Source organism: Natrix helvetica, assembly GCF_964273705.1.
Source record: "Natrix helvetica genome assembly, chromosome: 5".
Lineage (NCBI taxonomy): Eukaryota > Metazoa > Chordata > Lepidosauria > Squamata > Natricidae > Natrix > Natrix helvetica.
This window is the reverse complement of record NC_138551.1, coordinates 77,280,365-77,352,453: the sequence shown is the minus strand read 5'-3', so window position 1 is coordinate 77,352,453 and position 72,089 is coordinate 77,280,365. Positions and strand designations below refer to the sequence as shown.

Genomic DNA, 72,089 nt, shown 5'->3' with positions numbered 1-72,089 from the left:
AAACCAGGTCAAGGACTATATCTCTGCTCCTCACTTGGATTGAACAGCTTGAATCCATAACTACAGTTAAGTATGTTGAGGAGAGCTCTCCCGTCACCAGAAGACAGTAGGTTTATCTCATGTGAGGGAATATGCTTGGTCAGCGCAGTATTATTCATTACACGAGCAGTGTTTGTTAGGGGGTAACTCCGCTGGGAGACAGAAAGTAGCACAGCAGAATGTGCAGCCGGAGAAAAAAACATTGCTAGTAGAAACACATGAATAGAGTCACAGACACTGCTAGTAAAGTTAGTGGACCAGAGGAATACCGTCGATATAGTTTACTTGGACTTCAGTAAGGCTGTTGATAAGGTAGACCATAACCTACTACTAGATAAAGTAGAAGAATGTGGGTTAGACAGCATCACCACCAGATGGATTCGTAACTGGCTGACCAACCGCACTCAACATGTAGTCCTCAATGGAACTACATCTACATGGAGGGAAGTATGCAGTGGAGTACCCCAAGGCTCTGTTTTAGGCCCAGTACTCTTCAACATCTTCATCAATGATTTGGATGAGGGAATAAATGGGGAACTCATCAAATTTGCAGATGACACCAAGCTGGCAGGAATAGCCAACACTCCAGAAGATAGGCAACAAAAATGGAATGCACAGGTACAGTATAGATGATACCTTGCTCAGTAGTAGTAACTGTGAAAGGGATCTTGGTGTCCTAGTGGACAACCATTTAAATATGAGCCAGCAGTGTGCAGCAGCTGCCAAAAAAGCCAACACAGATCTAGGCTGCATAAATAAAGGGATAGAATCAAGATCACGTGAAGTGTTAATACCACTTTATAATGCCTTGGTAAGGCCACATTTGGAATACTGCATTCAGTTCTAGTCACCACGATGTAAAAAAGATGTGGAGACTCTAGAAAGAGTGCAGAGAAGAGCAACAAAGATGATTAGGGGACTGGAGACTAAAACATATGAAGAACGGTTGCAGGAACTGGGCATGTTTAGCTTAAGAGAAAGAAGGACTAGGGGAGATATGATAGCAGTGTTCCAATATCTCAGGGGTTGCCACAAAGAAGAGGAAGTCAAACTATTCTCCAAGGCACCTGAGGGCAGAACAAGAAGCAATGGGTGGAAACTATTCAAGGAGAGAAGCAACTTAGAACTGAGGAGAAATTTCCTGACAGTTAGAACAATTAATCAGTGGAACAGCTTGCTTCCAGAAGTTGTGAATGCCCCAACACTGGAAGTCTTTAAGAAGATGTTGGATAGCCATCTGTCTGAAACGGTATAGGATTTCCTGCCTAGGCAGGGGGTTGGACTAGAAGACCTCCAAGATCCCTTCCAACTCTACTATTGTATTGTATTGTACTTATGTTCTCAATACCTCACAGGTGGTCTGCTATAATATGCTCAACTAGGGCTGCTCTTGAAGAACACCCAGAAAGTCACAACTAGTTCAAAATGCTCACATATTAATGGGAGCCCTCTGATTTTGTCCTATAACATTACTACACCACAGAAGATGCATTGGTTGCGGGTGTATGTTTCTGGGTGCAATTCAACGTACTGGCTATAGTGTTTAAAAGTCTATGTGATTTCATCACTTATGACAGGGGTCCCTAACCCCGGGCTGCAGCCTGATCCCACTACTAGGCTGCGGCCTTTTCGGAACCTGGCCATGCAAGTATCAAGCTACATGTGCATGCACACTAGCCTGCCACTCATGAGAGGAACTACACATCCTGCCGCTCGCACAGCTCAATCCCCCTCTTCCCCGCCTGCCCTAAGCTGCAAAGGTTGGGGACCACTGACCTATGAGGCTATTTACTCCAAACAGAATCTGCCTGGGCAAGGAATGCCCGAAGAAAGAGCTTGCAAAAAATCCAGTGTCCCCAATGAGATGCAGTGAGAAGGAACTCGGAGGTGGGCATTCATTGCAGCCTTCATTGCAGGAGCCCCCACCAGATTCAAGATGGCTAAATGAACTGTTGTTAAGTCGAGGGCTACCTGGACTAACTTGCAGTGATTCACTTCACAGCTGTGGCGAGAACGGTTGTAAAATGGGGCAAGATTCACTTGGCAGCCGGGTTACTTAGCCACAGAGCTTTTGGATTCAGTTGTGTTCTCAGTAGTCGAAGACTTACCTGTATTTTGACTATATGTAACGAAACCGCTGTGAGCTGCTTAGAATCGAAATTGATCGCAGCCCCCAAACAGCATGGGAAGAAAGCAAGCCAATATGCATTATTGCCTTCGGCAAAGCAACCAATGAAATCACACCCCTCTAAGTCCCAGTAATATCGAAAGCTGATTAAGTCTGCATCTGAGGCCCAAGATTCCACAAGCGCTCATTACTCTTTTCACGCTGCCGAAGGGTAAGGCCTAATTCAATAAATGTCTGGGTAAAAAGAGCTGGTATAAATGTCACAAAGCCTCCGCGTAAAGAATGTTTCACTGCCTGCCCTTCCCTTTCTGCACCATAAACAAAAGTGCATGCAATTATGCCTTTCAGTGCTTCGTTCTCTGAAGAATTATGGGCGAGGTAGCCATGGAGTCTACTTGTGCCCTAGTAGAGTCACCTGTGAACACAGCCTTCAGCATTCAGATCTCTGATATAGATAGGTAGACAGACAGACACCATCTTTCCCCGAAAATAAGAAAGGGTCTTATTTTCTTTTGACCCCCGAAATAAGTGCTTAGCCTTATTTTTGGGGAGGTCTTACCGTGTTTCCCCGAAAATACAACATGTCCTGAAACTAAACCCTTGCGACATTTTTCGCGTGCGCAAAAATATAAGCCCACCCTCGAAAATAAACCCTCTGGACAATCCCCCCCCTCCGACCAGGCAGAGCACCGCTCGCCGACCTAGCGGTATCCCGAAGGCACCAAGCCACAGAAATGAGGTGGGGGCAAAGGCGCTTGCGTTGCTTGGTGCTTTCAGGGTACCGGCTGTGCCCAGCTGAAGAGGGGGGGTTGCTGGGCAGCTGCTCTCTTGCAAGCGGGCGAAGAGCCGGGCACAGCCTCAGTGTCGAATGCGCTGTATTGCGCTGTCGCAGCAGCAACGCAGCAACCATGAGGTGACCAAGCTTATGAGCAGCCGCCCGGCAACCCTCCTTTCCAGCCGTGTATAGTGCCGCTGACCGACCTAGCAGTACCTGGAAGGCACCAAGCAACGCGTGCGCCTGTTCGCCGCCCTCCGCCTCCCATGGCTCGGTGCCTTCGGAATGCCCCTAGGTGAGTGAATGGGGCTCTGCATGGCTGGAGGGGAGTTCGCAGCGGCTTTTCCTCTCCCCGCTCGCACGAAGGGCATCTGCGCTGCTGGCGCCGTCCGCCGCTTGTTGTTTTTTTTCAAAGCACGGAGGATGGATGCCGCTCTGGAAGTACGCTCTATGGTTGTACAATCTGCAGCCCACAACCATAGAGCGTACTTCCAGAGCGGCATCCATCCGCCGTGCTTTGAAAAAAAAACCAAGCGGCGGACGGCGCCAGCAACGCAGATGCCCTTCGCGTGAGCGGAGAGAGGAAAAGCCGCTGCGAACTCCCCTCCAGCCATGCAGAGCCCCATTCACTCACCTAGGGGCATTCCGAAGGCACCGAGCCGCAGGAGGCGGAGGGCGGCGAACAGGCGCTTGCGTTGCTTGGTGCCTTCCGGGTACTGCTAGGTCGGTCAGCGGCACTATACACGGCTGGAAAGGGGGGTTGCCGGGCGGCTGCTCATAAGCTTGGTCACCTCATGGCTGCTGCATTGCTGCTGCGACAGCGCAACACAGCCATTCGACCCTGAGGCTGTGCCCGGCTCTTCGGGAACCCAGTCACAAGGGAGCAGCCGCCCGGCAACCCAAAAATAATAAGCCCTCCCCTTTAATAAGCCCAAGACCATATTTCGTGGGTCAAAAAAATATAAGCCCCTGGCGTATTTTCGGGGAAACACGGTATTATTTTTGAGGTGCAAGAGGAGGCAAGCGTGGTCACCTCATGGCTGCTGCTGTGTTGCAATATTTTCAGGGGGGCTTATTTTCAGGGGAGGGCTTATTTTAGCGCATGCGCTCAAAAGCCCGATTGGGCTTATTATCTGTGGAGGTCTTATTTTGGGGGAAACAGAGTAGGTAGGTAGGTAGGTAGGTTATTGGCCATCCATCTTACCATGGGATAGCTCTGGGTGGCTTACAATATTAAAAAGATAAAACTATACAAATAAAACAGTACTAAAATACAAGACACAACTCTAGCCAAAAGATGTGAGGCGATTGTGGGATCTGCTCTTAGTCTATCAACCACCCCCAATGTGGAGCCCCCTTCCCTTTGGAGCCCCAAGCCAACTGGCGGAGCCTTTTAAGCTATTTAAAAGCCATGGTGGCACAGTGGTTAGAGTGCAGTACTGCAGGCTACTTCTGCTGGCTGCCAGTTTCAGCTTGGCAGTTCAATTCTCACCGGCTCAAGGTTGACTCAGCCTTCCATCCTCCTGAGGTCAATAAAACGAGGAACTAGATTGTTGGGGGCAAGATGCTGACTCTAAACCGCTTAGAGAGGGCTGTAAACCACTGTGAAGTGATATATAAGTCTAAATGCTTTTGCTATTGCGGAAGGTCAGGAAGGTTGGAGCCAACCTCACTCTAGGGGGCAAGATGTTCCAAAGAGCAGGCGCAATGTTATGCGACACTTGCCACAGCAAGCCACTGCACCCAGTTGGCAAATGCTACTTGTATTCCTGTGTGGTTTGTATGCAAGTATCTGGTCACAAAAGTCATGAAGGCAGCCATCAAGGTTCAATGAAAGCTCCATCCAAATTTCATAGGTGGAATATTTATAAAAACAGAGGACGTTGCAGGAACACCATTGTCAGAGGTGGATTCCTACCAGTTCGGACCGGTTCGACTGAGTAGGTAGTAACTCAGCCAGACACGTGACCGAACCGGTTATATCCTCGGTGGCGCCATCTTGATTTTATGTTCTGCACATGCGCACAACAATCTTCATTGAAAAAAATGTATTTTTTTTCCTTTTTTAATGCGCGCATGCACAGACCCCTTTTTAAGTGCAAATCTGCACACGCCCGGAGTGCAAGGTTTTTGGAGTGCCAAACCGGTAGTAATGCTGGCAGGAACCTACCCTTGACCATTGTGGTCCAGTTTTGATTTCTCTGACCGTACTTTGTGGAGACCTCTATCCCTGTGAAGCCTGAGTGTCTTATCCATTACTTATGGCAACAGATTAGGTTCAGTATAACTGACATCAGGAACACAGATTAATTAATGTCTATTGGCTAGGATGGCCATGTGGAATATTCAGGTATTAGTAGACTATGCCACTAAATGCCATGAAGGATAGAAAACATGTTTCTTTCATGCCCCAATTGTGGGCTTCCTGGAAAGAACTGCCAGGAAACAGAAGGTACAAGATGGTGGCCAGAACTTGCAGGGTTGTTTTTTTTAACATAGGAATTATTAAAAAAAAAAAACCTATGAAATAAAATTCAATTGCCTTGGATTAATATTTTGAAACCAGGTAAGTCTCGTTCTACCTTTGGATATGAATTGCTAGCACCTCCCTTAAAATATAGTGCAGACATTCAGATATTAGTAGGACTATATCCCCAGTTAATTGTGCTTCAAAGTTTCACTTGCTAGTTTGTTCTTGAAATATATGGAAATTCAGGTAAACTGCAACGGCCTAATCTTTGGAATGATTACCAGCTAATTATGTTTTTACCTTGTGTTTTTCTGCCCCCTTGTGGCAAAGAATATTTTAAAAACTTTACATCTTAAAGGAATGATCATGAAATATTAAATCTTAGCTAGCATACAGTATATAGCTGAGTAATTACATAGAAGGATAAAGGATAAAGTTACCTTATAAAGAATTATTTCTTATTAATATGTATTATTATTATTACTTTGAGCATTAATGTTATAGCCTAATAAATACTCATTGAACAGATGCATATTTATTAGTTTGTTTCACTTGTAATTATGCTGCATGGAAGAGTATGTTACTTGTGTTGTGTAAAGGAAAATGCAGTCCTTGACTTACAACGGTTCATTTCATGACCATTCAAAGTTACAAGGGAACTGAAAAAAGTGACTTATTGTCATTTTTCACACTTACAACCGTTGCCATGGTTATATGATCAAAATTCGGATGCTTGGCACAGTTTGATCTGTTTATGGTTTCCTTTATAATCTTTTGGTTTTTGTTTTTTTACCTATGTTAGCACTTTGGTATCTTCACTGAACAGCTAATAATACTTGTCTAGTTGGTTTGTTATGGTACTCATAACCCAATTCCAAAGGACCCTAAGCAACATATGATAACACGAACAGCAAAATCAAAACAAAAAGAATAAACAACTTTCTTTTTAAAACTTTTAAAAAACCAGTGTGGATTGAATTGGCAGTTTTAACCACAATTGCAGCAAATAGGGGGTTGTGTATACTTATGGAGGGATATTTTATATGATGGAGGCTATTACGAATATTTTTCTTTTTTTTTTCTTTATTTTGAATATATCTATCTAGACCTTTTTGTTGTTCCAACAGAAGAGAATATGTGCAGTTTGGGGTTGAACTGTGCAGTCCTTGATACTCTTGTGAGGTTAGTTGCTTGCTTTCAGACGTTATCAGACTAGGTAATATCATCAGTACTGAAGTGTGGAGTTTGTTCCCTGTTTATATATAGTACATTGCCCTGCCAGTGTTAGTGGGTTGTGAATGTCTCCTTGAAAGTTTCTTTATTAGGGTCTGCTAGTCGTCCGTAGGACAGACAAACTTTGCTAGTCTTCTACAGGACAGACAGGCAGAAGATAGCAGAGCGCATCCATGAACACCAAGTACTGGTAGCAGTCAGAATGTACAATGAAAACTTTTAATCTCACAACACAGAGATACACTCAACCATACTTTGAACTGGAAAACTGAGTATCTTAGACCCAGCTAAATAAAACATTAGGGAATTCCTGGAAGTTGGCATTCAGCCACCAATATATACATAAATATAGTCTATGTATTTGTGTTACAACCCCTGGTATGCCTAAATATGGGAGGAAGGTCACTACTCCCTCTTTCTGTCCTTCGGCTCATCACAGAAGACCATGCAGGCAGAAAACCATATTTTTATTTTTAATGTTGCCTTTTTATATTTGTGTTGTATTTGTACTGATAAATAAATAAAGGGAGACTAGTATAGATCTATTTCGAGCTAATTAGCTCTCATCAGCTAGCCATACCCTTACTGGGATTTGAACCTGGGCTGTATTATATCTTAGGCAGGAGTCTTAGCCACTAAGCCAGAGGCTTGCCTCCTTATCAGTTGAGCCAGGAAAATAGGTATGTATTTGTGTTACAACCCCTGGTATGCCTAAATATGGGAGGAAGGTCACTACTCCCTCTTTCTGTCCTTCGGCTCATCACAGAAGACCATGCAGGCAACATTAAAAATAAAAATATGGTTTTCTACCTGCATGGTCTTCTGTGATGAGCCGAAGGACAGAAAGAGGGAGTAGTGACCTTCCTCCCATATTTAGGCATACCAGGGGTTGTAACACAAATACATACCTATTTTCCTGGCTCAACTGATAAGGAGGCAAGCCTCTGGCTTAGTGGCTAAGACTCCTGCCTAAGATATAATACAGCCCAGGTTCAAATCCCAGTAAGGGTATGGCTAGCTGATGAGAGCTAATTAGCTCGAAATAGATCTATACTAGTCTCCCTTTATTTATTTATCAGTACAAATACAACACAAATATAGTCTATATTTACACACCATTCAAAAGAGACAGTTTAAAAACTAAGAAAGAAACAAAAGATGAGATTGCATCCTATCCAGCAATAATAACCAAATAACCAGGAATTACATCACACAATCTAGCAGAAACCAATACCCTAATTAAGAACTATCAAGGAGAAAAGTACACACGCACCCTTGACCTGCCAACACTGGCAGGGCAAGCTACTGTATATTAAAAGCAGAGCAAACCCCACATTCACTAGCACAGATGATGTTAAGTAACCAAGCTCAGAAAACAGCAACATTTTCTGTTATCCTTAGCCTACTCCATTCTCATCTTTCTTTCTAATAGCTGAACTATCTGTCTATAGCAGGGGCGTCCAAACTTGGGAACTTTAAGACTTGTGGACTTCAACTCCCAGAATTCCCCAGCCACCCAAGTTTGAACCCCTGGTCTATAGTATTTGCAGTCTGCTTATTGTACCATATCCTAAATTATTTTTAAAAGCAATACACAAACGTTTTCCAGACTGGCAAAATCTAAGGTGAGCTGGACTACGATTACTTGCATCCCCCAATTTAAGATTATATTTTGCTGTACACATAGTCTTTGACCTAGGACTACTGTACAAGTTTACAGTTATTCAGAGCTTGTGTGACATCCTGGGGTAATTCTCATTCTTTATTCACGCTATTTGCCAAGTAATTAAACATTAACTTATTTACAATTCATATTAGGACACTACCTTGATTAGGCAAATTTTAGGTCATAAACAACAAACAATCTTTCAACATATCCATAACATCTAATCAGGGAACATGATTTTTAAAAAGACAGGATATGTGCTATTCAAATAATAGAGCATGCATAAATAATAACTGTGGGTTTTGAAAAGTATTATTACTATTATTGTGGCTTTCCTCCTACCAAACAACCTGAATAATTCATGTAAAGGTTTAGATGAATTCCAAGTAGCTGCTGGACTTTGTTTATTTTCAACAGTGACAGATGAAACATTATTTGTTTATTCCTCTTGGAATCATCTTAATTTTGGTTTCTTCAACCTTGGAAGGATTTCAGGTGCAATGGGTACCATTCTATCATCGGACTGTAGGAAGTTAAAACCCATGCCTCTCCTAGAAAAATGAAATATCCTCGGAAATATTGAAAAGGCAGAATATTATATTTCCCTGCATGTGAAAAGGGAGAAACATGTTTTTAAAGACAAAGTAGCTCCCTGCAGTTTCCTGCCCTGCCCCCCTTTGTCAATGAGCCATTCTACTTTACATAATAAAGGAAGGATCAGCCTTCCACAGAAACTCACCACATGGCATCTGGAAACTCAATTAAACTTGGGACTCAAAACACAGCCTAGAGCAGTGATGGCGAACCTCCTCAAGGTCCCTGAAGCCTCCTGAAGGTCCCTGAAGCCTTCGGAGTGCTCAAAACGACCCTCCGAGCAAACTGGTTTGCTCGGAGGGTGGTTTTACTGCTTCGGAGGCTTCAGAAAGCCTCCTGAAGGTCTCTGAAGCCTCCGGGGGGGGCGGGGGGGCGGGGGGCGGGGGGGCTGTTTTCGCCCTCCCCATGCTCCTATAAAGCTTCTGGAGCCTGGGGAGGGTGAAAAAAGCATGCAAAAATGGGGGTTGCACCTATAGTGCGCGCATGCGCACTAGGGGAGTCGCACATTGCATTATGGGTGTGGCACACCTGCAAACGACCCCCCTGCGCTTCCCCCACTTATGGCACGCGAGCCAAAAAAGGTTCACCATCGCTGTCCTAGAGGGTTGCCCCTGCATGGCCCCATGGGAGTCTGACAACCAATCAGAATACATGTCTTACACAGGAACAGGAAACAGATAGGTGGGGCCGAATAGAGTATAAATACCCAGCAAGTCCCTTTTTCCCCCTCGCTTCTTCTTCACCCAACATTGAAGCATGTGATCACCTTTTCTGTTCAGGACTGTGGTCCTGTCCACCATCAAACCATCTTTCCAAGCAGCCTCCATGTCTCCAGTGTCTTTTTCCCCACTTGGAGCCGAACCCAGAAGGACATTTCTTCCAACAGGACAGAGTCCAATTTACATGTTTGGGGTTCTCCTATCACAAATTTCTCCCCTGATGCCACTGCTGTCCCCACCTATCTGTGATCAGATTACTCTGTAGATGGGCTTACTGTATGCCTCTCATTGTGACATTTATTCTGCCAACGAACATAACATGAGCTTTCCTCCATAAAACATTGCATGCTTTATGCAAAAGAGAAAAGAAACAATAAACTCAGGGATGAAATGCATCGAAAAATCCCTCCTCTCCCAATATTCTACTTGAAAGAAATCACTTTCAATCCCTTCTCCCTTCTCTCCTGATAGCCCAACATTAACACCGTGTTTAGGATTCTAAACTTACACGAGTGAGCAGAATAAACAGATAAACAATATTATGGACGGGGTGAATTAAATGAAGCAGAACAAACACCTGCACAGAGAAACAGAGTGCCACATTAAAACTGGATTTTGGAGCAGAGATCTCACTTGGAATCAGTAAGGTATCCAAATGCAAGCAGACTGGTTTAGTTAAATGAAACAATATTCATGCCCATCTATAAACTACGAAGGAGGGTTTTATTTTTGAAAAGGCAACCGGACTGTTTTTTTTTCTGGTTTTTTTTTTTTTTTTTTTGAGGGAGAACACATTTCACTTCCTATTCTGGAAGCTTCGTCGGTTGCATTGGATGCTGTGGAAAATGGAAGTGCAGTTATTGACAGTTGAGATTAGTTGGAGTGGGGAATGAGTGGTTCTAACAGGATGGGTGTGTGTGTGTGTGTGTGTGTGTGTGTGTGTGTGTGTGTGGAAAGATTGTGTTTTGTACTGTTGGAAGAAATGTCCTTCTGGGTTCAGTTCCAAGTGGGGAAAAAGACACTGGAAACATGGAGGCTGCTTGGAAAGATGGTTTAATGGTGGACAGGATCCCATGGCTTGAGCTCCTGAACAGAAAAGGGGGATCACGTGCCTCCAGATGTTGGGTGAAGAAAAAAAGAAGGGGCTTGCTGAGAGTTCCTGAGTTTTTTATACTGTTCGGCCCCACCTCTCTGTTTCCTGTTCCTGTGTAAGAAATGTATTCTGATTGGTTGTCAGACCCCATGGGGCCGTGCAGGAGCAACTCTCTAGACTGTGTTTTGAGTCCCAAGCTTGGTTGAGCATTGCTTCTTCCCAGGTACCCTGTGGTGAGATGGGTAAAGGGCTAATACTATCATGCCTTAATGCCATCACTCTGGAGCTGAAGGGGGATCTTTGTTATGTAGAAAAGAGGTTTCAAAGAGGTTTGCAATAGAAGCGATTTACGTTAACGCTGAGCAGCGCTCTCTCAACAGAAGAGGAGCAATATCAACTACTGTGATTTACAATTTACAATTCAGCCCTTTTGGCTGTTCCAAGACGATTCCACACTACTGATTCAGATCACCCTGAGGTCACAGACAAAACCCCAAGCAATCACAATGGCTCTCAGTGTTAAGACCAGTTGATTGCATACTGTAGGAAGTTAAAACCCACCCTTCTCCTAGAAAAATGAAATATCCTGGGAAACATTGAAAAAGGCAGAATATTACACTTCCCTACATAAGAAATGGAGAAATACGTTTTTAGGCAGGAAACAGACACACTCTTAATAGCCCCCACCTTTGTCAATGGGCCGTTAAAATTCCCGAGCCAGTCTACTTTCATCTATGCTGATGCTGCCCATAAACCATTATGCCTTTAATCAGGCTGCCCCCCCCCCAAAAAAAAGGTGTCCTTGCTGCACCAGAGTCCACCGTATGTAATTGCCAGTGGATTCTGCAAAAAGCCATTTGTAGTCAAGGAAACAGATTTTGAATATAGCTAATGCTTATTCTCTGTAATCGTTTGCCAGTTCTGAGGAGACACCCACAGTATCCGATTGTTTCATCAGGGTGAAAAAACACACCTGGGTCCCATACATGGGTGTTGCAAGGAACGTTCCACCAGCTTGCATGTTGCATCAGATGTACAAAAGGGGTAGAAGGTGAAGCTGCAAATCTTGTTTAGTCATTTGGTCCCTTTGCAGATGTTCATATATTCAACCAACTCTGCCTTAGACAATCAAGGACTACATACTTAAATGTGCATAGCTGTGCCTTAACCCCAGATATGTAATTAGCATAGGCACAGATGTGTGACAGTGGAAACAATATACTATTGCCATATCCTTAAAATTAACAAATTTTATTATTTAAAAGTCACGTTGAGACAACAGTTGTGCATTAGGTTGATAGATTTACATATCAATTCTCAGCATGAATTTGAGTTAGGTCAAGGAGAGTTTTACGTGTTCTACACGTTTCCAACTGGCTTCCTAAGTTTTCCCAAAATGAACCTGGTTGTTTTTCTCTATGACACCCAGAAAAAGACAGCGGCTGCTATTTTTTATACAATAATGATGCTTTTCTTTGCTGGTTGTCTCTGCATCCAGGGAGGGTGCCGGGTTTTTTTTTTAATTTTTTTCATTTTATTTTAATTGAACAAAAACACAAAAAAATAATCATCCTTCATTACATCTTGCAGAAAGTGTGTCGATTGGTTACAGGTAACTTTTGTGCATTTCTTCCACAGTCATTACTTACAGTTCACATTAGATTATACACTTTAAATCAAAAATCTTTGTATATCTTACTATCAATGTACCACAATTCTAATTTTGGGATAATCATGACCTGGATGATTGAGAATCTCCATAGACAATTTTTCTGGAATGGTCGAGGGTCTCCTGCTTGAGCAGGGGGTTGGACTAGAAGATCTCTAAGGTCCCTTTCCAACTCTGTCATTCTATATTCTGCCCTAAACGACAATTGTATCTTGCTATGGTTTCCCAAGAAGAGTCTCATTATTGGGTTCATCCCTCCTCCCCGCCCCGCCCCTTTGTTCCTTTTCGCTGGTAATTCAGTACAGGCTGCATCAACCCATGGCGATAGTGGTGGTGGCGGTGGGGCTTCCCTCCCTCCCGTATCTCACTGCGCAGGCGTCCAGCTGAAGCTACAATCCGCCGCCGGATGCGTGCGCACCTCAGCTGTTCAGCCTCCCCGCCTGTTGCTGGTTTGGCCGCTGCTGACGTAGCGACTTCCTTTCTCCTCCCTCCCCCTCCCCCCGCCGCTGTTTCGGCGCTCCCTCCGCCGCCTCACCGGCAAGACTCCGCCAGCGGCCAATGGCGGGCGCTGGGCTGTGAGCACGGAGGGCGTTCGGCATGGCCGGGCGGCGGGGCGCGGGGGGCGGCGGGGTGTTGGCGGTGGGTCCCTTGGGGGAGATGCTGCAGCAGTCACCGTCGTGCTGCGTCGGGGGAGCCGCGTCGGAGCCCGCTCGCGAGCTCTTCGAAGCTTGCCGGAATGGCGACGTGGAGCGCGTGAAGCGGCTGGTGAGGCCGGAGAACGTCAACGGCAGAGACACGGCCGGCAGGAAGTCCAGCCCCCTCCATTTCGCCGCAGGTAAACCAGCCGTGGCGCCCCCCCCCCAAGCCTCGGGCTCTTTCCTCTTCGGGGGGCGCCTGGTTGACAATGCAACCTCTTTCTCCTCACACCCGCAGAAGCAGGTATGGTGGTTGTACGTCTCTGGCTATATTGGGCGGATATACTCCCGACTCGACGGAGCTGGAGAAGAGCCACTTCACGGGGAGGGCCGTCTGGGCGTTTTATTTATTTATTTGGCGGGTATGGCATGCCTGGGCGTATCGTTAATAAAAAAAGGAGGGGGAGAGAGAGAGAGAGACAAGGAAAATAAATGGGAGCGGAAACTGGCCGTTAACGTGATTAATCTCCTTTGAAATGAAAGCTGAACTGCAGTTGGAGGCTCAGAATGGACTGAAATAAAACAAGTTTTAAACAAAATTAAAAAGGGGGGGGTTATCTTGGTAATAGGGGACTAGAATTAAAAGGTTATTAAAAGGCATTTCTGAATACAGGTAGTCCTTGAGTTACAGCCGTTCACTCATTTATTTATTTTGGTTTGTCAAACATGTCAAAGATAACAGGTATAAGTATAAACATATGAGCACAGTAAATGGATATGAATAAATGACCATTCAAAGTTACAAGGACAGGTAGGGCTGAATGACCATTTTTTGCACTTACAACTTTTTGCAACATCCTCGTGGTCACATGATTAAAATTCAGACACTTGGCAATTGCCTCATACTTGCAAGCAAAGTCAATGGGAAAGCCAGATTCCCTTAACCACTGGGCTACTACTAACTGCAGTGATTCACTTAACAATTCTGGCAAGAGTGGTCATAAAATGAGGCAAAATTCACTCAACTGTCTCACTTGGCAACAGAGGTTTGGGGCTCAATTGTGATCTTAAATCGAGGACTACTTGTACCTTGAAAAATAAAATGGTTCTAGGAGGAGTAATGAGAATGAGACTGACCCTTGAAACAAGAGGACAGTCAGGAAAGTGGAATGGCTACTATAACATCTTCCATATCTATCTCTTATTCCCTCCCTGCCATTCACCTGGAGTGGAAAGGTGGTTTGAGGCCTGCACTTATGAGGCTTCTTTCTCCTACCAAAAGGGAGAAGGATGCACGTAGATAAACAATGATGCGCACACACAATAAGCCTAAGATAAGGATGGGCCTGTTTTGACTTCCTGGTATGTCTATACCACCTCCAAATACCTGTTTACATTTCACAGTGGCAAATTGAGACAGAAATGCAGGTCATCTGATTGATGTTGCAGATCAACCCTCTAAAAAAATGTCCCACGGTTGTTTCAAACGGATATTAAAAGCAAAGGAGAAAAAGATAAGATTAAAAGGTTTCTGTGGAAACTAAATATTCTTACTATTTATTCAGCTATCTAGAGAGACCAGAAACTACTGAAATGTTGTGACACACAACCCCAAAGGTACCATGATTTGTGGTATGGCATCAAAAGCTGTACATATATTTAGAAGGACTAATAAGTCAATATTCAGGGGTATCCAAGAGCTATTTCCCCTTCTAAAAATGTAATCTGAAGGGACAGTTGCTTATGGCTGATAATTATCCTTGATTTTTTCAATTTGCTCATTTCTAAAGGTAAATATGTTTTTCTCTCCATGATTCCATAGTTTTGTTAGAAATGTTATGTTTCTTATTTGAAGAATGTACCCTTCAGCCTTTATTTTTTTAGTGATTCCATACTAGGTCAAAGACTTCTTTTTATTTCAGGTTTCGGCCGACGAGATGTAGTAGAATACTTGCTTCAGAGTGGTGCTAATGTACATGCACGAGATGATGGAGGACTCATTCCACTTCATAATGCTTGCTCATTTGGTCATGCTGAAGTTGTCAATCTTCTCCTGCGCCACGGTGCAGATCCTAATGCAAGAGACAATTGGAATTATACTCCTCTTCATGAAGCTGCCATCAAGGGCAAAATAGATGTCTGCATAGGTAACACTTTGATATTCTTTTTCCAGTGATTTCTACATAAAATGTTCGAGAAACTTTCTTAGCATAACAAGACCTCCAATCTATCCAAGTCAAATTTACATTCTTGATTTTAAGTACTTTCAAATATAATCAGATATTTTTGAAAGTCTTTGTTCATTAAATATGTTGAATTTTGTGGGTGTTGCAAAAGAATCCTATTATTTTGCTTATGTTTGTGGGAAGTTGGTTGAGGAATTAGTAATATGATCAACACTAAGAATGGTTTAGGAGTTTATCCTTTAGTGGAAGTATAATTAACAGCCTAACATAACCTTATTCCTTGATCCATAAATATTTTGGAGCAAACTAGTATATTAATTGGAATTTGTCCTGATACGATTTTTTAGTCCTAGGCTCAGAGTTGCAGTTTCCATAATTTTTTTTGCCAGAGGGAAGAGACTGATAGAGATGCAAGATAAACATTTTTTGTTCCAGCTGGGAGAGAGAGAGAGAGAGAGAAAGATAAACATACAGATAGCAGCAAAGAAAAAATGTTTCCATTATAGGTAGCACTGAAAATGTGGTATAAGATATTTATTCCTGAAAGATGTTTTCCTGGCTTGTTCTGCTCCTTTATTATCTTTTTCCTTGGTTCTTGCTTAGTCCTGCCACATAGAAATATGAAAATATTCTTAGACTATTTTACAAATGTTAATTTTTGTCAATTAGTAATTAGTTGCTAGATTGTATTGAGTATTCAATTGTATTGCTTTAGATATTAAAGTATGGATTAGAGTATTTTCATGTTACTTTTTGAGTACTTTTAGGTAGAAAAGTAGCATCAAAATTTATGGTAATAAAAATATATGGGAATTTATATCTTCATTTCTGTAAAGTAGATATATTTCAAATACATGCTACTACAATTTGTCTTTATTAATACTGGTAATATAATTCTCAATCTCAACATAAGAGATTAACCTCACCATTTAAGAAGGCTTGCAGAAGGAATAAGTGTTTTTGCTACAGTTTTTGCTTAATTGAATGTCTGGTTATCTGGCACATGAGTAACTGCACTTAAATTAGTCACAAGAAATAAATTAATTTCCAGTTCTGTGTATTTCCTTGAACATTTTTGTGTCCATTTCCTTGGAAATTTAGCAGAGTAGCATCTGAATTGGTCAGCTGTTTTTTAAAACAACATGTAACATAACTATCTGGAATCTGAAGATCAGGAACTTGAATATTTAAGGGAATTTTACCAATGTGGCTTATAGAGACTTTCTGAATTTTTGAAAACAAAGTTAAGTAAAGACAGTTGTTCAACTTGGCCAAACAAATGTACATGCAGATGATTTGAATGTTTGAGGAGAAGTTGTTTAGCATAAAGATGAATTAAAGAAGCAGCTTGGGATATTAATGTAGCCTGAAATGCATTGAATATGTTTGTGTTCAGATATATCCCATTAGATAAATTAATCACAATAGGCCATTGATTGGACAGAGATAAGAGCTGATGGTCCTCCTGGGAACATTGTGGCTGAAGATAAATGTGAATCTGTGTATCTCTGTTCCTAGTCTACCTTAACTAATGCACTGCACTCTGATAGATACAACTCAAAAAGTATGAGGATGTTGGTTTTGAGATATAGCATGCCTGCTAGAAGGCTAAGCATTCCACCACAGGATTTTAAATATATTCCTGCTCCTTTTAGTATTGTTGCAGCATGGTGCTGATCCGAGTATTCGTAATACTGATGGAAGAACAGCACTTGACTTAGCAGATCCATCAGCAAAAGCAGTGCTTACAGGTGGGTGGAATCTTCCATAGTCCATTTCTTCTGGTAATTATTTTTTTTCTTAGCTTGATGGAATTTGAGGATGGTATAGATAGTTATTAATATTATTTATTAAATTTATTTATTAAAGAATCATGCTTCCATCATGATTCTGAACAAATACCAGTATCCACTTCAAACTAAAACAATACACATATCACATGTCTGGAAAAGTAATATAGAATTTTCACAAACTAGTCTTTCCCCCAAAGAATCTGTCACCCATACTAATCCACAGCCTGAGGAAAGAGCAAACTTTTTAAAAAGTCCTGGGAAGAGCATATGAACCTATTGGGGGAATATCATTCCACAAGGCAGGTCTGCTTCCTGTGTTCAATGAGATGACACTATTTAATTGATAAGACCTAGAGCATGCCGGATTATGTAGAATAGACAGAAACTATGAATGGCAGGCAGCCTCTCAAATAGCCAGGCCATGTACTAGAAAACATTTTTTTCATAACATACTGTTTCTTGGATATCAGGTCTGGTTAATATAAGAGTTCTATGCATCTATCTTAATTATAACAAAGCCAAAGTAGTATGGAATCTAAAGAAAATATATGGGTTTTGGTATAATGTTTTGTTATTTAAAAATTGAGAATTTTTAAAATTCCAAATGAAAATGAACAGGGTGTGTTTGTTTATGTCTTGCCTTTATTATCTTTATAAATAACTCAAGGCAGTGAACACATCCAACACATCTTCCTTCTGCTATTTTCCCCACAAGAATCCTGTGAGTTGGGTTGGACTGAGAGAGAGTCACTAGCTTAAAGTCACCAGTTGGCTTTCCTGGCTAAGGTGTGACTCACAGGCTTCCTCTTTGCCTTATAAAGGTAGTCCTCGAACAATTCATTTAATGACCGTTCGAAATTACAACAACACTGAAAAAAGTGACATGACATTTTTCACACAACCATTGCAGCATCCCCATGGTCTCATGATCAAAATTCAGATGCTTGGCAACTGACTCATGACAGTCGCAGTGTCAGGATCATGTAATCATCTGGATCTGCATGAAATTGCATTAAACAAGTCAGTTGTTTCATTACACTATTTCAGTTCTGTGCTGAAGCTGAATGAGACTTGAGATGCCTTCACTGTTGCATATTTGAAAGGAACAAAAACATATAACATTTTGGAATCCTATTTTTGTTTTGTTTGTTTAGAAATTTGGAACAACCTCTTATTCCCTATTAGGAGGGGCTCCTAGTGATGAAAAATAAGTTAGATACTAAATAATTCTGAGTGTTAGCTAAAACCCATCTTATAGAAAAATTGGCTGTGAACATGATTTTTAATTTTTTTCACGCACTTTAGAAATTATAGTAAACAATCATAACAAAAGTTTTATACACAGTCAGATAAACACACGGTCTCCACACAGACATAGCCTATGTGTACTAACAGCCACAAATTGTTTTATGCAATATAACATACTTAATAAAATAATATCAGGCAGGTAGTAATCTTCAGTTTATTTTTTATTTATTTTATGTATTATTAAATTGATATAATGCTCATCTCCTTGATAAGGTGACTCTAATTTACTTGGAGCATGTGCTTAGTTGGCTGTCCTTTGCCCAATCTTTCTTAGTTAGCTCCAACCAGTAGTTGCAGGGATGGAAGCTGTACTCGCTGTTTTATTAACTGTACAGGCTGTGTCTCCATTGCAGGAGGTTTTAAAAAATAACAAATCTATTTGCAGTATGTTAAACCATTCTAACATCCATGGAATAAAATACTCCTCTAGTACTATTTTGAAGTTAGAATATTGGGCCCATTCCTATTAGAAAGGAGAATAATTCTAAAAAATATGTACATGAATTAGAAAATCTTAAGATTGCTATGTTAATTTTCAGGTGAATACAAGAAAGATGAACTATTGGAAAGTGCCAGGTAAGAGTTAAGAGTTTTGCTGGAAAAATAACATTACATCCATTCCTTGCATTTATAACTGTTGCAGTGCTCCCATGCGATCACCATTTGGACATTTCATATTTATCTTCCAACAAACATTAAAGGAAAAAGTAACAATAAAATTCTTTTCTGGTAATGACCACAGGTGATTTACTTAAAGATTGCAGTATAAATAATGTCGTAAGTCTCCAGCAGTCATGTGATGTTTCATTTTGTGATGAAACATTTGTAGTCATTAGGCAAGGACTATCTGTATGCAGATATTTGTCCCATTATTTTGATGGGTGGGGAGATGGAGTTGCAGATTAAGGATATTAATGCACGTATCACATCAAGGCAAGGTAGCAGCACAATTCCTCTTCTTCCAACAACAGAACAATTGAGTAGATCTTTAGTTCCTTCAGGGGTATTTCTTAAATTTTAATTTGTTTCAAATGTAATGATCTCTTGTAATTAAATCTGACCTGAAAACTTTGAGTAAGACTTGAAGTTTTTTTCTTTGGTCCAATTTTATTGTTGTACATAATTATAAGTCTTGCATTATAACTGTAGCGTAAAAATACTTTAGGTTTATACTTTCTAATTGTTTAAAATAAGGAAAAATAATAAAAGGTACGTCATCAAAAATGGCCAGAAAGAAGATGCTTGAAAATATTACACATTTATAGTACAGTTATCTTTGCCCGTGTAAGAGAATGAATGAGAGAACTTGGAGGCAGAATGAAAAGAGGAATAAGCCTAGAATCTCTATGTAGCTACAAGCAAACTATGTCCCAACTCCCATTGAGTGCCACTGACCCTTATCTAACTCATCAGGTGCTGACTTAGTTGAGAAGATTTCCTGTGCATAGGCTGTTAGCAATAAATCAGCTTAATTGAATCTTCATATGTGGACCTGATCTTTCACCCCTTGCAGTCCATTTGGAAGCAATACCAATTCAGCTACATTTGTGTGCAGTTTAATATGTATACAATACATATACGTATTTCACAATACTTTTCCGTTTGTGCCTTTGAGTCAGTATTGACTCCAGGCAACTGCCTTGACAAGTCTCGATGGTATTCATGGCAAGGTTTTTCAGAAGTAGCTTGCAGTTACCTTCTTCCTAGGTCTGAGAGACAATGATTGGCTCATGGTCACCCAACTGGTTTTATGCCCAAGGCAGTACTCGAACTCAATCTCCCGGTTTCTCGTCTGTTGCTTTAAGCACTATACCATATGTTGCTGAAAAAGAATCATTAAATCTTGGCAAATGGGCTTTAAGCATAATGAAACATACAAAGCATAATAGGTAGAAAGCTAATTACACTTGTAAAATCAAGTCTAAAGATATATATTTAATAATTAGACTTAATATAGTAATAGTTTGCCTTGCAGAGAGGAGTAAGATAAATAAATAAAACCTTATTACTAATCAGTTCAAGTTGAGTAAAATGAAAGTTTGCAGTTTACAAAATGTTCATGAATATTAATTTTCTTTTTAGGAGTGGAAATGAAGAAAAATTAATGGCTCTTCTAACACCATTAAATGTCAATTGCCATGCAAGTGATGGCAGAAAGGTATTTTTAAACATGTACATTTTTTTGAATTAGCAAATTAAGAAAATGACATTAAAGATACATGATAATATTTCATGTGATGTAATCTTTAGCTTTGGGTTGTTTTCCTTATATTTTTACTTTAGTGTTTATAAGAAATAAAAATTAAACAGAACTTTTCATAACTCGGGTAGCAATATGATTAAGAAAACTGAGTTTGTTCAAGTACTATAATTACCATATTATAAAATACTACCAAGCTAAGCATTAACTATATTTGTGCTTGCAGGAAGAATAAATGTAAATTGGTTGCCTTCTATGTTCATGTTGGTAGTATCTTTGAGAGCTGAAGGATTTCCTTACATCCAGTTTCTTTTTACATTCATCCTGAACCACTTCTTTAAGTCCATTTCACAGTTCCTCTGGTCCATTTAACAATGAGAGTCAAGGCTTCTTAGTGTTTTCCTTGAAAAAGGTGGTTATATTCTGAAAATCATTGTGGAAAATTGGTTATCTTTCTTCTTAGTTTAAATTGGAACTTGATCAAGAGAAATTCATATTCTGTTCAGTAGTTAGCACACCTGGTCATGTTTTTTGATGTTATCACCAAGCTTTTCCACCTCCCTTTTACAAAAATGTAGTCAGTTATTTTTATATACTCCATCTGGCAATGTCTGTATATACAACCATTGCTTTGGTTGTTGGAAGACAGTGTTAGCTATGAAGGAATAATTGGGTGGCAGAAATTGATTTCTCTTTCATTTTGGTTTCCTGAGTCAGTTCCCCAACCTTTCTGCCTATGCGGACTGGCGGAAGGAGGAGAGGAGATGGTTCTGCATGAGCAGCTGGAAAGCACATGTGTGCAGCTCCATTTGTACGAGTGGCATGCATGTGCTTGCCTGCTGCTCGTGCAGGTAGGGATGCGCACATGCGTGCACACACTGTTTCCACAACTCAGTTGCAAACACCTCACAGCCCAGAGGTTGGGGACCCTGGTCCTAAGTGATATAACTCAAGTACATTATCCTATTTAATATTTTCAAATTTACATTCAAGTAGTAGTAAATCCTGTTTGTATATTTTGTTGATTTCAACTTGATCATGAACTCATCAGTCACTTCATCTACATCAGTAGTATCATAAATTTGGATGATGATCATATTAATACAAAATCTACCATAATTGCATTGTACACAAGTTCTTGCTCTACGCTTCCTAACTATAAAAACAATGGATGTTCCTTCTGTGTTTTTCATGTCCTGAACAGTATGATCCTCTGAATGAAAGTATCTAATCCTAGTCCACTTCAAGATACCTAAGATATCAATTTGCAGCTTTTACATTTTTCATTCTGTTGAGTTTGCTCATGTTCATACTTCTTACATTCCATGTCCCCACTGTAATTCTGTCTTTGCAGCTTCAGATTTTCTTTTCCTGTATGGCAACATCAACAGCTAGATAGCCTGAGTCTAGATAGTCTAGCCACATTATAAATACCATTAGTTCTCTGAAAGATCCCGAGCTCTTTCTCAGTGGCACGTTGAGTGCCATTCAACGGGGGACTCATCATACAACACAGTATCATCAATTGTTTGATACTTTTGTGTCCATGTGGTTTTCTGGTTAAAAAAAACCCAGGTGTAGTTACCATTTCCTTCTGCTATTGTCCATAAAATGAACATCTGCCTCCAGATGTTTATCATCATCACTGAGAGCATATGCACCAAAGATACATTTCTTGTGTGTCCAGTCACACTTGGCCAATAAAGAATTTTATTCTATTCTATTCTTGTTGGCTGTTTGCTTTAGTTAGCAACTAGGATGACCTTCATGCTTTGGGGTGATCCTGCTAGGGATATACAGGTGAAACTCAAAAAATTAGAATATCATGCAAAAGTTCATTTATTTCAGTAATGCAACTTAAAAAGTGAAACTAATATATGAGATAGACTCATTACATGCAAAGCAAGATAGTTCAAGCCGTGATTTGTCATAATTGTGATGATTAAAACAAGAATTGTACATAGAACAATATCGGACCTCTGAAAAGTATAAGCATGCGTATGTACTCAGTACTTGGTTTGGGCCCCTTTTGCAGCAATTACTGCCTCATTGCGGCCTGGCATGGAAGCTATCAGCCTGTGACACTGCTGAGGTGTTATGGAAGACCAGGATGCTTCGATAGCGGCCTTCAGCTCTTCTGCATTGTTCGGTCTCATATCTCTTATCTTTCTCTTGGCAATGCCCCATAGATTGTCTATGGGGTTCAGGTCAGGCGAGTTTGCTGGCCAATCAAGCACAGTAATCCCATAGTCATTGAGCCAGGTTTTGGTGCTTTTGGTAGTGTGGGCAGGTGCTAAGTCCTGCTGGAAAATGAAGTCAGCATCCCCATAAAGTTCGTCTGCCGAAGGAAGCATGAAGTGCTCCAAAATCTCCTGGTAGACGGCTGCGTTGTCCCTGGACTTAATGAAGCACAGTGGACCAACACCAGCAGATGACATGGCTCCCCAAATCAACACAGACTGTGGACTTCACACTGGACTTCAAACATCTTGCAGTGCGGGCCTCTCCATTCTTCCTCCATACTCTGGGTCCTTGGTTTCCAAATGAGATGCAAACGTTGCTCTCATCAGAAAAGAGGACTTTGGACCACTGAGCAAGAGACCAGGTCTGTTTTTCTTTAGCCTAGGTAAGATGCTTCTGACGCTGTTTGTTGTTCAGGAGTGGCTTGACAAGAGGAATACGACATTTGGAGCCCATGTCCAGGATCCGTCTGTGTGTGGTGGCTCTTGATGCACTGACTCCAGCCTCAGTCCACTCCTTGTGAAAGTCCCCAACGCTTTTGAATGGCCTTTTCCTGACAATCCTCTCCAGGCTGTGGTCATCCCTGCTGCTTGTGCACCTTTTTCTTCCACACTTTTCCCTTCCACGTAACTTTCTATTAATGTGCTTTGATACAGCACTTTGGGAACATCCAACTTCTTTTCCAATTACCTTTTGAGGCTTTCCCTCCTTATGGAGGGTGTCAATGATGGTTTTCTGCACAACTGTCAGGTCAGCAGTCTTCCCCATGATTGTGATTCCTACTGAACCAGATGAGAGACCATTTAAAGGCTCAGGAATCCTTTGCAGGTGCTATGGCTTAATTATCTGATTAGAGTGGGACACTTTGAGCCTAGAATGTTGCACCTTTTCACAATATTCTAATTTTCTGAGATTGTGGATTTGGGGTTTTCATGAGCTGTAAGCCATAATCATCACAATTATGATAAATCATGGCTTGAACTATCTTGCTTTGCATGTAATGAGTATCTCATATATTAGTTTCACCTTTTAAGTTGCATTACTGAAATAAATGAACTTTTGCACAATATTCTAATTTTTCGAGTTTCACCTGTATAGTATTGAGAACACTTCAGGTGTTGTTTGCTCATCCCTCCCAGGAACTCCCCTTCACCCACCAAGATGAGCCAGAAGACCAAGACTTGAGGAAAGGAGAGGAACTTTTAACAGATTATTCTTTTTTAAAAAAATTAAAAGCTGTTTTCTAAGTTATATTTATTTGTTATATCTAAGTTTATTCAAACTTTTCTTTCTAGTCAACTCCATTACACTTAGCTTCTGGCTATAACCGTGTTAAAATAGTGCAGCTATTATTACAACATGGAGCAGATGTTCATGCAAAGGATAAAGGGTGAGTGTCTAAGAAGATGAAGTGTTAGAGATTTTTATTAATATACAGCTTATGTTTTCCTATGTATTACCTGAAAAGAAAATAGATCCACATTTCAGACAAAAGACAAACAAAGTTGCACTATCCATTCCCCTTCATTTATCAACTGTCTTATCAAATATGTCAACCATGTACACTATCTATAGTAGTTTTCCTACCTAATCATCAATGATTACCAATTCCTTCTAAAACCAATCCTATTGGAGCTTATTTTCCCCAAGAAATAGGTATTTGTTTGTTTACACTTCTATATATGGATATGCAATGGCCAGAGGCTGCATTCCAACTAATGTTAATAGGATTAATAACTATTTAAAATAAATGCATATAAAGCCGTACAATTAACACTATACCTAGAGAAAGAATTCACAGATTTCTCTGCTAGAGATAGATCTGATTTGCCCATTTGTAAGAGGCGCAATGGTTAGAAAGCAATATTTGAGGCTAACTCATTATTGCTCACTACCAGGAATTCAATTCTGACTGGTTCAAGGTTGACTCAGCCCTTCCATCATTCCAAGGTGGGTAAAATGAGGACCCAGATTTTTGGAGGCAACATGCTGACTCTGTAAACTGCTTAGAAAGGGCTATAAAGCACTCTGAAGTGGTATATAAGTGCTATTTCTATTGTTTTTTGTAGTATCTGTATAATCTTAGAGAGCAGCCCCATGTACAATGCGTTACCATTCAACTATTAGGTAGACTAACTCCCATTCTAGGAACATCTGCAAATTCACATATTAGATTGATATATACAAAGATCCTGCAGACTATTAACATCAAATAGCTATTGGCAATTGAAGTAAGAGTGGAGAAATGACGTAATTTTCCCAGCCTTCCCTTATCACCAACAATTACTTATGTTTGGCCAAACTTGCTCTTTATCTTCCTTCATTAATATTATGGGTATCTCTTCTGTCACTTCATTTCCTGGAGCTTCTTTGTAAAACAAGGTGCGTGTTCAGATCAGCACACAAGTAGACCATAAAGTCAATGTGGCCAAGGTCTCCATTATCTACCTATTTTATAATTAACATCTTGGATGAACTATATCAGATCCTTGGGGGGGGGGGGGACCTCAAGTTTTCTATGGAACCTGATAAGGTCTTTAAATCTTTGGAGGCAGGGTGATGATCTTGGAGACCCTATGTCCCTGTGAGACAAGGTGACACAACTGAACTGGGAGGTAATCAGGCCGTGATTTGTCCACAACAATGGGTTGATGGTAAAATCCTCTAAAGCTAGATCGCATTGCAACTGCACCAAGCTAATAACCCGATCCAAAGTGCAACCACTATTGTATATATTAGGCATTTCCTATTTATTGTCTTTGGTTCAATAGCATCTTTCCTCAATTGTTCCTCCAGTTAAACACTATGTTAATAGTTTTTTTATACTAAATATAATTAATGTCACTATGTGCCAGTTAACACTATTGATAAAAGTCTTCTAAATTTTATCTGGTTTTCTACTTTGTCGGATAGACATTTGGATTTTCTCTTTATTACTATAATGATAAATGATTTTTAGCAATTGTTTGTCTACACTTTTCAGAGATCTGGTGCCTCTTCACAATGCCTGTTCTTATGGGCACTATGAAGTAACAGAACTTCTAGTAAAGGTTAGTACATAATAATGTGCAACTACTATGAACAGATTTCCTTATTATGTTTTACACCTTTGCAAATAATTTGATAAATGGAGAAGTGCTGTCAGTGTTTGTTCATTAGATTGATATCCTATCTTTTGTTCAAGAGGTCAAACCAATATACCTAGCCTTAGATCCACCCATTAGTCCCACACTAATAACCTTGTTAGGTAGTTTGTTTTGAGATTGGTTGGCCCAAAGTTTCCCTGTAAACTTCCATGTGCAAGACTAGACTTGCTGGTGTCATGCAGTGTCTTATCATAGACTTCATAGAAGAAACATCCAACAGGATAGCTAGAAAACTCTGTTTTTTCACTTACCAGCTTTCCAGTGGAATTGGTTTTTCCAGGAGAAAATTATATATGATTCTCTTTCCTCTCCTAGCATGGAGCCTGTGTAAATGCAATGGATTTATGGCAGTTCACTCCTCTTCACGAAGCAGCTTCCAAGAACAGAGTAGAAGTGTGCTCCCTCTTGCTGAGTTACGGTGCTGACCCTACACTGTTAAACTGCCATAATAAAAGTACAATTGATTTGGCCCCTACCCCGCAGTTAAAAGAACGATTGGCATGTGAGTACAGAGAAACTAAACTGAATAGAGATGATTATTTTTTTTCAGTTTTCTATATGGATCCATTCAATGGCTGATCTTGATGATCATCCACTGTTTGTAATTGATTGCTATTTCTATAATTCTGAACATGCGTGATATTTGAGGTTTAAATGCCATAAACCTTTCTTTTTTCCGTAGATGAATTCAAAGGCCATTCGTTACTACAGGCTGCAAGGGAATCAGATGTGAATCGTGTAAAAAAGCATCTCTCTCTTGAAATTGTTAATTTCAAACATCCTCAGACTCATGAAACTCCTTTGGTAATTCATTGATCATGCCTTTTCAATGAAAGTTGTCTGTTACCGGTAGTCCTTGATTTACGACCATTCATTTAGCAATTGTTCAAAGTTATGATGGCACTGAAAGACTTATGACTTGTCTTCAAAGTTACAGCTTTACACCACTCCCTAATGTCACGTGATTTCAGTTTGAGTGCTTTGCAATTGACTCACATTTACAACTAGTTGCAGTCTCTTGTGATCATATAATCATGATTTGTGACCTTTGCATCCCGCAAAGCCAACAGGGGAAGCCAGAATCGCTTAATAACCACATGACTCGCTTAATGATGTCATGGTGATTTGTTTAATGACACTAATAAAAATGGTCATAATATCAAATCTGGTCATGTGATAATTCATTTAATGACTGCATCTCTTAGGTCCCAATTGTGGTCATATTTATTTATTTATTTATTTCTTAGATTTTTAGACCGCCCCTCTCCCAGAAAGACTGCATCTCTTAGGTCCCAATTGTGGTCATAAGTCGAGGACTACCTTTCTGGCCAAATCGAGCAGATGAATAATCAAAACATGATTTTTTTTCTCTACTGGAAAGAATTAAGATAATTTAGTTTTACAATCTCAGCATAGCGGATTGGTTGTACATACTTTTATTAGACATTTTTTATCATTTCTGCTTTATATAGATTATTTCATGTACCTTTTATTGTAGTCACCAGTTTTCAGCAATATAACTATGTAGAGTAATTACCATTTTAAAATGATTTGGAAGTAAGGCTTTGGAGCACAGTGCTCTTCCTTAAAAGGAGCTTATAGTTTTTCAAGCTTTCACACCAATTTTTTTTTTTAAAAAAGGATGCAGCTTCCTAAATGAGTTGATTCAGTAAAGTTGCATTTTTTGAAGTAGCTGCAGCTTTTCTTTTTCAGGTTCACTTGAATGCTGAAAAAGAGGGTCAACCTTTGATTAGGAAAGAGGTCCTGTGCTCACTCACTTCTGAATAATGTTAAAAATATGCTCTGCCCTCGTTTCACTGGTGTTAATATTAGCTAGCAAATAATATAATCTCATCCTTTAATAGCACTGTGCTGCTGCATCTCCATATCCTAAGCGAAAGCAAGTCTGCGAGTTACTTCTAAGAAAAGGAGCCAACATCAATGAGAAGACAAAAGAGTGAGCTGGTTTCTATTTTTCCCTTTTATCTTATTCATCCAAGGATATGGTCAGAACAACACATGCCGTACAGGTTTTCTCCCTTTCCTTTTATCCTCACAACTACCCTGTGAGATAAGATGTGAGAGTGAGTGACTTAATTCAAAGAAAATCAGTGACTTTGACATCAGTTCTTCCATTACGGTTTTCTGTCTCTCAGCCCTTTCCAAGTTTTTTGGGATTGTGGATGAATTTGAATTTTGGAAAATGTCACAACATGAGTGTTCTTGGGGAGCTGTAAAATACAGTTATAGGATGGAGGCCACCACTAAAAAATTTTACTGCAGTGAAATACTATTTCTTGAAAAGTGCTCTTCGAATTCACAATTCGCTACACTATATAAATGTTTATTTCACAGAAAAGCAAATACATTTATCTTCATTGCCTGAAAATAACTTTTTACAACTAATTTTAATTTAAAAATTTAGAATTATCCCCAATTACTTACCCTTATGCACATTTTACCTTTCCCTCAGATTTATGTCTGTGAATGTTGTTTTTTATTTGGTATATACAGGCACATAGATATATGGTTTCTTTTATTGTTTCAGTGATATGCTGCCTTTTCTCTAGGAATTCAAGGCAGTTTATATGGGATCTATATTTTATTCTCACAGCTGGGAATGAGAGTGACTGATTGTCTTAAAATTATCCAGTGAGCTTCTGTGATCAACATCTTAATTACTGAACCTTGTTACTCTTCACTTGCTCTTATCTTTTCTTAGATCCTATTTGCAACCCAGGCTTATATTACAGCATCTTTTAGTTCCTTTTAAACCATTCCTTCCAGCGAGAGAGGAAGGGGTATCTAAAAATGGATAGCTTCCCACTGTCTAATCCTCTTCTTTCAAATAAAGGTCTGGGCCTTTACTATATAAGTTTGGAGCGTCTTAGAGAGACAGAGCAAGAAACTTGAACTCAGTTTGCTATTGAGTTGCCAAAAATATTTGAGATGTGCAAGGAAGTATTGGCTGCCAAAGGAGTGTCAAAGAATGCCAACAGGCATTGTGTTGTTTATTTTAACTCCCATCACATCTGTACTAATTCTCAGCATTCTGAAAACTCATTCAGCAAGAACAAAATGGAAATAAATTATGACCTTTGTTTTGTTTTTATAAAGCTTCCTGACACCTCTTCATGTGGCATCAGAAAAAGCTCATAATGATGTTATTGAAGTAGTTGTGAAGCATGAAGCAAAGGTATGAATCATTTTTAGCATAAATCAGTTATATTTTTGGGCAAAATGAAAAGAATGCCATGTACGTTTATAAATGTTTATAATTAATCTTTGAGAAAGGTGCTTAACAATATTTAAATGATATTTTGGGGATTTGATAGCCAGTCATTCCTGTAGGAATCAGCAGATGATGGTAGGAACAGCAATTTTGGATATTAATATAGTCAGTAGAGGTGTGCAAAACATTTCATTGAATATCCTCAGAATGTCTGTTCCAGACTTTGAGACAAAAGTTGTAATAGATTATTTCAAGGTTGTACTACTTGCAGTACATGTGGAATGTACTGTTTTGAGGTCAAAGAAGATACTATGACTTTGGAGAGGCTGTTCAGCCTTAAAATATTTGCTGCCTTTTAGTATTCTTGTTGTTTTTTTTAAATAGACAGTTCTCTATTGTTCCATTATGAATTGCTCTAAAGAACCAGATACCATACTCCATACTTCCTGCTTTGTTAAGATTCTCTGATAATTTTTAGGTCAATGCTTTGGATAATCTTGGCCAGACATCTTTGCATAGAGCAGCGCACTGTGGCCACTTACAGACGTGCCGGTTGTTGTTGAGTTTTGGCTGTGATCCCTCCATTATATCACTGCAGGGTTTCACAGCCTCTCAGATGGGAAATGAAAGCATTCAGCAGTTGCTACAAGGTAATAATGTATCATTTTTGTTTGTGTTAAGTTTTTTGCATTTTAACAAAGGCCAATTAGGAATCCTCACTGAATTCCCTTGAACTAGTAGTTTCCTGAAAAATGATCTGAAGAGGTTTCAGAGAAATGAACAAACCAAAAGTTAATTCATGATGGCCTCACAGATAACTAACAGAATGAACATGCTTGGTTTTTGTACGCAGTTAATGCATGGAGAAAAGTTAATCATGTTCCTGTTCTGTATGTGATGGAAGACCAAAATACCCATTCAATATTTTCAGTTGTTCCAGCTGCTCATTTTATAGCTAATTTGGACTGATAAATGTGAATCTGTTTGACTTTGACATTTATGATTACTAACAGTGTGTAGTCTTTGAAAATGGAGCCACTTGCCTCAGATTGCATTTAAATTGGCATTTCTCTATACTAAATGATAATATTAATGGCACCTTTTTGATTTTGTACTTTGGTATATGTAATACTTGATAAGTATTAAGTTCTTCTTCTACAGAAGGTGTTCCTTTGGGCAATTCAGAAGGTGATCGACAGTTATTGGAAGCAGCAAAGGCAGGAGATGTAGACACAGTAAAGGTAAGACAATTTGATTGTTGCAGAAAAAAGTTAACTAACAAGAAAAGCAGATCAATTTGGGTTGTCCTTAAATCTTTGGAGATAGAAAAATTGAAAATCAAATTCCACTGCACCTTAACTAGTTTGAAACAATCTCAGATTTAAAACAACGAATTTATAGGCAGACTACAGACTTCTGTCTTCATTGCTCCCTCAGTAATTGGCCAATTCAGCTGCTTTGGAAAAATGCATTAAAAAAAAGAAGGACACAAAATTATCTAAGAAGTCATTTGCATTATTAGGATAATTTTAATTTTCCAGTTAGGGCTTTGCTTATTCAAATATGGACTTGGATATCAGAAAAAGCCAAGACTTCACTGTATCATCTTAGAAATATATGTAACCATGCTGATGAGAATGGTCAGTGTGATAAAGATATATGATAAACCTTGTACGTTGATGATAATGACAATAGACTGAAACTCTTAAAAAATCTTTTAAAAATCATATCCCTGACCTGCATAAGAATCATTTTTGTCATTTTCATACTCCTATAGGTTAAGGTTTAATGTCGCTTTGTACTCAAAATTTGAAAGTTTTTAGACCCCCAAAGGTTTTTTTAATAATTTTGAAAGTGTTTCATTATGAAATGTTTAGAACTTGAAATGCTTCCAGAATGATTGAATATTGAGTTTCAGTTTCAAAACTGTTCCTGTTCAGAGCAGTTCATATTTAAAGAGTATGCATACCATTTTCTAGTGCACTTGAGGTCCAGTTTACACTGTTATAATGAATCACTAAATACCTAAGCTAACTGAACAGTTCTTTCCCAGTATATTCTCACAATAAAAGGTTGAACTGAGAGGCTGCTTCCCATTTACTTTCTCTACTCTATATGATCTCTAAAAAAACTTTCAGGACAGTTGGGAGATTTTCTTGAGTAGTAGGGAAGGGGACTTTTGGAACTAGGAAGAAGGTAAATAACCAAAATAAGCTCCATCAATTATTTAGTGGCACCCCAGGGTTTTAGTTAGCTTTTTGGTTTCTATCTAGTATTCCAGAATAGCTTTTGTGCTTGTCTATGTTCCTGGAATGTGATAACAACATTTGGAGCAGAGGGATGACTTTTTAAAGTATAAGCATTAAATCATTCAATGTTCCAGATTGGACTTTTAAGATAGTATTAATGGTATCAGAAATATAAAGCAGGAGGATTGAAGACTTGCTGCTGTAATTTCTATGCTGCTTCAATCTAAGTAATTTCGTGTGAATTAAAAAATTCAATGCCAGCAAAAGAATCAACATTTTACTTTTTAAAACAAGGAACACATGATTAGTAGAATATATCTAGAGTGCTTACATCTTGCTCGAACATTGTACATCTCATTCATTCCTTCATTCCTCAGAGGATGATGGAAGGAGCCAATCCTGCCTCTGAGGGCCAGTTATTCCACAAGAGGGGAGCTCCCGCATGGACACCCGTGTCCAGGTCTCCTGCTGCTGGTTTTCCTGACAGGAGGGAATTTTCAGTACGTCCTTCCTACTTGTGGGGAGATTCTGCCATTAATGTTCACCTCAATTTTTGCATTCCACAGAAGTTATGCACAACGCACAGTGTGAATTGCCGAGATATTGAAGGGCGCCAGTCCACACCGCTTCACTTTGCAGCAGGGTACAATAGAGTGTCTGTAGTTGAATACCTTTTGCAGCATGGGGCTGATGTCCACGCAAAAGACAAAGGGTAAAAATTCCACTCCATATTTGATTTGAAAATGCTTACTTTTCTTCTCTTTGTTTATTTGTTTTCAGGGATGGCAAGCCTTGAAGGACTATATTCTTAGATACTTGTATTACAAATCTTATGCATAAAGCTTTGTGCAGTTAAGGCTTCATCTCTCTGCATATAACTTTTTTGTCTGTATATGACAAAGTTATGAAGAGGTTAATCAGTTATTTATTTATTTGCTGCCCATCTCATATGCAACGACTCTGAGTGGTTCCTTGTGATGCACATTGTGGCTGGAAAATTTATAAAGTGATACAAATACATTGTAATGCAGGTGTTGGGTATCAGCACAAAGACAAATGGGGAATCCCCTTTCTTACTCCACTTATTTGGGTTCTGTCATGATACATGGTATCTATTATATTGCCCTTTTATCATAATACTCTTTAATACCCACTTCAAATATGTTATGATAACTGCTTGAACAGTTACATATATGCTGTATTTCTAATGTGACTGACCACCCTGAAAAATGTAAGGGGCTGCCCCATGTCTCTTCAGTCCAGTCTACCCAATGTGAAGAGGCAACATCAGGCCAGTATGGCTTCAGCCCGGTCTATCCAATGCAAAGAGGAAACATGCCAGCAGTTTGGGGAGTGGCTTCAAGCTGGCCATGTCCACTCAGTGCCCCCCCCCTCCAGGTCAATTGCAGCCCTCAATCAAATTGAGTTTGACACCCCTGACTTAGTCCCTCGGTATACAATTATTTAAAACTTCAGATTAATAATTTTTCTTGAAGGTTACTATGCTATCTTTTTAGAGTATTGAAAATATTAGTTTAAATTGAACATTTCTGCTTTCCTTCAAAAATTTCAGTGGCCTGGTTCCTTTGCACAATGCTTGTTCTTATGGACACTATGAAGTGGCAGAACTTCTTGTTAAACATGGTGCAGTTGTGAATGTGGCTGATTTGTGGAAATTCACTCCTTTGCATGAAGCTGCAGCAAAAGGAAAATATGAAATTTGTAAATTACTGTTACAGGTAAGTCGCTTGAAATGCATGTTTTATGAAAGGTTTATCCCATGACATCTAGTTGTGTGTGTGTGTTTAAAATTCAAATTTTTAATGTTTCACATGAGTAGAGGAAATGATCTAAGTTGTGCAGATTGTTGCACAAATGCTAGAAGGAAAGGGTGAGTTGTTGTACATTATATGGAATTATTTTTTTTTTCAATTTGTTACCAAATTAGCATGGTGCTGACCCTACAAAGAAAAACAGAGATGGAAATACCCCATTAGATCTTGTTAAAGATGGTGATACAGATATTCAAGATCTCCTGAGAGGTGATGCAGCTTTGCTTGATGCTGCAAAGAAGGGCTGTTTGGCTAGGGTGAAAAAACTGTGTTCCCCTGATAATGTTAATTGCCGTGATACCCAAGGCCGGCATTCTACTCCACTCCATTTAGCAGGTAAGTTCTCTAAAAAATGTAGCGATGTTGCTGTATCACAATCCTCATATGTGGAAAAGCATTTGAGTAGGATTCTGGAGTAGAACATCAAGTGTATTGGTTAAGTCATTATAAAGGGCTGAGCAAAATAAGTGTGTTAATAGCAATAATTGTTATTGATTGTCAAAGCCCTACTTCAGATATATTTGGGTTTTAATTTTGAAAAATGTCCCTAGAGATATATGAAGCTTACCTTTAAGAGTCATATATTTGGATAATATAGTGTATTCCAGCATCTGTCTATTCTGAAAAGCTGCAGGTTTCCAGGGTCTTAGATCTTGGTTTTTCCTTACTGGTGAGGTAAAGGGAATTTTTAATGCAAAAAACCATGTATCCTGCCATTGTGCTTTGCCCCATATGACTGTTGCTTGCATATGGCTGCCTGCATTGGGGGAAAAAAGTACCTGTGGTTTAATGTTCAGAAAGCAGGAAAATAAGTGGGTGATGCTTTTTATCATAATTGTTTAGTTGAATGCAGAATAATTTATTAAAAGTATTTGTTCTTCCTCCCTCCTAGCTGGTTACAACAATTTGGAAGTTGCTGAGTACTTATTACAGCATGGCGCTGATGTAAATGCACAGGACAAAGGAGGTTTAATTCCTTTACATAACGCAGCATCCTATGGGGTAAGTAGCTTGATCTTTCATTGTAAACATTTTAAAATTATACCTCAGCTTTAAAGGAGCTAATGTGAGTCTCTTAAACCTTTCTGGCACTGCAGCTTCAAGGCTTTTTCCGGAATTTTTGCATTTGCAAATATGGATAGAAATCCGTTCTGTCGTGATTGCTACAAAAACAAAGCAATATAACAATGTGTCCCATCAGTAAATTTCTGAAAGATTCCAAAAATCCCTTCATGTTTTTTTATCGTTATTCTTTTCCTCCTTCAGTTTAGAATAGTTTATCCTATGGGATGTCTCTACTTAAAATAATGATTTTGTGTGAAAATATAGAGTAACTGTTTTGTTTCCATTTTGTGACTCTGGGAATCAAACTATGAGTTTGCTAATAGGATGAAGGAAATATGCCAATGAAAGCTCATCTATGAGCACAAATTTTGTTTGGTTTGTTTTCAGTGCGATGATCCCTAGTCAAAATTGCAGCAATTCGGGTCTTTTTGCATAGTATTATTTCACTGATACATTTAGGTTTTTTGTGCAATGAAATCTATGGTTATTTCAATATAAAGAGCAGAACGTATTTATGGATATTACTACTTAATGTAGTGAACTAGGACTGACAAAACTGAAGTACAAAGACCCATTCATAGATAACCGTCATCTCTGTTGGTCACTGGATGACCTTAGGCAAGTCAGTATTTGTAAGCTTCAGCTCCTGATAGAATTATAATGAATGTAAAAATGAGCAGGATAATCACATGCATAGCTTTGGTCTCGTTAAAGAAATAACAGAATTTGGCTTTTCTACTTGAAGGAATGTTATATGTCCCAGTGAACTTACATTCAATAATTTCCCTAGTTATATGGAATTAATAATAAATTGGTGGGACAACAAATAGATAAAGTAATAGAAAAGGAAGAACCTTCCTTCTCTTTGGCCCCCTAATGAGAAGGAAGGACTCATTGGAGAAGAGCCTAATGCTTGGAACGATTGAGGGCAAAAGAAGAAGGGGACAGTAGAGAATGAGAAGGCTGGATGGAGTCACTGAAGCAGTAGGCGTGAGTTTAAATGGACTCCAGAGGACAGCAGAGGACCGGAAGGCCTGGAGGAACGTTGTCCATGGAGTCGCAATGGGTCAGACACTACTTAGTAACCAACAACAACAAAAGTGCTCTAGGACTTTAGAATTCAAATAGACAGTCACTTGCCACAAAACATTCCAGGCTTAACAATTATTGATAAGAAAGATAAAAAAGTCTGGATAGTGGATGTGCAGAATAAAGAGAAAAAGACCTGCAAATAGATGTAGAGCAACTGTGGTAAAAGAATGCCAAGATATTACCAATGGTGACAAGTACCTTGGATGCAATCCCAAAACATCTGGAACACCACTTGAACACCATCGGCATTGACAAAATCACCATCAGTCAATTCCAAAAGGCAGCTTTACTTGGAACAGATTACTTCCTTTGATGATACCTCTAACAGGCTAGAACAAGAGTGTCAAACTCACCGTGTCAGGTGATGTATCACAACGTTTTTCCCTTCGTGGATCTGGGGTGGGCATGGCCTGCCTGTGACGCATTCAGCCCGTTTTACACCCCTGAGTAAAAAGTAGGAGACTATGAGTTCAAGTCCTACCTTAACCATGAAAGCCAGCGGAATGATTTTGGACCAGTTACTCTCTTTTAGCCTAACCCACCTTACAGGGTTGTTGTGGGAAAAATTGGAAGGTGTGAGTTATTTATAAAAATAATAAAGATGGGATGCAAATAAATAAAAACTATCAAAGAGCATATATCTTAGAACTTTGGGATAGGCTCAGTAGATGGATAAAAATGCCAACTTCACTATAAACATCTGTCTGACTGTGACCAATATGGAATGTTCCTCATAGTACTATGAAACAAACATTGTATTGTGTGTATTCAACTTTCTGATATACCTAAAGGTATAGGCAAAAATTACAGATAAAAGTCTTAATTAGATCTGAGGTTTGCTGTCTTAGTTCTCCTCTACTCCCATCCCTGACATTCTGAGGTTAAAGTGACCAGACTGTAGAGGACCTGATGATAACCAGTTGAAAAAGAAAGCATTGCTAGCAATATGTTATACATAGACTCTTCACAATTATGTGTTTAGATGTAGTCACATTTTTTCTGATCAAAAAAGATATTTTCAGGATTGTAAGCCTCATGCAGTAAGATGTTGGAGGTTTTGATGTAGTTAGGTCAATTAGAACTATCCTGATTTACTGAACGTTGGTCTCAGTAGACTGTGAAAAGATAATTTAGCTGTGCACTTTGCTATAATCTGTCAGATCTAAATTTGTAATTACTATTTTTTTTCAATGTTGAAGTAATTTGAAAGGAAGGTCTAAAGCATAATAGACTTAAGTAAGTCTACAATTCAGTTTTTCTTCACCTCTTCTTAGAATACTGCAAGGCTCTGTTAGTGGCAAGCATTTTGCGTTTGCTTCAGTACTGCTTTCCTCTGTCAATTTTTTTTTAACCAAAAGTTCTTGGCCAGATTGTATTCCTTTGTATATTCAAATGTTGGGATTATGACTTCAGCAGTCAATACAAGACATACACATTATGTGCTGTATGTTTAAAAGGTCCATTTGCAACTAAAGTGGTTGCTTTAGAAAATGTAAGGTGGCCTAAACTTATCTTTAAGGACAACTCTTTCACCAAGAGTTCGCTTTTTCTACTTGTGGGGAGGATGACAACAAAAACACTATAGCGTTTTTTTAATGTCCATGATATCTAGCAAAATAATTCTAGTAAGAAATGGAGGGTGTAAGAATATATACAAACAACAACTTCACCACTCTTGAGGGCCTGCAGTTTAATTTGACAATCTGAAACTTCACCTTCTCAAAGATCCACTTTCCAGCCAACGTCATTTGTGGTGAAAAGCGGCATTAATTTAAAATTTGTATATTGCACATTAATGTCCTGAACCAAATTATAGGAAAAAAGTTTTTTTTCCTGAAGATTGCACTATATAAATGTATTTTATTTTCCAGCATGTAGATGTAGCAGCTTTGCTTATAAAGTATAATGCGTGTGTAAATGCTACAGACAAATGGGCTTTCACACCTTTGCATGAAGCATCCCAGAAAGGAAGGACACAGCTTTGTGCCTTATTATTGGCCCATGGAGCTGATCCTACTCTGAAAAACCAGGAAGGACAAACGCCATTAGACCTAGTCACCGTAAGTGATGGGAATTTTTTGAGAAGTTTGTATGAAGCTTCAGTTGCTGGCTGCTGACCAGGGCATCAGATTTGAGGGTTTTAAACACGTAGTTATCGCTGTGGACTACAAACTCAAGCAAAGGACAGCAACTCCACAAATCTCATTGAAGATGGGCATAAGGAATGGAAGTGTAGCTTTTGTAAATTCAGCGAGGGATTACAGAAGCAGTTATGTGTTTTCAACATTCAAAACTAATCCGTGACCCCAGAAACCACATTTAAAATACCAGCCACACTTGGTTTGTTGGAATTTGAGCAACCTATATGTCCAAGATTCATGTTTCCTGGGCTATATATGACTTGGGAATCATTAAAGATGAGCAAAATCCATTGATCCATGAACTGTATTTTCAAGAGAACTTCAGAATATTCAGTCCCCTTTGGACCATGCTGCTCCTGGGGATTTCAGCAGTTTCCGGAAGTAAATCCAATAAAACCAGAAGCAATTTGAGGTAGTCCAGCCGTGGTGTTTTAGTTTGAAACACCATTCTTGCCGTATGTATGAATAATGTGGTTTTATATTTTAAATTGTTTTTGAATTAAATGTTATGAATTAAAATATCCCAAGGCCCATAAATGTAAGTGTAACAGGTTATTTTTAGGAAGTATTTTAACCACGTGAAACAATTTTTTGTTTCAAGATGTAATATGTCTTATACCTGTAAACTGTATATGCCATGAGTATACCATGAATAATGTAAATACATTCAGTTAAGTCCAAAATCGCCCTTTCATTGTTATGCTTAAATTAGCACTGTTGTGCATTTAGCTGTATCCCGTAAGCATTTAGTGATTTTAAAATGCTATCCTACAATTGGATACTCAGAAATATGTTCCTTTGAATACAGCAGGGCACTCACCCAGGTAAGTGAGTATAGGATTGTAGGTTACACATGCAGCATTTTAATCTTTAAGCCTGTGAGAGGTAGGTTAGAAAGCAAGTTATGTTTAAGTTTGTAGCAGGAAATAGATTTTAATCAGACCCTTAAACAAGTAGAACGCAGTCTTGGCATCGGAGTTACTCAAGGAACCTCTGGGCAGAGTATCTGAAATGACATTGTAAGTAACAAAAAGAAAATTAGAGTAATTCAACTAAAGCACTTTTTACTTAATTGACTTGCATGTATTTGTGATTATTTTAACAAAATGTGTTTTTTTTTACATTTCCAGGCAGATGATGTTAGCGCACTCTTGGCAGCTGCCATGCCACTTTCTGTCTTACCATCTTGTTATAAGCCTCAGGTTATAAATGTGTCTCAGAATACAGGAACATCAGCTGATTCACTTTCTTCCATTCAGTCCAGTCCATCTAATTTGTCAGCTGCCAGTAGTCTAGACAGCTTGTCTGGTAGCTTTTCTGAACTCTCAGTTGTTAATACAAACAGTGCTGAAGGAGCCGCTAGTTTGGAAAAGAAAGAAGGTGAGCCTGGCATTTTCTACTGGGTCAGCTTTTAAGTTGCTAAACAAAGGGCAGTATAGTTAGTTTTGCATTAAGACTAATATCTAATGATGATCTCACTATGTTTCTCCATCACAGATTCATATTTGGTATAATTTTAATACAGAATCATAGAATTGGAAAGGACTGTTAGTCCAACTGTTTGCTCTATGCAAGAATCCAAATTAAAGCATATTTAAGTTAAATAATCATCTGTGGGTTAAATATATCTATGAGTTGAAGTTTACACAACTGGGCAACCATAAAATTGATTTATTCAATTTGTAATATCTTAGATTTGGGGAGTTTTGTGTATCTTTTTCCTGGAAAAAAATTATCATCACGAAAGTAATTAATTGTGGGCTTAAAGATATTATGTGAATTGTAGGATTTCCCATGGAATCCTACGTTCTACCCAAAAAAGTTTTTTAATGTGTGCACTATACACTGGATGTATAGTGAAGATAAGATTTAAGAAATACTGAAATGTTTAATTTGGCTAAATAGAATTTTAAGTGGAAGATAAGCTCACTTTGTACTTTAAAAGTATATTTAAATATGGTAGTTTTATGAAAATATTGCATTGGATATTCTTGTAGTGAACATATATGCCTGTGGCATAATAGAATAACTTCAGTTCAATTTCTATGTAGCTAATAATTACTTTCATATTTAGTTCTCAATGTAGATTTTAGCATCAATCAATTTGTGAGAAATCTTGGACTTGAACATTTGATTGACATACTTGAAAGAGAGCAGGTAAGTAACCATCTTGGTTTGGAAACCAAGTAAACAATAAATTTCAAGAGAAACAATTACAAAATCATTGATTTAAATTTTAGCTTGGGAGAATGTTTGTAACCAGGATTTATGGAGATTGATTATATCTTGAGTTTCAAAGAACTAAGTTGAAATACTAAGGAACACATACCAGCTTTCCCTCTTTAATTTCCTATAGTTCTCTAAAATATTTCTTAAACTAATATAAGGTACATTTTAGAGAATTGATTTTGCCTGCAAATTATTTTTGCTAACTTCAGGAAATATAGTGATATGAATACTGATTTACCTATATTTATTAGTAATTACACCAATAATTCAGTTGTGCTAACCTGAAAGATTTGTAACAAAAGTTATTTTTATTTTGAGTCCACCAGTGTTTTATTAATGAAATTAATCTGTTGATCGAGAGAAAAAGGATTATGCAAGAAGCTTCCAGATTTTCAGCATCTAAGGCCTGGGTGTCAAACTTGATCATATCACGTAACATTTCGTGACACATCGCAACCTTTTTTCCTTTGTGGAGCCAGGATGGGCATGGCCTGCACATGACACATCTGGACCGCAGGCTGCCAGTTTGACACCCCTGTTCTAAAGCATCATTTTTGCCTCAATTCATTATTCATTTATCTTGGAATTATAATCTGGTATAATTCTCTCCCTCTTTCTTTCTAATATGGCAAAACAGAGTTCACAATTTACAATAAAATACATTGATACTGTCCTTCACATTATATGATTAGTTTGGGTATAGCTGTTTTACATATGAAGAGGCAGCATACATATCTGAGTTTCAGTTGTATAGCTACAAACCTTGTATGGCTTGTTGCATCTTAACAAAGACTTTGTGTGAAAGATTTGAAATGTGTAATAACACTTCATTTCCTAGCATCTCAAACTATTTGATTTAAATTAAATTTTAAACACAAGTATTAAAAAATTGGTGATAACGATAGTAAAACAATAAGAGAAGTAAGCATCTCTTTGTCAAGCAGTGGGCTGTCAGATGAAGGTTTTTGTTATTAACATGGCAAAATAATTTCAGTCTTGTTTCTAAGCATTACATAACAATATGGCTTCTATCAAAACATTATCACTTTATTAGGTGAAATGCAAAAATCTAACCATACCTTTTTGGCAATCTATTGAATTCTTATGAAGAAAATTAATTTATAATATTTAATAATTCCTTTTCTTTACAGATAACATTGGATGTACTTGTTGAAATGGGACACAGAGAATTAAAGGAAATTGGAATTAATGCTTATGGTCATAGACACAAAATAATAAAAGGAGTTGAGAGGCTGATCTCTGGACAGCAAGGTATGTTATAATAAGTAAAACATTTAAGCTATCTTTTATGCATTTCTGTAGCTCAAAATTGTAATGTTGCCATTTTTATTTATTTTAGTCACCAAAAAAAAAGTGAATGAATCAAATGGTCTAAAATGTACTCAAGATGTAATGTTGTCATTTCTCTTAGGTCTTAATACATATCTAACATTGAATACTTCGGGTAGTGGGACAATCCTTATAGATCTCTCTCCGGATGATAAAGAGTTTCAGTCGGTGGAGGATGAGGTACATTATTGATGTATATCCTTAAATACTTAAACATTATGTCTAGTTAAATCTATTGCTATGAAATACAATAATGTAACTCTAATTTTCCTGGCATGATGATTCAGCAATTAATGCTGACTACTGTACTTTGGAACAATTAGTCATAATTTTATATTGCTGTTTTCCACTCTTCAAACCCAAGGGCAGTTTACAATGTATCATAATCATAATTATCGCAACACCGTGTTTCCTCAAAAATAAGACAGGGTCTTATTTTCTTTTGACCCCTGAAATAAGTACTTCCCTTATTTTCAGAGAGGTCTTATTATTTTTGAGGTGCAGGAGGCGGCAAGCGTAGTCACCTCATAGCTGCTGCTGTGTTGCAATATTTTCGGGAAGGGCTTATTTTAGTGCATGCGCTCAAAAGCCTGATTGAGCTTATTATCCGGGGAGGTCTTATTTTCAGGAAAACGGGGCAGTAAATTATCTTTTGAGAGTTTGGTGGTGTGGCTAAGGTATCCAACTAGAAACTCTTAAGAATAATACATTGAATAGAAGAAAAAAATATTTTAAAATAATAAGCAGTACTTGTATATTTACTTACTGCTTACAGTATAGTAAGCAGTACTTCCAAAGAATATATTGAAATGAGGACTAATGTAAATTTCATCCATCAACTACCTTCTTCAAATGAGATTATATGTATCTGCATTTGAGAGTCTACAAAACAAGTCAATAACAATTAACTCTGATAGAGAACACTGATCCATTATGAAGAAATTATTTCCAGACAATAGTTTTATTCAGCTGACTTACATTCGGGTGTTTTGATTTAGATTTTATTTATATATTTATCTGTGTACATTTTAATATTAAGATGCAAAGCACTGTACGAGAACACAGAGATGGTGGCCATGCTGGTGGAATTTTCAACAGATACAACATCTTAAAGGTAATGTGTAGGTAGCTCTGGTACCCTTGTGAGTAATTTTAAAAGCTGAAAGGGGTTAGTAATGGCTTCTAAATAGTGCATTGTTTTTAAAGAAATTTGGGATTTGAAGTCTCAGCTAATTGATAACAGTGATTGATGTTCTAATTGAAGTTATTCTGTATTGATGATTTTTTTCTAAACATTATTTATTATTTACTTACTATAATTTCATTTGAATTTGTGGCTTTAACTTTATGTATGTCCTCATTCTGTCACTATTATTTCTGAAAAATATAAACATAATCAGTTCAAATGCAAATAATAGGTCCTTCAAAATAGGTAATTCTCAACTTAGGACCAATCACTTGGTGTCTATTTTACATTATGACCAACTCCCCAAAAGCTACCATACTTACAGCTTTGTTCTGAAATTACAACATGCCCCCAAGGTCACAAGACTGCAGTTGGGGTGCCCAATCATGTTGGGGACTATCTATAGTTAACATTTTACTGTTAAATAAGGTTTCAGATTATCAAGAAGTCTATAAAAAAGTTTTATTTTTAGGAAGAAGAATAATTATCTGTTTATTCCATGTTAATTGTATAGTGCAATTGATACCAGAAGGTATGGAAGAACATTGAGTGAAATTTTGCCTTTTTTCCCCTTCTAGATACAAAAAGTATGTAACAAAAAGCTTTGGGAAAGATACACTCACAGGAGGAAAGAGGTTTCTGAAGAGAATCATAATCATGCTAATGAAAGGATGCTGTTTCATGGTATTTCATTTTGTCTAAAAGTTATATTGCATTTCTTCAGATGATTTCAGTATATTGTTCAGATGATTTCAGTATATCGTTAGAAATTCTGATCACTGTATATACAAGATATTTATTGACTTTTAACTAATAATTGATTAATTGGTATAGTAAAAGAGTGCCTGTGCAAATCAGTCAAAATCTTACTAGTGAATTTCCAGAGTATGTAATCTATAAATACATACCATATATACATTGATTCAGAATAACCAGACAGTAATGACATATGTCAGGCACAATCGGATTCACACCTGCAGAGTTCAAACTAACTATTTTATTGTTCCCTGCCTATAATAAACGAATCTCTCTAAACTGGCAGCTTTTGCCTGGGAAAGGCCAGAAAGGGCCCAAAGGCATTGTGGGGGGTGGGAGTTGTCAGACCTTGCTCTATTGTGTTTACATAACAAATCCAGGCTAATTTTCTGATTAGCCCCTCTGTCTGACTTGAATGGTTTATCTCCAACAATATAACAGTATATGTATGTGTGCGTGTGTATACATACATACATATTAATCTCAAAGCAGTTAGATCATGATGGGCATTTCCAGTGTATGCAACACTGCATAAAACTGAATGTTTAGTGATTGTGTATGCCTAATTTAGAGCCAGATGTTGGTTCTGTGGTACAGTCATAGATTTACAGACCTGAAACCAAACTTGTCTCTGATGCACTAAATCAGTGCTGGTTAAGGAATATGTACATTAGGCTTCATGTCAGAATTAGTTGTAACCCAATTAGATGTCTTATTTCATACCAGAATCCTTACCAGATTACCCACCACCACACCACACACTACCCCACACACAATCCCAATATTTAATTCAGTCTCAATTCTTTTCTGGGCTAGATGTTCCAGTATGTTTTTCTGCATAAGTGGCAGAAACTATGTATAAACATGGAAAACATACTTCTATTCGAAGAATATAAAACCCACTTTCTGTTTTATTTTCAGGCTCTCCTTTTGTGAATGCAATTATTCACAAAGGCTTTGATGAGAGGCATGCGTACATTGGAGGAATGTTTGGAGCAGGAATTTATTTTGCTGAAAATTCTTCCAAAAGCAACCAGTATGTCTATGGTATTGGTGGCGGCACAGGTTGCCCCATTCACAAAGACAGGTCTTGTTACATCTGCCATAGGTAAGTTATATTTATTTTTATGGCTACATGCTCCTCTTCAGAGAATCTTATTTGGCACACAGATTCAGCGGGTCTAAACAAATAAAATAACAGGAAAAACCAAACACACCGGTATATAATAGGTGGCACCTGGCTGAACAGTAAGTTGCTGTAAGAAGGATTTAGGTGTCCTAGTGAACATCCATTTAATGAGTTAGCAATATGCTGTAGCTGCCAAAAAAGCCAATGCAGTTCCATGTTCCATCAACCTGGGACCAAGGATAGTATCTAGATCATGTTAAATGATAGTACTGCTTTATATTGCACTGGTATGATTATACTTGGAATACTGCATCCAGTTTTGTATTGGCATGATACAAAAAAGTTGCTGAGACTGTTTAGTCTAACAAAGAAAAGGACTAGGGGTGACATGATAAGAGTCTTCCAATATTTGAGGGGCTGTCAGAAGAGTTAACTATTCTCCAAGAAAGAAGTAACAGATGAATGAAGAGAGACCCAACCTAGAATTAAGCAGAAATTTCCTGACAGAACAATTAATGAGTGATACAGTTTGCCTCCGGTAGTTGTGTGTGTTCCTTCACTGGAGGTTTCCATGAACGATATCTCCACTATAGGATTAGTTGAATGGAAAGAGAAAGGCATCGTTTTAATTGATTAAAATAATGTTTAGATTGTACCCAGAGTCTTTACTAAGTTATCCTGTACTCAAGGATATTTTTCTAGATTTATTTTTTTACACATTTACTAATGAAATGTTTCTCTTGTTTAATATAGGCAGTTGCTTTTTTGCCGAGTAACTTTGGGTAAATCATTCCTACAGTTCAGTGCCATGAAAATGGCTCATTCTCCACCAGGACACCATTCAGTTACTGGACGACCTAGTGTGAATGGGCTAGCTTTAGCTGAATATGTCATCTATAGAGGAGAACAGGTAGTGTATTTGGGGTTTTATTTTGTAAATATTAGAATGTACAATATTCATTCATCTAGAAACTGAATATTATGAAGAAGCCTCCCTTTGAAACATATCAAATGTCTTTAATCTGGATCCTGGATGTTGTATTCATGTCAACAAATTTTGCACATCTAACAAACACACGTTTTCCTTAAATGTATGAAGATCTATTCAAAACTCTTTTATTTTGCTTTGTTCAGCAAGAAAAGGTTTAGCGTCATTCTTTTGGTCCCCAGGATGTTGCCTGTTAGCAGTAACATGCCATTTTAAAAATGAAATGAGAGTGTGTATATGTTACAAAACAAAGTACAGGTATTTTTTACAACTTCTCTGGGTCCCACAGGTATTTTTAGAAAATAAAAATGATGACCAGTAGCTTATTTGAAAATATTACCATAAAAGATAAGCTGAGATTTTAATTCATTACTACTTATAAACCACTGAGAGCCTGCCTAGAGTAGAATAGCATAAAAATCATGGCAATAAATAAAATTAAATAAATTGGGGTCAGTGGAAAGAATTTTGGGAATTACTTTAATTACTTGCAGATATTCTCTATAGCCGGGATGGCGAACCTATGGCACGTGTGCCACAAGTAGCACACAGAGCCATTTGTCAGGGCATGTGAGGCTTTGTCCTGTCAGTTGGCCAGCGCGCTTTTTTTCTTTTGAGGCCATTTTTCACCCTCCCCAGGCTCCAGAGGCTTTATAGGAGCCTAGGGAGGGTGAAAACAACCTCCCCCGCCCCCTCTCCCGGAGGCCCTCCGGAGGCTTCAGGAGCTTCCCTGAAGACTCCGGAATGCAAAAAACTAGCCCTACGGGTCAACTGGAAACTCAGGAACAGATTTCCGGCTTGCTCGTAAGGCTGCTTTTAGTCCTCCAGACCCTCCAGAGGCTTCCCTGAAGGCCCTGGAGGGCAAAAAGCAGTCCTACGGACAAACTGGAAATCTGTTCCTGAATTTTTGTTCGCCTGTAGGGCCATTTTTTTGCATTCCGGAGGCTTTAGGGAAGTTCCTGAAGCATCCGGGGGGGGGGAGGCTGTTTTCACCCTCCCCAGGCTCCTATAAAGCCTCTGGAGCCTGGGGAGGGCAAAAAAAGCTTGCCAAAAATGGGGGGAGCACTGGTCATACGCGCATGCGCGCTGGGGTCATGCATATTGCATTATGTGTGTGGCACGGCCACCCATGACCCCCCTGCACTCCCCCCACTTTTGGCACGTAAGCCAAAAAAGGTTTGCCATGACTGCTCTATAGTAATCATTTTGATCATGGACAACTCCCTTTCGTGACAGTCATTTTGTGAATATACCATGTTATCTTTCAAAACTGCAGATATCCCCATTGGACCAAAACTAACGGGGACTTTTGGCAGTCATATGGTAGTCTCTTACTTTCAGTAGAGTTTATTTCAATATAAAATTTCAAACTTAAATTAAGTTACTATAACAATTCTATTTCTTCATTCAAAACTTGCTCGTTCCCTCCCTCCCTCCCTCTCTCTCTTCTCCCCCCCCCTCTCTCCATACACACCCATATACATATTTAGCTTCACTTTCTGTAAATATTTTGACCACCAATATTTTATCTTTCAGGCCTATCCAGAATATTTGATTACCTACCAGATTGTAAAGCCTGAAATTGCCACAGAAGCTTGAAGCTCCAGCTATTTTACAAAGGTCAAATTTAGCAGTAATCTTAATTGCTAATATATATACACGTATATCCTTCCCTCCCATGTTCCCCATCTTGGTGGTAAAAAATGTGAATAAAATCTAACATTTTTGACAGATGAAGCTTTAATAACTGTATAGTACATTTTCTACAAATTCAGAAACTTTTTCAGCACTTTAACAGATCTCATTCCAGGTGATGCTGGTTTGTCTGTACTAAATTATAAAACAGATATGAACTTGAACTTTGTTTTCTATTTGCCATTTCAGTGAAAACTAACAAATTGTTGCTATACGGGAACTCATTTTATTAAAACTGTGTTCTTTAAAACACTACATTTACACAGAGAACAATTGCATTTGTAAAACTGTAAATAAGATATTTTCTACTAGCCTGATATTTATTTGCATTGTATTTGTAAAATAAGTGTTTTAAAACTGCAGTACATGGAAAACCTATAAATTTCACATCCCCATCTGCATTTCATCACAAGCAGCTGTGAAAAGGACAGCTTGAGTGTCTTGCATATTAAGCAGCAGCATTCATTTGGCTTTTCTTCAGTTAGTTTAAAGGAGGAACGTGTATTCCAGTAGTTTGTTCCTAAATTGTGCATATTCCTGAAGAATCTAGTAAACATTCCAGTTGTTCATCACATTGATCACTACTTAAAATATCTTTTGGATGGGTATAAGTTAGCTAATCATTTGTCTAAAGTAGGGAAACTTGATTTACATTAAAACAGGGTATTTAAGAGTGAACAAGCATATGTTCCTGATTTCTGTTTAGATGTAATGGCACTATAAAATCAAAATTGATCTTTTGCAAGTGGAACAAAGGTGGGAAAGGGGCACCCACGTCCTTAAAACACTGAAAACTTTTTCACACACCTTCTTCTAAAATGTAGTTTCCTTATTCCTTTAGTTCAATCAATATTTTTCATCTTACAGATTCATCTGTAATATATATCTGTATATATAATTCAATTTTTTCCATTGATCCAATTTTAAATGAGCAATTAATTGAAGTTCTTCAACTTTTTAAGACCATGTTCCATGATGTACTTTTAATTATACATCATTATTACATTATGTTTTTTTTTAAATTGCCAAGAGTGCTTAAATTGTCTGGTTCATACAGTATGGTATCTTAGATTTGAGTCTTAAATAATTGCTGTGCACGTGAAGTCAGTGCATGGATGGTTATAAAATCATGTGAAAAATATAGTAAACATCACTTTGTTGTGATCACTGATGGATAAAGGACAGTTCAGTTGAATAAAAGAGGTCTTTGCACTGCATGTTTTCTATTCACTAGCTTAGCCAAATACCTGAACAAGTATTCATGCAAACTATGCTAACTATGATTTAAGCATTAAAAACCATTTTTCATTATTGAAAGTATTTCATTCTTTGTGAATGATTATTTAATGTGATGTAAATTATTGTGATATTGGTAGCATTTTAAATGGTACCATAGGATTGGTTAGAATGTTTTTAATTTTGCATGGCATACCTATTTTTCAGAAGGCAGAATGTGTAATGATTTTGATTGTGTTGAGTAGAGGTGAGCTTCCAACCTCCTGTGCAATTAGAGGTTTATTCATCTTGAAAGTGTCTTACCTGTATTGTATCGCTTTCTTCACCATTCAACCTAAATAAACTTTATTCACAAACTTTTTGGTAGCATGTATTATGATTGTAAGTTATTATTGCAATTAATACAATTGAGGTATTGTTTAAACGTAGTTATTAATATTTGTTTCCTATTATATGGGTGTTTTTGACCCTGACCACATGTCTAAAATCGCCCTGATTTTTGGAGCGCTTACACAAGGTTCATTCAACTCCAATATCTATTTCTCTCATGCAGCATATAATGTACTCTCTGCCATGTCTTCATCATAAAGTAGTGTTGATCTATGTATCAGAACAATGCAAATGTCAAGGTAGCTTGGTGTTTTAGGTTAAAGTCTTTGTTTTATTTTGTTTTGTTTTAAATCCACAGAGACCACGTTCAAAAATTAGCAGAAAAAAAAACAGTTACTACTGTAATTCAGTTACTAGCTAAAGATTAAAATAAGTTTCCTATGAATCACAAATCACTATTACAGCTATATGTTCAAGATAGAAATGAGGTAAGGTAAAATAGCTTGACAGGGAAGAAAAGAAAAAGATTAGTGGGAAATTCAGATTTTTCTGCTAGTCTCAGCAAGCAAAACAGTTACTCTATACCACATTCCTCTAAATACTCAATCTCCTGTTAGGATCTGTCCTGTCATTCATAATGAAATTCTGTAGCACTCCTATTAAAGGGTGAATTAGCTGAAGGATGCTAACCTGAACTCCTGTCATTGTCCCTCCATGTATAGATGGTGAATGCTGCAAGGGAAAATAATTAGATGCTTCTGTCACAGTTTTTGTGGAATCAGTGAGCAAAGGAAGCTTCTCATCCATAGATTTGCAGATTTCTAATATCACCATCAGATCCTAGTCCTATTTCAAACATTTGTGGGGAAAAGTTCTGTTCTAAGAGAAACATTGCTTTGTGTGGTGAGTGGGATGTATTTCAGAACAATTTTGAAGTATTCTTCAACACCCTCTTGTTTAATCTTAGAAGATGTATAGGAATAAGTTTATGGCTTTAATTTTTTTTTAATGATGTGTTGTATCTTGATTGACAATGGAATTGGTAGGAGGTTGATTTTCAGGGTTCATGTGCATAACTGACTAATTGTAAAACTTGTATTTAAAGAATTTTCTTGCACAGCTGTATGAGTTACTACTGGTAGCTCTTAAACTTTTTGATATGGTCCATGTGAACTTTAGTTTTTCCTCTCTTCGGCTGGCTTTTCTCAGAATATGTGCATAGATAAGAGTTCAAGATTCTCAATTTCATTAAGTATGATGCATGGCATCTGATCACACTACACATATAGTTGAATTGACTTTATCATTAGCGGGATCACAAAGCAAACCTTGTCATGATTTCATTTCAAAATGAAATAGGCTCAAATGAAGACTTCATGCAGTGCCTGATACTTCAAAATCGTGAAGCCAGCACCACAGACTGAATCATTGGTGGGAGCAAACAAAGTTTTGGGTTTTTTTTGTTTCTGAACAGTCAAGTTTTCTCAAATAGAGTTAACAGTAGACAAAGCTTCAAAGAAATCTACATGAGTTGGTACAGAAATCTTGTATTTTTCATACCTTCATCTTGGTTACTGAATAGGATGTTAAAAATTCTGAAGAAAACATTAGGTTTTAGTTTGCTTGTAATGGAATGATTGCATTTTCTAATGATATGCCCTTTTGCATTCTACTTGATGGCCCTGATCTGTTTTCTAATGCTATGAAAAATGCAGTACCTAGTTAAGTTGTGTTTGAGACTACATTTGATGCCTAAAACGATTGATGTAATTTCAAAGCTTTTTATTGGCAGGTATTTGAAATGTGACTTGAACAACTAGCTAACATTCAAAGCAATAAAATAAGATTTTGGAAAATTATACTTCATGAGAAAGTTGCTTTGTGTGCTGAAATAATAAAGCAACTTGGTAAAAAAAATAACCTGGTACAAAGCTGAAGAAATGTAGTACCTCTTCTGCACTAGGGGGCACCAAATGCTAAACTCATTAGTTGTATGGGTTGGTTGTTCCTAGTATGCTATATTATTGGAAATGAATTTCTGAAGTTAAACAAGCATCATTTTGAAAAAGTGGAAATCACAAAACAGATTTGAGGTTTTTACTGATAAGCTACAAACTGATTTGTCATTTTATTATATGCTGTTTTTCTGGGTTTTTTTTTTCCAAACCTTGTCTGAGAAGTGAAATAAATATTTTTTTAGATTTTTCTGCAGGAAAAGCTGGAGAAAACACTTCATATTTGCTTTATTCTTTGAAGATTTACAGAATATCAAATGCTAAAGTATTGGATGTGAAAATTCATGTTACACTTTTTTATTCCTGATGCCAATGAAAAGCATTTTTCAAACTTCAGCGATTGCTAAAATTTTGTTAGATTCTGTAAATGTAACTATAAAGAAAGCATTCCATGTTTCAGTGAAAAAACATGAGATAAAATTATGGTGGAAACTTTCCTTTGGTATAGGTCAAAAGAAATACTGTATATGGGATTTTGCAAAATTTTTGTATCTACCAAATACTTTTTTTAAAGTCACTTGATAAGGAAAGTGGTTAAATACATTTTTAAAAAATATATTCTACTTAATGGCACGGTTTGTATTGTTACTGGGAAGTCATAATTAAGGAGATGAAATATTAGGAAAATATGGTAAGCTTGCAAAAGGATAGTAATGAATTGTGGACAAAAACATTCAACAGAGTGCATGCATGAATAATAAAATCTGTTCTAAAAATCTTTTTGCTACTTTCCGCAGAATGTACGTCAATTTTGGGAATTGTTACGTAGACCCTTTCAGAAATGCTATGGGGTAGAGAAATGCATACTGTGTTCACTCAGGTGTCTTATTCCATGTTCTAACTAACATGAATCTTCCACATGCATATGCTTTCTTGTCCTATTCCATGACCAGGAATTCATTTGTGAGGATCCTATTCATACAGCAGAACAGATCTTCTCATGCAAAGACTGTTCTTGGTCATGTCAGCAGTTACTGAATACATGGAGCCATTTATTTAAACAAATCTTAAACTGTCCTAGTAGAGATGGCCATTTATAAGAAATGTTGGCTACTCTCAGGCTGTAGCATTTTCCTTCCCACTCGCCTTGTTCAAGTATAGATTGCAACTTCTAATAGCAGTTTAAAAAAAATAGAAGGCAATGTTTATTGTGTGTTTTGAAGTTAATCGTGTGACCCTTAATGTGTGGACAATGGTGACTATCTTATTTTGAAATAATGTAAACCCAGATTAAACTGGCAACATGTTTATATTTAAGATTTTTTTCCTTATGTTACTAAGCAAGCTGTGTATGATGACATTTGTGGCAATTCACTCTCCTTTACTAATGTTTCAAATCCCTGTTGAAGTATACTTTGATTAAGCCAACTCAAGGTCACAATAGATTGCAAGCTTCCAAAGTCTAGTTTTGTAAATAAAAAATGTTTCTATTCACTTCTTTTTCTCTTGTATCAAAGAATCTCCACATTCAGTCAAAAGAATGAAAAACAGTTTCATGTTAAGAGCTGGACTTCATACTTTCAGAATGAAGAATCATGCATTGTTTGCTTGCAACTTAGTTGGGCCCAATATGGATTTCTATACAGTCGCCTATTGCCATTTAAACCCTACTCAGTTACCCAACAGAACTTGTGAAGGTTTGAAGTACAGTACAGAATGAGAGTGAACACCTCTGTCCAGTTGACTTGCCCATCCCAATCTTGGCTCATCTTGGCTTCATATTGAGCAAAGCATTTTTCTTTTATTATTATTATTTTTTATTATGCAATTTTCTTCATTATATATAAAATTTCCATATTCACAATAGTATTGACTTGGTGCAATCTCTTAAATACACATAATAAATCCTATACATACAATAATTATAACATTCTCAAAATCTCAAAATCTATTCGCCATGGTCTTCACTTATGCTTATTAAAACATTTTCCGTTGTTTAAATACTTTGTTCAATTTTGTCTATAGTCAATAATATCAATCATTATAAACATGTAAACATTACATTTATAACCATTATCATCCAAGTCTATTAATCATAATGTTTACTTATCCTAATTATTCAATATTCATTTAATAACAATTACTTTATCTTTGTTTACATATCCTCCGTAATTCTAAATTTCTCACCTGCTTCTATTTTTAACCATTAATAAAATAGTTCCCAAGTTAAAAAAGTAATATTTTCCTCATTTCTAGTTTTTGCCTCTATACTAATTCTTAATAGAACAACTATATTAAAACAGTATTCTGCATCTATCCCTCATCTCTTGCTCATTTTGTATCTCATAATGAGTTCTTGGCACATTTACCATACTCTTCCCTTGGAGTCCTATCTTTTTATTCATGTTTAAGTATTTCATCTGTCTCTACCGTTTCTTCACTCTGTTGAGCCTTCCTTTCAACGATCCTTTCCTCACTTCAGGGGTGTCTTTCCATGTATCCTCTTCGGTTTTTTGATCTCTTAAAAGTAATTTTCTATTTCATCAACCTTTATTATTTCTTTTTATCTTTTTGTATCATTTGTTGTTTTCCTTCCCCTGTCCTTTCCGCTGTTCTTTCTATTTTCTCTACTTCCTGGATTTCATTTTCAGTGTCATTTGCTCATAATTTTCTTGTCTCACAACTACATCATGTATCAATTCCTTTATCTTCCTATGATTCCTTGTCATCATTTCCTGGGTACAGTAGAGCATCAATAATATTTCTTTTAATAATACACTTATTTCCCCCGTTGTACAATTTTGTCTTATTTTAATGAATTAAAAAATTACTCCGTAATCTATCAAGATCCCAATGTCCCAACTATTCATCACACCAAGAAAGCCAATATTAGAGCAGTTCACAAAATCACTCTATTAAATAGTCAATTAGCAACCTCCACTTAGTTACAAAATAAATCCAAGCTGTTTCCCACTCTCACACTGTCCAACATATTTGTAATCCTCAAGGTCCTAAGAATTCAATGTTTTCGCAGTCTGCAAAGCCCAAGTATAATCAATTTGCAGGTGTTTAGTGTATTCCAGCTAATCTGTAGATTAAACAACTTTCACTCCTTTCACTTTTTCAGCTGCCAGTAGGTGTCACTGTTACTCTTTTTCCCCGCTTTTGTGGCAAATAAAGTGTCTCCAAAAATATTTTCCAAAGTCCTTCAAATCAAGGTGACAATAAAGTATAATCCAATATTTTGAAACGATTTAAATGGCTAAAAACTAGCCAATCCAGTCTATCCTTTATCTTTAAGGTTACTTCTCTCTACAATTTCTTTTCTTTCTTTTCCAAATCTGACAATAGCTCCAGGTCTTAGTCACCACTATTCACCTCAGTTGAGTCTCACTTTCCAAAGGGGTGTTTTTAGGGAAAATTGCATGGCAAAAGTTAGAAAATTCTTACTCAGACCAAGCACACTGTTACAGGATCTTTTCTTTTCTTCCATTTCAGCTATCACAGCTTCAGTTCAGCCATAATGGCCGTCTTCTCTTCCGCCAGTTAAAGGGGCTTTCTTCAGGTCAAATGAGGAGACTGCGTTCTCCTCGCGACCACCAAAGCATCCCCTCTATCTTTGTCACCCCTACAGGGTGACCTTCGGCCACGCAGAGCCTCCAGGCTAGAAGAATTTGTTGGGACTGTGCGGAGCTACTGCTCGTCCGCATGGCTTTGCCGCAACGTTGGCTGCCTTCTCCCAGCAATGCGTTTTTCATACAGTTTTAAATTTACTTAGACCATGCAGAAGAAATGTTACTGCTTCCCTTTGGACCTTTCACTAAATATACAAAAAATATTGGAAAAGTAACATCCAAAGCAGACAGATTGATGTAAATGAAACAGAAGAAATCATTAAGCCTGGGCACTGTACTCCATAATTTCATTTACAAACACTCACACACCAATTAAATGTAAGAATTAAGGAGGTCTTTTTTTTTTTTTTTACAACCCTGTAATCCCTAGTATCAGGGTAGAGTCGGGGCAACTCAATGGAGGTGAGCGTTTACTACCATCCTAACACCTATGTGGAATTCGCAGCAGGTATTTTCTCTTTGCGCTGCCTAGGATTGAACACTCTACCTTCTAAGTGGGATGTGAGTGTCTTCACCTCTAGGCCACCATGTCACTCAAATGTAGAGAACTAAGATATTGGGGAGAGCCAAACGCAAATCCACCATTCATTCAGTTCTTTATGTCATATATAGAGCTGTCATGAACCTTGAGTTTTTGAAAGGTGGAATGCAAATCCAATGAAATAACTAAATATGCATCACTCACTGGACATTTGTCTGATTAAAAATACTTTGACATTGATTTGGATGTGCAGCTTTTCCTTCTTCACAGTTAACGCAGCTACTTCTTGTAAACTGGCTATATATTCAAAATGTACATGAAGTAGATTGCTTTTATCCCAGAAGCAAAGGGATAGTATACTTAAAAACCTCCTTAGTTTTGAAAATAACATGCAGTGTCTGCTTGTTGTTTGAATCAAAGCAAAAGAATTGGCCCATGAGGTTTTCAAGAACCATGCTATACTCACAAGTAGTCATGTATGCGTGACCCAAAAGCCAAAGTAAACATATATGAGCTTCACAGTTGACAAGCCTAACAGCTTTTATGGCAGAATTGAATGAGAAACCCATAGCTCAGAGTGTCAAAGCTAGCCTAAGAGAGACCACCAGTTCTGACAATCAGGCATTCACGTTTCCCACAGTTTTGTTGTTCTATTGATACTGAATGTGAGAAGTTACTTTCCAGTTCTTTATGAGTCTTTACTCAGGCGTGATCCAGGCAGTTCTGCTGAAGTTGCTGGAATTTGGCAGCTTGGCTTTGAAAGATGGGCCAATTAACATCCTGGGCATTCTTGATAGGATTAGACTTTTTAGGGCAGGCAATTATTTGCATATAGCCTTGGCTTACCACATTAGTATTGTTTCCTTAATTCATTTTAATTTGTTTCCCACCCTCACTCCCCGGTCTCCTCATTCACCCGCTCTGAATGACTTCTCTTAATACCCTTTTGTTGTCTACCAAGGTAGTAAATAAATAGGGAGCCGTTTTATGAGTCCAGCCAGAAGGCATGGGAGGCCAATCCTCTGTGATGCTTTGAATTAAATGTACACCAAATGAAAAGTATAGTTATAGAAGTAGTCTGGTTCCAAAGCCACATTTCGTGATATTAACAACCTAGTGATAAGTTTATACAGTTACAATAGATGGATGACAAATCACCAACATCTTTTTGACTGCTTATGGTTGCCAAATTGTGACATTTATATATTCTGGTTTCCTATCATTACTAAACATGAAAGGCAGAGTTATGCCTACTCCTTTAAAAGCAGAGAATTGAGGGCAGGTGAAATTTCTGAAGAAATGTGACCTATAGCTTGTTGCTTATATGTGCAATGATTGACTCTCTAAAAAGGGACCCTCTCCTGCAGATATTAACAGCTTGATAGCAGGTTGGTGGTCTTTCTCTTGGCCACCAGGTCATAAACCATTTCAGAAAATTTATATGGCTACCCAACTCACTCTCAGTGACTGATAAAAGGACAAGGATTTAGGGCAGGAGTTTATCTTTTGCTCTGAAAACAATTGGCAACGGATGCAGGTCTATTAACAAGCATCATCCTGTGATTCCCAACAATATACACCGGTTAGTAGCCCATGTTTCTCAAGCTTGACAATTTTAATATATGTGGCCTTCAACTTCCAGAATTCCCCAGCCAGCCTTGAGAAACCTTGTAGCAGCCTAAGTTAGCTGTTCCTTGCATTCAATGAAGCACCCAAGACATTTTTCAATTGTAATCCCATTCAGAATGTATTGCAATACTTTGTCTTAACTATTGTAGAGGATAGAGTCACGACATAGATACATGTCACCAAATCCAATTACTGTACATTTGTAGTCATTGCCAGCTATGACTATAATGATTGCAGAAGATTAATGGGCCCTCAGATAATAATAATAATAATACTGCTTTTATCAAAAGGACTTGTAATTTTATCCAAAACAGGTAGAATCTCAGAAGCTGCCTCCTTACTTCCCATCATGCGTTCATTTTGTTTGGATTTAACATCAGCACGTTCTTCTCGTCCAACTCATAATAAACTCCATAATCCTGGAGTTCTCCATACTTATCCAGGAGAACACCTCAGCAGCTGCTCATTTTTCCTTAAAGAAAGCAGCCATAGCTGAACTTTTCCATTTCTCCAGCATGAACTGAACCAAAATTTTCCATTTCTCCAGCATGGCTGATTAAAGCAGGATTGCAGAGTATTAGCCTAGGACCTAAAACAGTACAAAATCAGTGGCAGTTACTTGCCAAGGTAATTTTGAAATGTACAGAACAGCATGCTAATTGTGTTGTTCAGTTTTGTGTGCGGGTTTTATATGTTTGCATGCGATTGGTAGGGTTTTATAATCCAATCCAGCGGTTCAGATGATGTTCTCATGACTTTTAATGCTTGTAGCTTAGCAGTGGGCAATAAAAGGCATTTAAAATTTTTGTTAAATCTCCTTTCAGGTTTTCCTAGCGAAGCAGATCTGATCCAATTTGATTAGCAGAAGCCATGATGTTGCAAAAGGGAAACGCAACTGCTTCCCCCCCCCCCCAAGAGATAGTCCTTTCCCCCAGGAAGAATCTTAAATAGCAGATTTAAATATTCCTGGGGGCCTGTTGAAGTGTATACATCACGGGTTGTGCGTTCGTTCCAGAGCCAGGTCCTTATTGGTGTCTCTCTGGGTGGCATGACATCATGCCTTGCCTTCAATAGGTTGTTCGCGGCTGCCAAAGAAAAGAACCCAAGGGGGAGGTAGAGCACTCCCGCTATGTGGTCTCAGACCCAATGAAAGGGCAACCTGCCTTGAGATAATGGAGACCCCCCCCCCTCACAAACACACACATACCCCTTCCCCCAAATCTGCTTGCGGTTACTATTAAAAGAAAAGAGGAATTGTAAGCCCATGCCCAAGAATATTCAGAGAGGAATTTTAAAGAGCTGTTAACCCTCCATCACAGGCATCTGAAAGGCCTTTGCTCTGACAGCAGAAACTTGTCCATAATTTTTAAATAGTTTGGCCCTGAACTGAGATAATGGCTCACTTCTAAATCCTTGACATCTACAAACATGTAGCAATAGTCCCATGTGGCCTTTTTGTTATCTCTTTCCTATCAGCAGCATGTCAATAGCAACTATATTCACCATTCCTTTTTTTCCTTCTCTTTTTAAAAAATCATGCCTCACTGAAGGCCAGTTGTGACAACACCCCCTCCTCCTCCTCCTCCTTCCTCCCCCATACTTTCACAGGAACACAAAATTCTCATAAAATCTTGGGGAAAAAACAGTTCAATAGCATTCTTGGACATTTGGTCTACCAAGAAATAATCTTTCAAACTGAGCTCAGCTCTGGGTGACATCTTGGATCACACTGCCAATCTAAATTAAATTTTTCAGCCAACAAAATGTTTTTCAACTTCCCATTCTCACTTACTAGTCCTCTTATAGGCCCGTGATGGCGAACCTATGGCACACGTGCCCAAAGTGACATGTGGAGTCAGGTCGCCTGGCCCGCGCAGCATCCCCCATTCTTCTGGGTTTCTGGCACACATGCGCACGTGACAATCAGCTGGCCTTTATGCATTGCGGCCGTGCTGGAAACTGGAAGAGCTGGTCTTGTTTTCCTGCATGAGCATGTGCACCGGCCAACGGATCGCCGCACACGCATGCACGCCAGAAACCTGGAAGGCTAACTGGCCTGCACGCATGCGTGCGCCGGAAACTAGAAGTTCATTTTTGGGCATGCGCATGCATTCTGGGCAGCTCCTCTTCCGGTTTGCAGCCACAGATGAGCATGCACATGTATACAAAGCACTCATGCGTTCCCTCTTCGGGACTCGGTGCCGAAAAGGTTCGCCATCACTGTTGTAGCCAGTCAATATTATTTTAAAATTATATTCAAGTGCTATTCAGTCAATATTATTTTAAAAGGTATGATGTGAATGAAAATGCAAGTTTCTTTTCTGCATAAGGATGGGAAGGAAGGAGGGATGGAAAATTTGATGCAATCCAATTTTCCGTCTCTCAGACTAAACCCAAATTACAATCCACGTACAGTCCCAGAAACTCACTGAGTGATTTGGGGCCAACACCACCAAATAAGTAATATTTTCGTTTCGGCAGTGGCAGAATAAGATTTCTAAAACCATGACCCCATTTTTGTATACAGTTTGTACCCTGCCTTCGTTAGAAATTAATAAGGATGCCCCTATGAGTGAGGCATTTTTCTACATGTAGGCTTTGACTTACAACTGTTCAAAGGTTACAAAGTCATGGGAAAAAATGACTAAACCAGGGGTATCCAAACTTGGCAACTTTAAGACTTGTGGACTTCAACTCCCAGAATTCCCCAGCCAGCTGGCTGGGGAATTCTGGGAGTTGAAGTCCACAAGTCTTAAAGTTGCCAAGTTTGGACACCCCTGGACTAAACGACCATTTTTCACACCTATAACCATTGCAACATCCCTATGGTCACCTGATCAAAATTCAGAACACTTGGCAACTGTCTCATAATTACGACGGTTGCAGTGTGTCGTGGGGTCACGTAAATCACCTTTGGCAACTTTCTGATAAGCAAAAGTCAATGGGGAAGCCAGATTTACTTAACAATCATGTTATACTAACTTCACAACTGTAGCGATTCACGTAACACCTGTGGCAAGAAAAGTCGTAAAATGGAGCACAACTGACTCAACAAATGTTTCACTTAGCAATGGAAATTTGGGGGCTCATTTGTCGAGGGCTCCCTGTACTGGAGCAGTTGTCAGCAACACACATTATTCAGTGCTGGGTTCGAATCGTCCAGTTCCTTTCTCCCACTTGCTGATTCCTTGTGTTCTATTGAGAGCTTCATTCACCAGTATAGAAACGTGTTAACTTTACAACTGACGCTAGGCACCGAAGAAATGAATGTACAATAAAAGTGTCCCTGAATAGGGCCTTGACAAGAAAAAAAAATTGACATCTGGCATAGCTTTCATCATTGATGTAGCATTGTGTTTCCTCTCCATCCCACCCCAAATCTCTGGGAATTCTCATGGCCTGTTCACAGTAAAAACTGTGTGTATGATTCAAGTGGAATGTAATGTGACTTACAAGAATGGCTGGATGTGTTCCAGAGGGGAGGGTCTTTTTCTGTGGAAAAGCCAGTTGTCCGTGAGTAAAATCACCCCACAGACACATCACACCACTTCCTCCATTCAAGGGGAAAGAGGGCTGAGTTAAAGATGGCCCAGCCTGTCCTTTCTTGTCTTCCCCCTCACCAAGGTACACACATAATCAGCCTTTTGAAAACTTGAGAGCTCGAAAAAGAAAATTTGGCCCTGAACAATTGTACGGCTCCGCATTTTTCCCAAGGAAGGCACGTAGGGCAGACAAGGAACAGCCCAGTTCTAAAATGCCAGATTAGTTTCAAAGCTGTTTAATATTTTATATGAGTTCTCACTGTCAAAATTCCTCTTTCCACCCCCCCCCCTCATAATGAAACATTTGTGGGCCAAGAACATTAGCCTGAATCTGTAGCGTTTCCAACATTCTTCTTTTGGTATTTCTGAGGGTGCTTAAACTTTAAATCCCTGAGGAAATGTCATGAATAAAGTAACATCGTTTATGCAGAAGAGAAAGTTGGAAACAATGTTAAAGGAATGTCTGTCATTTCATTCCTCCAACTTTCATCATTACCTTGTTCAAAGTTTTTGAGAGAGTGGCGTGGAGCGGAGACCACCACTGATACATGCCTATGCACCTTCAGGGTCCTATTGGTTCAGCCCTCTACAACAGGGGTCTCCAACCTTGACAACTTTAAGCTGGAGGACTTCAACTCCCAGAAAACAAAGCTGGCTGGGGAATTCTGGGAGTTGAAATCCTCCAGGCTTAAAGTGACCAAAGTTGGAGACCCCTGCTCTACAACAGTCCCAGTTTCCCATGTGACCCTTTGAGAAAATTAATTGTCCACTCCTGTTCTAGAGACAAAATACAATACAATAGCAGACTTGGAAGGGACCTTGGAGGTCTTCTAATCCAACCCCCTGTCTAGGCAGGAAACCCTATACCATTTCAGACAAATGGCTATCCAACAGCTTCTTAAAGACTGGGGCATTCACAACTTCTGGAGGCAAGCTGTTCCACTGATTAATTGTTCTAACTGTCAGGAAATTTCTCCTCAGTTCTAAGTTGCTTCTCTCCTTGATTAGTTTCTACCCATTGCTTCTTGTTCTACCCTCAGGTGCCTTGGAGAATAGTTTGACTTCCTCTTCTTTGTGGCAACCCCTGAGATATTGGAACACTGCTATCATGTCTCCCCTAGTCCTTCTTTTCATTAAACTAGACATACCCAGTTCCTGCAACCGTTCTTCATATGTTTTAGCCTCCAGTCCCCTAATCATCTTTGTTGCTCTTCTCTGCACTCTTTCTAGAGTTTCCACATCTTTTCTACATCGTGGCGACCAGAACTGAATGCAGTATTCCAAGTGTGACCTTACCAAGGCATTATAAAGTGGTATTAAGACTTCACATGATCTTGATTCTATCCCTCTGTTGATGCAGCCTAGAACTGTGTTGGCTTTTTTGGCAGCTGCTGCACACTGCTGGCTCATCTTTAAATGGTTGTCCACTAGGACTCCAAGATCCCTCTCACAGTTACTACTATTGAGCAAGGTACCACCTATACTGTACCTGTGCATTTTGCTCTTCTTGCCTAAATGCAGAATATTACGCTTCACCATTGAATTTCATTTTATTAGATAGTGCCCAATGTTCAAGTTTGTCAAGATCCTTCTGTATCTTAAGCCTGTCTTCTGGAGTGTTGGCTATTCCTACCAGCTATATGTAGTATATACTATACATACCTTATTATATTAATTAATTTTAATATACCGTGTTTTCCTAAAAATAAGACAGGGTCTTAGCCTTATTTTCGGGGAGATCTTATTTTTGGGGTGCAGGAAGCAGCGAGCGTGGTCACCTCATGGCTGATGCTGTGTTGCAATATTTTCAGGGAGGGCTTATTTTTGGGGAGGGCTTATTATCTGAGGAGATCTTATTTTCAGGGAAGCAGGGTGGTAACTCATAACTAAGCTGAATGTTGCGTAAATAATATATGTGGATGGACATTAAATACATTACATGTAGGCCAAAGCAAAATTAACAAGTTCCATTTCTCCGTGTCATAATATATGTGGGTACATGCATAATTTTGTATGTTTATTTATTTATCTTGTCGTGTTTATATTACCTTTTGAGAGCTGTATGCAATGTAATTTCATTTTAATGTATGCCGATTAGTGTACATTCAAAGTGACAATAAAGTTACTCTAAATCTAAGTCTTCTTTATCTGACCCGTTCAACCAAAGCTGGACAACAGCAGAACAATTTCGAATCAAATCGATTGAGCTCATCCTGTTACATTCTTATCCAAAACAAAATTCACTGGAACCAGGGGTTTCAAACTCAAATTGTCATGACTGCCGTAGAAGGATTAATTTATTAACCCCAGATGCAGTTTCTGAATAGTCTTCAAATGTAGCACCATGTAGAACATAGCGCAGTGGTCTGTCCCAGGGTTGATGGGGGCAGGAATTGAAGTCACCAGGTTCCCCTTCAGATAATGGAGAGCACATAGTCCTTGATTTACAATAGTTCATTTAGTGACTGTTCAAAATTACAACGGCATTGGAAAAAGTGACATGATCGTTTTTCACACCTACAACTTTTGCAGCATCCCCATGGTCATGTGATCAAAATTTGCATGCTTAGCAATCGATTCATATCTATGATTGTTGCAGTGTCCCAGGGCCATGTGCTCACCTTTTGTTACCTTCTGACAAGCAAAGTCAATGGGGAAACCAGAGTAACAATTATGTTGCTAACTTAACTGCAGAGATTCACTTAGCAACTGCAGCAAGAAAGGTCGTAAAATGGGGAAAAACTCACTTAGCAAATGTTTCATTTAGCAACAAATTTTGGACTCAATTTTGGTTATAAGTCAAGAACTGTCTGTAATGAAATTGGCTCTACTGGGTTTTCTGGGGATTGAATTGTGAAATTGAATAGAGGAGTGGGTAAAGTGACAAAAATCAGAGGGAAGGAATAGATGCACTTTTTACAACAGCTTCTCTCAAAACACTGGTGAGTATAGAATAGAATAAATTTAATTTGTTAGCCGCTCCCTCTCCAAAAGGACTCGGGGCAGCGTACAATAAAAACCCATACAAATATACATATACATACAATACATATACACATACATATAAACACATACACGTATTTATTAGCGCTTATAGACCGCCCCCTCTCCCAAAAGGACATGGAGGACGTAACAATCGTTAAAAGCATACAATAGTAATCATAGAATTAAAATTAACTATTAAAATACCCTCAGTTAAAATTACAAATTTAAAAAAGACTGTCAGGAGCAATGGGATAAAACTATGGTTGAGCCAGGCCAGCTAATTGAAAGAGGTGGGTCTTGAGCTTTACACGGAAGGAGCGGAGATCGGAGGTAATCCTGATGTCAAGGGGGAGGTCATTCCACAGGGCTGGGCCCATCACAGAGAAGGCTCTGCTCCTAGGCGCCGCCCCCCGACACTGTTTAGTGGACGGCACCTGGAGAAGTCCCTCTCTGCGAGCGGATTGGTCGCAGGGATGTATGAGTGTGAAGGAGTGTGAAATGTGTTTTTTTAGTTAATAAAAAAACCCTTGTTAAGCAACAATTGATAAATAATTCAACTTATATGTCCTTACAGATAGCAAATGACAGTTAAGAACCAGCTTAAATAGAAAACTGAACTGCAGTTTTTGTTTTTACCATCTTTATGAATTGCATTATTGGTTACACACCCATTTCCTTTTTATTGATTCCTCTATATAGCTCAGATGTCTATTGGTGGCTTCCAGGCAAGAGAAATTAAAGTTAAACATCCACATTGACACTAAAACTAATCAAACCAATCCTAACAATGATAACCATAGCCACATCAGTCCCCATAGAATACAAAAATTGAGAAGAAACCAAGACTAAAACAAGTAATAGAAAATAAGCTAGCATCCAGTGCAAACTCAAGGAAAAAACCATCCAAAGTTATTTAATTGTTTTTTTTTTTAATTTCAGGAAAACCTACAAAGAGACTGATCTGACAATTCTAAAGCAAACGCACCTCACAGTTTCCATGTGTAAAGCATTAAGGGCTTTACAAATCAATACAACTACCTAAATCTTACTCTGAAATTAATTGGCAACCAGCACAGAACTAGAAAAATCATTGCTACATGCTTCTAGGAACAAGTACCGGTAAAGACGCACTATATTCTGGACCAATTGCAATATTCAAATAGTCTTTAAAGGTAGTCCCATGAAAAGCTCATTGTAGCAGTCAGGTGAAGGCAGGAGTTGCTATACTGTAATGAGCAATGAGAATAACCTTGGAAAATGAGTGAACTGCAGCCTAGACAACAGTCTGTTAAGTGAATTGAGTCCAAAGAGAAATGGGAGAAGCCATCTTAGGATTGACACTCCTTAGTTCTCTGGAGAGTAAAGGTAGAGACTGGCAAGATTCTGCTACTATAACTTTACAATAAAGTTACAGTATTCATATTCATGGTCTTGGTTTCTTGTCTGGACTAACACGAAGAATGGACATGTAGTCAGGTCTTCTTTCCCCAAATGAGACCGTAATTAGCTGATTGAAGGGTGCTTTGTGCTTATCTTGTATCTAACATATTCTGTGCTATTCTAACATGTGCATAATAAACTTTTGTTTTGCAAAAGAACCTCTTCCAGAATGTGGAGGTTCTCACCCATGAGATCCTGCTCTAGATAGCTCAGTGGCACAGGCCATGCCTTCTTCAGCACGACATCTTCCCATCCTTCATCCAAAGATGCTTTTCTGTTGGGGGGATTAGATTCATTTTTAGGAATAGTGGTGCTCTGCTGAATAAACTATTGTGAGGTGATAGCAAAGGATGAACATGAGGAAGGAAGGGCCAAGAGAAAGAGGGCAAAAGCAATCCAGAAGAGCAACTAAGTGGAGGGGAAAAGGAGAACTATCCTTAAGTTCCATCTACATGAGAGATCCTTCCATTCTAATGCATCTATTGCAGTCATATTTTCCAACCAATTGTTTTAAAGCAAGTGTGGATAAAAAAAAAAATTCCCATCCTTTCTGATAGCTAGGAGTTGCTGCAGAATGATGATCACTAATAAACGTGGTGGCAACTTTTGTGGCAAGTATTTTGCAGTGGTTCTCTGTTGCTAGCAGCAATAAAGCTTCAGCAGTATTAGCCCTACACAAAAGCCTATCACAGGCTTTGGATCATGTGCCAAAAGCGGGGGGAACACAGGGGGGTCACGCATGGGCGTGCCCACACCCATAATGCTATGCGCGTGACCCAGCATGGAAACCCCCCTCCCCGCTTTTGGCACACTTTTTATGCCCTCCCCAGGCTCCAGAGGCTTTCTAGGAGCCTGGGGAGGCAAAGACAGCCCCGCCCCCCCAAGGCCCTCCGGGGGCTTTGGAAACTTTCCTGAAGCCTCTAGAGGGCAAAAAAAGACCCTACAGGCACCCTGGAAGTTCGGAAACGGTGACTTACAGTTCAGCCGTAGGGCCGTTTTTCGCTCTCCGGAGCCTTCAGGGAGGGTGAAAAACAGCCCTACGAGCAAACTGGAAGTCCATTCCTGAACTCTTCAAGGTAATTTCTTCTCTTCAAGGAAGCCTCCGGAGAGCGAAAAATGGCCTTAAAAGAAGGCCAAAGTCAGCTGGCCAGCGTGTGCATGAGTGCTGGAGCCGACGGCAATGCCTCGCGTGCCCTAACAAATGCCTCCGCATGCCACCTGTGGTTCGCCATCCCGGGCCTATCACACTTTATCCAAATCTTGCAAGAAATTGCTGGGAAATTGTGTTGCTTAGTCTTTGCCATTTTGCCATTGAATTCTGCAGCTCTGAATTCTACAAGTCCAGAAAGAATTGATAGCACAAAAGGTGGTTTAAGAGACTCACACGTGGCTTGCAAATTGTTCAGTTATATTATCTGGTCCCAGAGCAATTAACATTACTGCAGTAATGGTTGTGTTTACAAAGAAATCAAGATGTTTGCAAGATCACAGATATTTCATATTGTCATTGCTACATTTGTGGAGGAAGTGAGTAGTGTTGATTGTTTTTAAACATATCTAGCAAGGGCAAGGATATTTCTGCATGTAGAACTGAAGATTTTAAAACAAAAGAGGCTTAATTCATACATATTCATAGGTTATTCATAGGTTTGTACATACACACACTTAACATTTTTCAGCAAAATCTGACTTACATAATCAAACATCTAGAAAGCGAGGGCAGCCATATATGGTCTCACCTGCAAATGTTTTCATCATAAATAAAGACAAAAATGTGTGATGGTGGCTATAATTAGTAGTAGCCAATCATAATGTACCCTATACTTTTAGTGTTGAACTGTTCTGAGTAAGGCAGTGTCAAAAGTGTTCACAATCTTAATTTCTTTCACCTTAACAAATCTTAACTGTTGATGAAGGGCTTGGAGCTTGATCCCTTTGGGAGAATCAGGATGGCAACGGAATACAACCATCCCAACAAGTGCTTTCTAGGAGTTCAAACTTTATATTTTTTTGAAGACACTCCAAGACAAAATTAAATCCAGGAATAATTGGACCTTGTATTTTTTAAAAGCCTGTTTTTAGTATTCATCATTTTAATATTCCTCATTCCTCATTTTAAGGGTTATATTTCAATATGCCAAAATAATCCTCTTTCTGTTTATGCACATTTGGGTCGTAGGACGATATAACAGATAAAATTAGACATCACTTTCCAGAAGCAGACAAATTGGTTTAATGCAGGGGTGTCAAACTCAAGGCCCGGGGGATAGATCCGGTCCACGGGGTGCTTAGATCTGGCCTGTGGGGTTGCCCTGGAACCAGTGAAGGACTGGCCTGCAGTGCCTCTGTCAGCAAAGCTGTCCCGAGCTCCATTTTCACTGGCAGAGGGTTACAGGAGGCCATTGCACCCGAAAACAGAGCTCGGGAGCCCGTTTTTGCTGGCAGAGCACTCGGCTCACTACAAATACCCCTGACATGAGTGACATCGGACTGGCCACGTCCACCCTAGCCACGCCCACCCAGTCCCCCAAGGTCAAACACAACCCTCAATAACATCAAGTTTGCCACCCTGGTTAAGGTGTGATTTAAGACTGGGAGAACCAACTTCACTGGTGACTTTGGGGTAATCTCTCCTTCAGCTGAGCTGCTTCATAGGTTGGTTGTGGTGTGAAAAAACAATTGGACAAGAACCATATGTACCATTATGCATGTTTGGAAGAAAAGCAAACTGTAAGCCCAACAACCAATGAAAAGGGGAAGCAAACAGGAACGTGAGAAGATAAAATACCACTTAGGATCCAGGAATTTTTTTTTTAAAAAAAATCCCCCTAAAAAGAAGACCAAGAAGAAATGGAAACAGTTCTCCCAACTTAAAAAGAACTCCATGGCTTTAGACCAAGGAAATAGCTTCTTCTTGCTGAATGCCTTTCACTTAGACGAAGCCATCTCTCTCAACATCCAAACTAGCTGTTTCAAGGCCCCTTTTTCGATTTCTCCAATTTTGAGATCTAAGAAGCGAGCAGTGACGTGCGGTGAGGTTTATGGCTGGTGAGGCTGGTGACGTCATCAGGAAGGTGGGGAATGGGACCACGTGTGCTGGAGGCTCAGGCTGCCTCAGCCTCCAGCACACGTGATCCCATTCCCCGCCTTCCTGAGCGTGCTCCGCCGGCTCGCACTCCGCAGTCCTCGAAAGCGACTGGGGAACGATGAGAACCTTCCTGCCTCTGCTGGACTTTGCGCGCTCCTCACGTCGCGAGGAGCGCGCAAAGTCCAGCAGAGGCAGGAAGGTTCTCATCGTTCCCCAGTCGCTTTCGTGCCTTCGTCATCTGGGAGCGCCGACAACATTTCTGCCTCCGCCCTCCGCAGCTCCCGGGCGCGCCCGGACGGATGTATATAATATATATATATTATATTATATTATATACTATTATTTCATGAAGAGAGGTGAGGCTCTGCCTCCCTTGCCTCCCCTGACTGCACGTCCCTGGAAGCGAGTGTGGTGCCTGGACCAATCACTTCCATTGCGTTTCTTGTCCACCAAAACAAAAGAGCCAAGGGGTCAAAGGTTGCTGTCTGAACTGGGTCATGTGACCAACTCTCTCTGGAGCTTGCAAGCGGCTTTCCAAAGCTCCTTCTCTATTCATGTGGAGGTCTGGGTAACCTAGCAACAGCTTCCAACAGACCTTTACTTTGTTTGGTACTTTTTGCCACCACCGTGGTTTCCTTGTGAAAGCTTCAGATTTTTTTATGTTTGTATTATTATTAGCTTTCCTTTGGTGGTCAGCCTGGGACAGCCACGCTAGAGAAGCAGTGGTTACAGTATCTGCATTTCACATCCTCTTCCTAATCCTGCATTACAGACGGTTGCTTCATTTCACCAAATTGTTTGCTCAGCATTTTGATATTCTGCTGGACTGTGATCCTTCGGGGAAACAGAAAGAGCTAAGTGCAAACTTTAGGGGTTTTTTTTTCCTTCAAACTCTTTCTAAAGCTGCCTAACAAGGCTTTTAATTTATACTGCCATCGGTGGCTGGCTTCATTCAGGATATCCCACGCTCTTTGTGTGTTTGCGTGTCTGTTTGTGTGTGTGTCCATTCCAGACAAAATCTTTCATTTGGATTCTTCCCTTTATTTTTTTCTCCCTTGCTACCTTTGTTTCTTATTGGGGGGAAAAAACTCCATAATGAGGATAAAGAAAAATCCAGGGTCAGGTTTTTCAAAAGGATTAGAAACCCTTCCTTTGAAGTGTGCTCTCCCCTGGAAGTGGCCCAGCATTTTTATACTATTTGAAATATTCTATATACAGTTTGAATGATTTGCATCCATAGATCAATCAATATTTGCACTGAGAAATAATTCTCAAGAGGCAAATGAGATCAGATTCTTGGAACATGGGGTTGGATATTTGAAAAGCACCATGATTCAATGTAATGATTACAGGAAAATGGCACAAGTGGAGGGGATTAGATTCTACATATTTTGGTTAGGGTGTTTTGATGTTTGACACAGAGTCCTGGTGAAAAAGTGTGAGAGTGCTTAGTACAAACCCAAGTGAAAATGAGAGGAGAATGTAGAAGACCTTGTAATCATGACTTCAAATCCAAGTTCAGTATTTCCGCTTCCAAAGCCTTAAAGAACAACTGATTTGACAGAGAACAGGAAACAGGGAAAAAAATCATACAAACCTTTTGAAAAGCTCCGCAAAGCGAGTCGTGTGAAACCAAGAAAGCAATAGCTTCTTTTCTCATCTCATAATCACTGACTAGTAGTCTTCAAACACTTGACCAAAGCTATTGCATAAACTACCTCAAGCATGTGTATATCAGTGCTAAGAGTTGTTGAGGATAGGGTGGGATGCACAGCTGATAAATAAGTAAACAAGTAAATAAACAAACAAAATAATTGAATTCATTAGGGCAGAAAGGTTTAAAAATTAATTCATCCCTGTCTAGGATGTCTTTCACGATCACCTAGAACTGGAAAAGTCAATATAGATACATTCACCTCCCTTATTATAACCTGCTCTTGAGCTATCCAAGCAGAGAATGTAGGGTAAAGCTATTTTGATGAATCCAAGCAAAAAAGTTTAGATTTAAATAACAATCTGGAAACACTTTGTATGGTGTTCTGCCTCTGTGGTATACAAGTTTATCAAATAAATAAATTCTGTGTCCTTGATGATATTGTCCCAACACGAACACAAAGATGATAATTGCACAGTAGCATTATGATAGCAGGATAATAGAACTTCATTTATTAGTCATTAACATAGTTGTTTAACATCCAATAGCAAGTGGTACATTAGCATTTATTATACAGTTGTTAGACATTTCCAAAATACAAAATAAAGATCCACAAGTGACTGATAATCCTGTAAAATGTGTTACAATTACAGATTTGCATCTCGGTGATTGTAAAGCATGAAATTATCTGAAACAGCAGAGCTGTGTGTACTACAAATGTACTGGATCTCCTCTAGTATAGGGCGAGGAAGGAGCTGTATTGCATATTAGTGCACAAATCCTATGCAAAAGTAATTTCTTCATTATCAAGATTAGTAGGAGTGAGTAAATTACGTATCACACAAAGCCCCAGAACTGCACAAAATTACAAATCTTTCATTGTTGCCCCACAATCTTTTCATTCCACCTGACTTTCTTTGTTTCTGCCCTTATATCAAACCATATCTTCCACATTTCTCACTAAGTCTTCTTCCGTACACTTCCATTCCCCCCCCCACCTTCCTCTTACCCTGCAAGTTCAGCCATTCCAGAAATTCACAAAAAAGTTACACAAGGAATGCCACTTCTCTTCACAATAAGCGTCTACCACACCGGCATTGAGCTCTGTGGGCCGTACAGTGCTTTCCACAACTGCTGTTGTAGGCTGCCTATGGGCTGGACGGGTTGGGGCTGCTGAAGAGCTGGGGTTTCCTTTTCTCTTCCCCCCTTTCTTATGCTTCTTCAAGGCACCATTCTTTGCTGGATTGGTGACGATCATATCTCGGTGTGCTTGTGGTGATCTCTGTGACGCTGGTAGGTTTTTGCCGTGGCTTTTCCCCTTGGGACTTCCTTGAGTGACACTTGCAGTGGCCATAGGGCTGTCTGTGCTTGGTATGGTTTGCACCAGGTGCAGCTGGGCTTCAGATCTCTCCTTCTTGCTGCTACAAAGCTGGGATTTGAGAGGGCTGGTGTCCTGGCAGGGATGGTGCTTCCGGCGGAGCTTTCCCAGGATCTGTTTCCAGAACTGACGGCCTTTGGCACCGTAGGCCGCGCATAACTCTGGCTGGCCCCGGTAGACACACCTCTGTGCCTCTCCTTCTGCTGGATGACAGGTGATCTGGAGCTCGGTATCCCTTTCTCCAGGGATGAGTTGCCAGTTGCACCGATGCTTGTCCCGGGTGGAGAACTGTCCAGACTGAGCCCAAGGGAACAAAGGTTTTTCTTTTTCTCCGGTGGTATCCCTACCCTTCTTAGAAGGGTTACATTCTAGGCAACTGAGGAAGAGAAGAGTAAGGGGGAACGTTTGGGGCAGCTTCATTTCCTGAAGTCAAGGGAGGTGCTGGCACCCCTCATTCAAGAGCATGAGTGGGAAAAGCCCAGCCAAGGACTCCGTAGTGTCTTTCAGGTCCTATGGAGACAAAAATACAATGAGCCATCTGGAACAGGCACCATCAATAAGGATGAGCTGCAGCAGCTAATTGCAAACAATGTCTTTCTACTTGACCAAGCACATTCTTCCTCCCCGACTTTTCAGCAGAGAAGAATTCTACTTTCCCCAAAAGCAATAAACCGCAACCCCTCATCAGATGTGGTTAAGATCTACACCAGATGGGGATGGTTGCTCTCACAAAAGCAGATACTTTCTATTGTTATCCGATCAGCCAGCAGCGATGTTGACGGATGGCTTTAGATTCCTACGGACGCTCATTGGGTGTTCCCATTTATATTAGTGGCATTTTAGCTCAGACCCCAGCCAATAAGTCTCTGCATATTTCATCAAGATAAACATTCTTGTTCTTCTTAAAGAGAATAGTCCGCCTCAATAGGAACACTTGCCTTCTATCTACAGCATTGAAATTGCTTCCTTTGCTTTCGTCTAATGTAAATGCTCTAAATCCATTTTTTTTTTGCAAGCTCAAATGTGCTTAGCTTGCTTTTATAGCGAATGTCTGTCTGAAACTCCAGTGAAGAAAGAAAAAAAACTTCATAATGTTCTTTTTAATCTTGTCCTCTTGATACAGTTCTCCTTCCTCGCCAACTCTTCCCAGTTCCTACCTTTAACAAAGATCCTGCACGTTAAACATCTCTTCTGCAATTCCCAGTCTTTTCTTTCCTGCATTCCCTAAATACAAACAAATCTCTGAAACCTGGTGTCTTTCTTAAAACACTAGCAAGGTGGTACAGATACCAGCATGGGGTTACTGCTAATACAATGGTGGGAAAGAAGTTCTTTTCTTGTTAAAGAAGCAACAATTTCAAACCCAACATGGCCCAATTCCCCAGGCACAATGAAGTCCATCTTGACACTCAACAATTCCCACTTCCCAAGTTCTTGCTGGCTTCACTTACCTTTGATTGCGAGTGGAAGACAGCTCTACAGGAGAAATGCCAGTCTAAGCTCAAGATTAGCTTGTTGGAGGGATGTTCAGAGCATGCCTGCATTATCAAGAATCCAGGAGGGGCTAACTACAGCCTATGCCCCTCCTCATGCATGCAAACACACACACACACACACACAACCACTCGGAGACAGAGCAAGAGAAGAACCTTGAAAAGCAAACAAAAAACTGTTCTGTTTGATCCTTTTGTCCGTTCAGGTGCCTAAACCATATCAGATAGTTTTACAAATATATCCTCTGCTCACTGGGAAAATTTTTACTGTTTGTCCTGTTTAATTGATTAGAAAAACATGTATTTTTCTAAGAGACCTCTGGATTACCATGGAACAAGGGTACTCCATGACATAAAACCACAACTGAGCCCAACATTTCTGTTGTTAAGCGAGACATTGGTTA

General features: G+C 38.9%; 2 protein-coding genes across 6 annotated transcripts; one reads left to right on the top strand and one right to left on the bottom strand.

Annotated features, from left to right (window-relative positions):
- The first annotated feature begins 12,828 nt into the window (after positions 1–12,828).
- Positions 12,829–48,432, top strand: TNKS2 (tankyrase 2). 5 transcript variants are annotated; one of them, XM_081955992.1, is made up of 27 exons: positions 12,829–13,221; positions 14,944–15,168; positions 16,863–16,958; positions 18,848–18,884; positions 20,391–20,466; positions 24,045–24,139; positions 25,733–25,799; positions 26,211–26,397; positions 26,578–26,699; positions 27,761–27,852; positions 29,013–29,091; positions 29,726–29,777; positions 30,292–30,368; positions 31,943–32,088; positions 32,950–33,115; positions 33,325–33,544; positions 34,101–34,210; positions 37,237–37,425; positions 38,637–38,886; positions 39,581–39,663; positions 40,887–41,007; positions 41,168–41,265; positions 42,125–42,199; positions 42,850–42,955; positions 43,949–44,135; positions 44,910–45,066; positions 46,681–48,432. In XM_081955992.1, exons 1-27 carry the CDS (start codon positions 12,984–12,986, stop codon positions 46,741–46,743), a joined length of 3,414 nt encoding a protein of 1,137 aa, XP_081812118.1. In that variant the 5' UTR covers positions 12,829–12,983; the 3' UTR covers positions 46,744–48,432. The 5 variants fall into 5 exon arrangements, with proteins under 5 accessions (XP_081812118.1, XP_081812117.1, XP_081812116.1 ...); XM_081955991.1 differs by having other exon boundaries at positions 30,289–30,368; XM_081955990.1 differs by having other exon boundaries at positions 29,606–29,777.
- Positions 48,433–69,303: 20,871 nt separating this feature from the next.
- FGFBP3 (fibroblast growth factor binding protein 3) lies at positions 69,304–71,761 on the bottom strand. Its single transcript, XM_081956315.1, has 2 exons — positions 71,644–71,761; positions 69,304–70,702 (listed from the first exon to the last, which is right to left on the bottom strand). Exon 2 carries the CDS (start codon positions 70,610–70,612, stop codon positions 69,833–69,835), a length of 780 nt encoding a protein of 259 aa, XP_081812441.1. The 5' UTR covers positions 70,613–70,702; positions 71,644–71,761; the 3' UTR covers positions 69,304–69,832.
- Between the last annotated feature and the right edge of the window lie 328 nt (positions 71,762–72,089).

Bases quoted from the DNA above. Each gene is read 5' to 3' on its own strand.
- TNKS2 (XM_081955989.1), top strand. From the start codon at position 12,984: ATGGCCGGGCGGCGGGGCGCGGGGGGCGGCGGGGTGTTGGCGGTGGGT. The intron at 34,211-37,236 runs GTAAGTAGCTTG...TTTATTTTCCAG, and splicing joins ATAACGCAGCATCCTATGGG to CATGTAGATGTAGCAGCTTT. The intron at 44,136-44,909 runs GTAAGTTATATT...TGTTTAATATAG, and splicing joins TCTTGTTACATCTGCCATAG to GCAGTTGCTTTTTTGCCGAG.
- FGFBP3 (XM_081956315.1), bottom strand. From the start codon at position 70,612: ATGAAGCTGCCCCAAACGTTCCCCCTTACTCTTCTCTTCCTCAGTTGC.